The following is a 65,056-nucleotide window of genomic DNA, read 5'->3' as shown; positions in this document are numbered from 1 at the left end:
AAATTACAGACAGTAATATGAACAATAACACATTACAATTGATTTATATAAATTATTTATACAGTATATTGTGTATTTGTGTATTCATAATAATAATCAATTTATTATATTTACATATATATTGCATTTGCTGTTGTTTATTTCTGTTTTAAGGCTTGTTCACGACAGTCCTTGCTCAAAAGGTGTCCAGCTGTCAAATCAGTCATTTTTCTAGATGCTGCACCAGTTTGCCTGCTTTGGACCCAGTAGGATTTCTACAACATCTAGAATGTATCCAGTCAAGTCTTTAGCAAAAGAGGCTCTTGTGAGTCCCAAAAAACCCCAACTTGCCTGATTAATTAAAACCAGCAGTGTTACAGGTGTGCTCATGTACACAAAGCATGCTCATTGAGCTTTCACAGAAAGAACAATGTCAGTGGAAAATGTTGGCCAGCTGCACACTACGTCGCTGATGGGTTGTTTAATTACAGTTATTAATGTACCTGAATATTATAAGCAAAATATTGAAGTGAGCAATGCACATCATTAGGTGTACAACATAGCTACAACAGCAGGTGTCTGTGACTCATCACAGGTCAAATAAACCTGACATGCACTCTAATATTTATTTATTTTATCTTACTGTCGGAAAATAAAAAACATCAGCCTGAGTTGTATTGAGCCAGTATTGGTGTACTGTGTAGCAGTGCTTTCAGTTTACAGCGCTGTCATTTACTGTACATGCACTTAGGTAACCAGATTTCCAGTTAGAGGATTTGATAAACCTGTTTTCCTTGGCCATGTATACAGTACATTTAACCAGGTTTGTTTTCACATGTGCGCATGTGCATGACAAAAACTTCAGACAAAAACTTGCTGTTCAACAATGCAGTGGAATGAAAGGAGCCGGTCTTGCATCACCACAACTGTTAAAATAATGAAGTAATACTTTCAAAATAAGGTCAGGGTAGGGGACAATTCTGATTTGGATGGACAGTATATGTCACCAGGTTAAAATGCATGTAAATGCCTTCTCCGTTTACCTGTAAAACACTCTGAGTAACCTGGTTTCTAGTGTACGCACTGAATTAAAAAATGGAAAAGTGAACGCTCAATGCCCCTTACCGAGGAGAGTAAAGAAGAGTGTTTGAGCGAGGCACTCTACCTTAAACGGCTCCAGTAGAGCTGCTCAGTGGCAAACAGCACACGACTACCCACATGTGTGAAGGTGGGAAAATTAGTGTGAACTAGGAACTTGCTGGAAAAGAGCAAACTCTGTCAACTTTCCACGATTGAAAAGTTTTTTCAAGGACATAAACAAAACCCATTACATCACGTCTCTGCTTTCTGTTGCTAAGGACAGGATTCCTGAGCACTAAGGCAAACCCTGTTCACCTGACTAAAGTCATGACTTCATTCTCACAAGATGTGCAAACAGGAAATGTTAAAGAAGTGTTGTCATGGAAACGGTGCAACTTGTCTTCAACAGCAGCAGATGGATACAATTCAGAGCGAGTTCATACATAGACAGACTGTAGTGGTTCCCCTTTATGTGTCGCAAGAGAGCCGACAGTGGGAAAGCTGTTAGCTCAAACAGAAAGATGGTGCTGTGGACTGACTATAGTATACAGGCTCTTCGGGCCAATAGGTCGCTTTAACTGAACTCTTTGCCTATAGTGCAACAACTACGTGTTCACTGACAAAACTGAAAAAACACACATCTAATACAGCAGAGCAACAAAAAGTGAGGTGAAGTGAATGACATATTAGGGAGAAGAATGCCAGAGATAGAAAGAGAGAGGGTCGAGAGACCTTTAAACAGAGCCGAATCTATGAGAGCTCACAAAGGAATCCAGCCTAATTGAAGTGTTGATTAGAGGTCGATAAAGATTCGGGATGCTTATCTTGCTCTCATTCATTACAGGGACGGGAAGTGATTAGTTTGCCCCGTTAATAATAATACTGTGTGTGTGTGTGTGTGTGTGTGTGTGTGTGTGTGTGTGTGTGTGTGTGTGTGTGTGTGTGTGTGTGTGTGTGTGTGTTGGGAGCGGATTTGGTAAATGAAAAAAACAAAACAGTGCCCGTATGAATCAAAAATGACAAACCTTACATGTCACCATGTTGTTTTCAGTGCATGTAAAACAGGTAATAGTCTTTATAAAAACCCTTCTCCAAGGAAGGCAAGTGTCTGGGAAAAGTGTGGCTCACAGTCTAGTCTGTGGCCGCGTTAAATGTGGGATTTATGGGGTTTGTAAAAAACGACTGCTGAGCTTTTAAAACTCATTTCGGCTCCTCTGCTTTCCTCGCTTGCATGCATTTCTTTGAATCTCTGCTGGCTGGTGCTGTGGTGAATCAAAAGGTTTTATTGCTGTTTAGAGTGGGGTTTTTTTTTTTTGGAAGTTAATTGCATTCATATGAGTCTCCCACACACTGACCTGCTGCTAAAAATGACACAGCTTTTAAGTCCTAATACAGTAAATGCAATACTTTTCCACCAACACCTATGTCTGGATAGACTCTCCTTTTCTGTACGACACACACACACACACACACACACACACACACACACACACACACACACACACACGCAGAACACAAACAGATGTGGGGAAATGGATCAGTTCTGACAGAGAACAGGGATAAACGGTAAGATAATCAGGTGTGAAATCATTCTGGGTTTTTTTTCTGCAGTAATTCAGTCGGCCTTAACTTCTCTCAGCGCACAGGGCAATTTCTGTTTTACACAAAACTAATAGCAGGGCTTTAAACACACGTAATGGTACAGTAGGGAAATGTTAACCGGTCAGCTCAACATAGGTATGTGACTCCCAGGGAAGCACCAGCATTTCACACCTTATCTCCCACAGTGGCCTTTTAGTCCTTTTCCTTCATCCTTTCCCCATCAGCTCCGTATTATTCCCTCCTTTTGTTGATCAGTCATTGCATAACCATCCTTCTGTCCGCTTATCCCTCTCTACTCCTCCATCTGCCTCCCTCCTTCTCAGTCTCTCTGTCTCTCAGGTTTTATACAAGCAATGTGAATTATAATGTGTGAAGATAAAGTGGCTAAAAGGAAATTATGCAATAAATGGTAATGTCAACTAAAAATGATGCAAAGTAGATCTACTTCCATAGCTCCCTGTGGGTGTGTTTCTGAAGTTCTTCTTTTTCTTATTCAACAATCCAAAAAATTTGGGGTAAAAATATTCAGTTGACAGTTGGTAACTAAGCCAGCATGCCTGCCACTATCTAGTTGCTATCTGGCAGCAGACTGGCAGAAAGCAAACAGTAGATTTGGTGTTGCCCATGGACTCCTTGGAGAGTTAAGCATGTTTGCATGGAGAAATACACACACACACACACACACACACACACACACACACACACACACACACACACACACACAGTCCAACTAATGAGCTCTGCTGTTGCAAAAGAATAAATTATATTAAAATGTTAATACACTGTATCTCACATTGCATATTGTCTGAGAGACAGCAGCTGATGTAACAGGTCACAACTGTCCTGCGGTAACACCAACCAAATCACACAAGCAAATCTTATTGCGCTTAATTAATAGATTTTTAAAAACTTGTGCCACGTGCAAGGGTGATCAGTCAAAACAAGAACCCTGGTTAACCGCTCATCAAACTTTACATTGGAATATAGGCTGCCTTGTTCATTAGTGAAGCCGGTACAAAAGCTTCCAGCATTCAGCTTTTAATATCTTCGAGGCACTCAGGTGAAGGTGTTGGCAGTTGGGTTGCTATAGAGACAGCTCCAGTATATCTGTGAATCACCATCATAATAATGCCACTGTGTTCTTGTACAACGGCAGGGAGTTAATCTAGAGTAGTTCTTCCAGAAGTGGCTTTTTAAAAAAAGTTTTTCCTAAAAGTTATTCATTACTTATGTTAAACAAGATAAATGTCAAACACCTGTGCTCATTACTGAGAGCAGGTGCTTGTGTATCTGGCTTTGTGGTGCTAGTAAAAAAGCCCATTAATGTGGTGGAATCAATGAGAAGAAGCAGATAAAACAAACAAACAATAGAATCAGACTGTTCATTAAGGATAAACAGCACATGCAGTCCTAGAGTAACTCTAATCTCCCTTTATCAGGAAACTGGTTTAGAGTAGGCTGAATCAAGGACTGTCAGAAATAATTTGAGAAAACCAATTTGACGGACTTTGACGAAGTATGCAAAGGGTCTGTGCTGCAGTTGATCTGGTTTAAGAAGGCTAGGCTAGAGCTAAACCAGATCAGTGTTGTAGCCTACCACTAGTACAGACACAGGGCTTTAGAAGGTCAATTAAAGTTGCATGGGTTAGGGTTAGTTAACGACTGAAGCAAAGGCACCACTTAACAGCAGGACGAAAACAATAAGAGTTAGTTGCCGTGTACTTAGTTCTTCTGCTGGAGATGGTGGACGATTCCATTTTTAGCCATTTCAAGCTGTACTTTGTGATTAGTGCTCTTTAGCTAATGTTAGCATGCTAACACGCTAAACAAAGACGGAGAACAAATCATAAAAATCACATCTTCCAAACATCAGCATGCTAACAGTCATTATGAGCATGTTAGCATGATGCCAAAGTACAGCATCACAGGGCTGCTAGCATGGCTGTAGAATCGTAGTCTGTTAAGACTGTATAATATTAATGGACAGAGCATGTGCGACGTCACCCATTGGTTTGTGGAGATCTGCTATGAGTCGTCGAGTTTGCCGTTACGGCGGGTTAAAGGCGTTATACAGTAGCCGCAGCCCAGCTGGCGCACGCAAATGTTATGTCATGGAATCACCGTAACTATTTATACCCGTGCCGGTGGTCGCGACACTAGTTGCAGTCTTCTCCTGAACAGAGGTGGCGCTAATGAAGAAAGACTTTGTTCTTTCTACGGACTAGAAGAAGAAGAAAAAGATAAACAACGGCAGAACTGGCAGCAGCATTGACGTCAATGCTTCAATATGATTCAATGACCTACTTCGTCGGATCAAGCCTTTCATTCACCATAAAAGAACTCATCTTAACCCAGTAAGTTTACAAGAGAGACTTGCAGTCACTGTGAGAGTCCTGGCATCCGGTTGCCCAGGAGCTCGTTCATGCTTCCTGTTTCTGCTTTGTCGCGCGCCGCTGAAAAAAAAAAAAAAGAGTGGCGCGCGACCTTTGCTCGTGCGCTATAAATCTGGGCGCGCCAGACGCCCAGACATCGTGATGTCATTTTGACGTCACGATGGCCAGCTTGGCTGCGGCTACTGTAAAACGGCCATTACACTCTACCTTACGTTACACACTTTCACTGGCAATCACATCATAGCCACGCCCTAAAACACCCCCTGCTTTATCGCTGATTTTAAAATCAACAAGACCATAATTCAAAAAATGAACATCATTATGTATTGCAGAAGACTTCAAACTAGCGATTGAGACCATAAACTCATTATGAAAATGTTTACTGAGGTAATAAATCAAGTGAGAAGTGGGTCACTTTGTCATAGACTTCTACAGAAATCAACCTCCTTTTGCAACCACACGTGTCGCCCCCTGCTGGAATTCAGATAGAATGCAGGTTTAAGGCACTTCCGCATTTGCGGCACTTCGCCGAACCGGACGCTTTGTCCATTAATATTATACAGTCTATGGTTAAGACAGTGCTGTGCTTCTCAAAGGGGGGTACGTGTACCCCTAGGGGAAAATTTGCAGTACTGCAGGGGGTACGCAGAATATTGTTTCCCAATGTTAACAATGTTAACAACTGCAATAAAATAATGAATTTAGAGATGGATTTTAAACATTTGAAATAGCATTTAAGTGTTTTTCATCTACAAGGTTGTTGTTTAGTAAATCAGACACTGATGGTGCAGCGCTGTAATGTAGGCATACCTCTTTATAAAAGGCTCTGTTTTGTTTTTTCTACAGAAAAATGTTTTGCGCTGGTCAATTGATACATAACTAAACTAAATTATTAATATAAGAGGGTACATCATTGAAAAATGTTTGAGAATCACTGTGACTAGATAGTGATACAGCAATTGATAAACAGAGTGTAATACACGTCATCTGCTTATGATGATGATTACATTCTTTAAATAAAGAAATATGCTTCTTTCCTTAAATCAAATGCTTGCTATGAGTCCTACAGCAGTACAAAGGGTTATGCGTGCGTGCGTGTGTGTGTGTGTGTGTGTATGTTATGTGTATGTGAATATGCGTCTAAAATACTAATTCATATTGTAGCATTCTTAGTTTCACTAATCAGTCAATGTTTTAGCCTGCAGCTCTTTATTAGCAGCCAGTTTCTCCGCTGCCTCCGTCCCCTCCTCCTTCATCCCTCCATCGCTTATCACTTCATGTGATCTTCACAGAAGGGACACCAGTCACTTGACGTGACTTTCAATTTGCCCACTCTTTACACCTCTCTTCTTCATCTCTAACGTCTCTCCTTTCTTTCTTTGTCACGTCTGTCACTCTTCACTCCGGCTGCCACACTTTGATCAGCGATTAGCCGCACATCTCACTGCTGCCTCTGTCTCGCAGTTTGTATATACTGTGGTGTATTTATCTTTTCACATCCTCTCCATTTTGGCCTCTTTTTTCCTTTACTGACTCATGCTTTATTCATGTGCTCTTTTTGTCAGTAGGCATCTTTTCGGAAAGCTACAACCCTAGACATCATAAAAAAAAATCACTATCTTCACTTTTTAAGCTTCCTGTTTTATAAATGTTCCTCTGTTTCCCCACTGCTATTCTTTCCTTTTCTCTGTCTCGTTTTATGTGCTATGTTTTTCCTTGCCTCTTTTTTTGTCCCTTTTCTCTATTCATCCCTGCCATTAAATATTTGATTACGAGCGCACTGACATGACACCACTGTTCCCCGCCGGAGCCGAGGGTGTTCAGCTCTCCAAGTAGAGGACGAAGAAGGAAACATGAGGCACTTTCAAACATACATCTGAGCCTTTTCTGTCATTTAATCATGCAGTTTCAGAACAGCCAATCATTGACATTTATTAGATTATTTCAAGAATAGCAAGGTCATAGAACATAGCTGCAAAGACATCCATCCAACAAGGACATTCAATTTTAGGAGAATATGGGTTGCTTCCACTCAGACTTGCGTAGGCACTGTAAATTAGCCGAGATAAAAAATGAGCGCCATCAGTCTGTAATGTGTTTTGTGTAGTTTATAGTTCAGGCATTTTAGGGGGAAATTGGCTTGAGTTTGCATTTAAAATTATCAATACAACCTGAACTTTGTGTTGGAGCTACTCGATATCAGGGTAGGGTAGTCTAAGAAAAACACACTGCATACCTTTGTGTGTCTGTACAATGCGTGGGCACTAGCAAGAAGCTGCTGATGGCTTGTCTAAATGTGGAGGAGCCAACACTTCAGGGGAAACAAACAAGAAAGAGAAAAGAAAGCAGCCAAAAATAGACGGGCATGCACATGGGACAGTAAAAAGCAAAGGGAGACAAATCAGGGAGGCAAAGCAGAGTGTAAGCCATTATGCCTGCAGCTAGCATCTTAGCTAAGTTAAGCTAAAGAACTACCCCACTGACCCACATATCTCACAGCCAGCAGTTTAGGCTGAAACTCTGAGCGCTAGCTTGCTAACCACCGGGCCACCACTAGTAAGCTGAGTCACTCTGTCCAACAGGAAGATTTATAATTCAAAGACATGAACACACCTGTAATGGAACAGAGTGAAACGCAAGTGCAACGAACCAAGCAGAGCTGAGGTAAACCTAACCTTCTGGAGATAAACTGGCTTTAAAGGATACGTTTACCCAACTTTCTTACTGTAAGTGGCATCTAGACATGTAGATAGTTTAGTTTTGTGAACACCTTGACTTGAATTTCACAAACCGAAAAATTACACAAAAAGGTACAAAGGATTATCTGCAGAACTCCATGTGGACACTTTTATTTGGGACTATTTCTTCAGTAGAAAGTAGTACCAGAGTTGTTTCCAGAAGAAGATGTTGTTGTTGAGTTTTCCTTCGTTTTGAGCAGCACAAATTAAACTTCATCTTCAATGTGTTGCAGTGGCGTCATCAGTCTGGGAGATGAATATCTCAAAACCTCAGCAGATTAAACCGAAAATATCACAAGGGGAACTGACAAACGGTTTTCTTGTGATTTGGGTGAAGCAACAAACAAATTCATATCTAGAACAAACACTACAATGTTTATAATGGAAATTATTGAAATAATTTGTATTTGTAAGTGTACTGGGAAGCTGATATATTGTGTCAGCGAAAACAACAAACCCAGGAAGATCTCATTTCAGATCAGTTTGTTTTTCCAACAATGACTAATAACTAAACCAAGTGTTTATACTGACAAGTCTGTAAGAAGAAGAAAGTATGCTAAGGAAAGCACAATAATAAATAGATTAAATAGGTTAGATTAGATTAGCAGAATACTTTTAATTGTAATGTAACAGCAGAACGTACCTGTTCTGGTTCAATTGTATGTGCTCTACTGTACAGTGGAAAGACAAAATGATCATAAGTGAAGTATACTGAATGTAACCAAAGTACGTAGGGCTGGGCAACATATCAATATTATATCAACATCGATATATAAGGCTAGATATCGTCTTAAATTTTGGATATGGTAATATCGTGATATGACACAAGTGTTGTCTTTTCCTAGTTTTAAAGGTCCTAAATATCCACACAGGTGTTTCCAGTTAACCTGGCTGATTAGCCCTCTTCCCAGGAGTGTGTGAGTGTGTATAGACCTTTTTCACAGCAGACATTTTGACTAGTAGGAAAAGCACAGCTGAAACTGATAACCTTCCCAGTGTCCCAGTGAGCTATTTCAGTGAGTCAGCATGCACAATGCCAGGGCCTCTCCTAAGTGGAATGCAGCCATCATTAATGGTTTTGAATACACCTGTGCTTATCCTACTATGACATGTCAACAGTGAAAAAGGTCTATAGACTGACTGATTGACATCTTTCTGAGTCTCTTGTTAGCTTTGTTGCTCCAGTAAGGGCAGGACAGACGACAGCTTTATCATTCTTATTGGTATAAAATATTTGTGATCTAATAAATTCCCATCCAAGCTCCGGCCCACTTTCAACCTGAGCGGAGTCGAATCAGCCAGATTAACTGAAATCACCTGTGTGGGTGTTCAGAGGCTTTAAAGGCTGCATTACAGTAGAGTGATGTAATTGTCTGAATTCATCAGATGCACTAGCTGTTTTATTATTTGCCATTATTATTCATTACATCCACGTTATTGGTGATTATTTATCAAAACTCTCATTGTGTCAATGTTTTGTAAAAGCACCAATTGTCAACAATACAATATCGCCGCAATATCGACATTGATGTAAATGGTCAAGAATATCGTGATATTTGAATTTTTGCTATTTGCCCAGCTCTAAAAGCGCGTTACCGCAGGGTGCTATGTAAACTAGTCATGAATGGCTCCCAGTGTTCTGAAGTTTGGGTGAACGGGTGTCTGCATGCAGCAGCAGCAGCAGCAGCAGTGGTGGCAGCGGCTGCTTTAATTCTGACCTGGAGTGTGTAAGCTCATGTGTTGCAGACTAAATAGTAGTGAAGAGGGAGGGAGGTCAGGCCAGTTTACAGGGGGAAAAAGTGGGTCGCTTCTCGTTGACAGATCTGCTGGAATGTGACGTCTGAATAAGCCTGCAATTGTGATTTTAACTACAAAGAATCAATTAATCCCTGCAAATAAAAACCCAGCGTTAGTATTTGTGTCTGCATGCTGCAGATGCCACATTTCTTTCAGCAGAGTTGGAAGTCCAGCAACTTTATGGTGTGTGTTTGACATTTTTCACACAGTGCGGTTAAAATAGACAAAGCAGTGGTGCAGAGATGTGGGGGTGTTTTCAGTTTTCGAACATCTTTAAGAGTATGATAATTTTTTTATTCGAAGCTGATCAGCTGAGTGTCTCATTCACATCATCCCACACAACTGCACAGCTCTGCTAGCTCTCTACTTTCTGTCCTTATTGTTAACACACTCCCTCTCACTGCCTTTGTATTCTGGCTCCATCCTTCTCCTGATAAAACTTCAGTATGGGCCTCGCTACTTTTAGGATCTTATCCTGGTTTGAGTTATTCTCCCTGTCACTCTCTTTCTCTCTGCCTGTTTTCTTCCATTCTGTCAATGTCTCTCCCTCATCTTTATTTACTCGCCTCTCCCTCTTTTCAACCCAACTTCCCTGCTCCACACCATTTCCTCCTCTCTTTGCTTCCCTCACTCACAGTCTCTGAGACGGTAATGATTGGTCCGTCATCTGATCAGCTGAACTGTCTGAGCCTGAAACTGGTTTGAGCGAGTAAATCATATAGCAGCTGATAAACCTTTTAATGTTAACTTTTCAGTAACTGGGGTCAAAAAAACATTAGCTTCACAACTAGGAAAGAAATGTAATCCTTCAACTGATGTTAAAACCAATCTCCCAAATTTGATTTACAAGGATGTCACCTGATAGTATAGTAATATGTGCCAAACAGTGGCCTCTAATGGTTTAGAAAAAGGTCATTTTGTTTGTGCATTAGTTAATAAGGAAGGCAACATTAAACTGGCAGATTATGCATTAGAGTCGGGTGTGTGTGTGTGTGTGTGTGTGTGTGTGTGTGTGTGTGCGTGCGTGTGCGTGGGTGCATGTGAAAGATATGCACACATACCAGGGGTCTTTAATATTTTTTAAGCCTAGGACCCTTTAACCGAGAGACATGGATCAGGGACCCCCTACTATACGGTATATATGTTGTATAACATTTAGTTGCATATTAAACTGTGCCTACAATAACGTGTAGGACGGCCTAAAGCCTTTATACATAGCTTTTTAGTGCATAGAATACCAAGCTATTAAAATAATAATTGTTGGCATGATTTTATAAATCATGTTTTAATGTTACACATATAATGTGGCACAGTGAATCCTTAGAATAACTGTATCTGTGGATGGCCTTAGTGACTACCTTAACTATAGGCCAGTAAGCCCATCATTCGTGTTTTTTTCTCACAAAAAGGCTGTTTTATGGTTGCTAATACTATGTTAGTTTCATTAAAAGACATTTTCAATTTTGAAAAAAAAGTTCACAAAATCAATAATTTGGTGGCCCCCCTGCAGTAATTTTGAGGACCCCCTAGGGGTCCCCTTTTGAAGGTCTCTGCATTAGACAGAAGCAGATGAAAGAGTGCTTTAAGGTAGCAAAATAAATTAGTTACACATAGCAACAATTAAGTGAAATATACATTATCTGTGTGCTGAGTGCTGGAAGGATGAATAATTTACATCACATTTACAGGATAATGCAGTTTCAACCTCGCTCAGCATTTATTTGCATTAGTGCAAATACTTCCCTGACCCAGATTGCTTTGTGTGATCTTCCCAAAACTACCATCAACCTGGAGCACTGCTGGTTATAGGTCTCGCCGGTGTGTGTTGTGTTACTGCAGGAATGGGAGCAATGATCTAAGGTGGCGCAAAGTGACGATCAACTGGCCATGGTGCAGCCGAGCCTGAGCCATGAGTGATGTGAAAAACAAGACAGTTTGCTGCGAGGAGAGAGACGCTGCGTCTGTAAATCTCTGTTTAATACCCTGCAGTCATGTTGTTTCCCCTCACAACAATAATAAATCACAAACAATCCAATAGTCACTTCCCATGGGAGGGCCTGTTAGATAAAGTCATTACCAACTACCCAGAGGATTTTTCACGATCATGCACTTATAAACACACAGAACAGATTTATACATTATACTCATTTAGGTTTAAACTCACACATTTAACAAACGATACACCAAATACCAGGGAAGAAAGCAGAAGAAAAAAAAAATATGGTACAGTGTCTGTTAGCTGACCGCATACCACTACGTTGCCATTCACACACACACACACACACTCCGACACTCACAGACAGACGGCAATTATGACTTCATTGTCACTATCTGAGTCATCTGCGAGGCTGGTAAGCCAATTCAATTCAAAACTGATATTGAACCAAGCCGCTACACAGACTGTGATCATATTCAGTTTGCCCTCTCTGCAACAAAGAGAGCACCCCGAAGCTATTTATCTCCCCTCTGAATCTGGAGATATTATTCTCATTACAGTCAGAGCAATGACTGGAGGAGTAATAACCCCCAAAATACCTCTCAGCTATGAATATGGTTATGTGTGAATGGAATGAGAAACCAAAAGTATTATTTCAAGTTTGGTGGTCCAAATGGATTTCCCCTACCTGTGGTCTGTCTCTCAAGTAAGCCTTTTTCTTGTCTTTCTGCACACACGCACACATTTTATGTTGTTAATGGATTTCGGAATGAATAGTTGCATTATAAAGTACCTTTTTAGAGTGAATTCTGAAAACAGACAACAGTTTAAAGGCCTGGTCAAACGGTAAAATAATTTAACAAAGTCATTTAACTCTGTGATCAGTGGATTCGAACCAAAAAGTTCAATTCTTATGTGCGATTTATATAATAAATGATTCGATACGAACAAAGGGAGCTATTGTAACTTATTAATTAGCTGTGTGTCACCACCCACTTTTTTTTTTTTTTAACAGTCTTCTGTCGCTGTATAATTTGCTCCACAACAGAAGAATGGTTTGTAGACAATTAGAAGACAGGAGTCGATATACAAACACTTCTTTGAATACACACGTCTTTTGAATAAACTGTGTGAACTCACTGAACTGTTAGCAAAAGACAAGCTTGCTAACAGACAGTTAACAAGCTTGTTCGCGTCCGAGCTAATGAGCTTACTGAAGGACAGTTAACAAGCTCCTCTTCAGTAGAACTCTTTATTGTATTAAATGATGTGCAATCCAAAGAAAGAAGCTCGAGTAGTTATTGTGACTGTCTAGCTCTAGAATATTCCTAGCGTCCTAGCATGCCAGCACCAGCAACGGTAGTTGATCTAGTCCTGTGAGTTTTCACTATGTCACCAACCTACCGTAAACAAATATTTAGCCATGCACTGATTCATTTCACTGTGCCACAATCTGGTGTGACCGGACCTTTACTCTTATTCATTGTTTTGTGCTCTGGTAGCAAATATGTATTTTTAAATTCCTTGCTGTCTTTCTGTGTCTGTCTGTCTGTTTGTTACACACACACACACACACACACACACACACACACACACACACACACACACACACACACACACACCCCTGCCTGCCTCCTTTCCTCCACCAACTCCCTCTTTTCCTATTCCTTTAGATACACCTATCAGGATGAGCCTTTCAACCTTCACTCTCTTCCATGCATGTGCACATTTTTAGCAGTCAAACCTCATTTCACAGCATGAAGTATATACGCTTGTAGAAGCGAGGGCTTTGAACACGCTCAATATTCTCTATTTTCTCCTAGGTGGCCCATCACATGGACTCGCTGTGAAATCCAGCAGATGGCTCCATAAATGGGAAGTGTCTGAGGTGAGGTGCTTTCAACAGCCAAAGTATGTACTTTGAACTAGGCCTGAGTGTAGGAGACGACCAGCCATCACACATACAGTCAGGCAGGACTTAAACTGGAGGTTAAGAATTTCAAGTCTTTGAATTTAGCCACGTCTTTTGTGTTTCATTGTGATTCACGTTCTAGTTGGCCAGCTGCAGTTTTTTTAAGATCAAAAACATAGCTAGGATGAGGCCTGTGACCTCTTTTTAAGGGTGTAGAAAACAGACTCCTGATGTTGTGGAGGACTTCTAAGAAAAGGGATTTGAGGTGATTGGGCAAAAAAAAAAAAAAAATCAGAGACATCACAAACTACGAAGAGAGGGAGAGATGGGTTTCCTCTCAGTTTTCTGCCGGGTAACGGGGGGAAAAAAAACACCCTGTTGTGATATCAAATAATACCCATGGGGTTCTGAAAACACAGGGGGAGGAAGACGGCCAGAGTCAGATCATAAGCGTGTTTTCACAACACACACTTTCCCTCCCTGGCAAGTGTGTATAGGTGTCCATGATGTGTGTCTAAGAGCTTTTCTAACAAGCTGTTCAAAGAGTCACTGTTTAGACTGCAATGGGGGGGAGAAGCCTGTCTCTTCTCTCATAACACACACATGTAGACAGACAGTGGGAGTCAAACAGAATGTAGCGTCTCCTGGGAACAAAACACACCCCTTAACCCCAACATCCAAACTGCTCTTTATGTACTCATCTCCTCTCTCTCATATCACTGAAAACAGTAGTTTCACACAGACACAACAACCTCCATATTTATAAAGAGGTTCCTACAATTAGGAACTAGGGGAGTCAATCACACGTTTCTATCATGATATGATATCACGATTCTTTGGACAACGATACAAGATTTACTGATATCATAAAGTCTGCCACGGTACGATTTCGACTCCATTCAATTCAGGGGCCTGTGACCGATATGAGACAATACATATCAGTTACATTTATGTATATTTACAAAAAGCAACTAAAATATGATTTGACAATTTTATTACAAGCTCTTCCAGACTTTTAAATTAAAAACAAACTACTCTTTCTAATAAAAAGAAAATGTATGTGTATATATTTATTTCAAAATAAAGGCGCATCTTGAAGATGACAATATGTATCGATATTTTCACTTTGTATCGATAATATTGGATCGTTGATGATTGCATCTCTATATCGATCTAGATCAATGTATCGTTACACCCTATTAGGAACCAGTCAGTGCAGAAAAAAACCCTTCTAGCCATGATAGTGACCCAAATGACTATAACTGAAACAGCCAAAAGGAGCACGGTAATGTGCTGTTGATACCTGCAGGTACCACTTGTAAGACTACATATGAGAAAATGATCTGCTAATGCTTCCTCAGGGACCTAGCACAAGAACTGCTCAAGAGAAATGAGTCTGAGAGAAGCTCCAACAGGGACAAAAGAAAATTAACTCAAAGAGAAATGAAACCAAACATCCATCACCAATAGTTAAATGATCAGTAGAAAACACATTCATACGTCTGCCTTTTAATACTGCACTAAGCCGAAAACCCATCGTCAATGACTTTTTTTTCACATTTTTGCTCTTTGGCTTGAAAAAAACAAACAATGGCATAGAGAAGAATTCTATAAAACCACGGACCACGCTCACTATACTATTACAAAACATAATGAGCAGTTAAACTACCGACTCAATGTTTCCTTTGGAGAAACTGGTGTCATCACTCCCTTTAAATATTGCACAACATGTGAACTTTTCTGTCTAACCTCCATTCTGTTTGCTGTCAAAAAAAGGGTGTCAAATAAACTATCTCTGACTTTACAGAGTTGCTTAACAAACTGAAAGTCTTACCACAATCTAGGAAATGTGGTGAAATGTCACTATTGGCTAATGCTGTTGGTTTTTCTATTCTTGTATTAACAGCCACCTAACAATGAATTTAAAGACTATTGTATAGACAAATATTATGAAATATCAGCATTGAGTACTCTTCGTCAATACTTAACCATCCAGCTCGTAAAGTGGTGTTAGTGTAATTAATATATGCTACTTACGATCCAAGCCGTTGATGTACTTCATGGCTATCTCACAATGTCCCCACACAGCGCTGACGACAGGATACAGCTTCTTGCCCTTCAGTCCTCTAAATGCGACTCCTAGATACTGTCCATCCACCATGAAGCTCAGCGTCCCTTCGTCCATGTCCAGAATCACTAGCAGAGAGTCCGGCAGTGTGAATGACTCCTCTGGCTCCAGGAAACAAGGGTACGTGGGCAGCGTGCTGTGAGCCCTGTTCTTGCTGTTGTGGTAGAGCCTGTTGCGTCCCAGATCCCAGCCCCAGGACTCACAGTCTGACCCCACCAGCGCCGTGTAGCCAACCGAATGTAAAGCGGCGTCGGAGGTTGCCACCCCAACCACGGCGTGGGTGCCACGCTGCCGGGATGGCCAGTGGATCTTCCACACGTGGAGACCCCTTGTGTATCCGACCCGCCCTCGGATGCAGTCCGTGCTCTGAGCGACCGGGTGGCGGTGAAATGTCAGTTTATCATCGTCTTTGATAAAGATGTTGAGCGAGCGGTCGTCGGGGTTCCACGCGTGATGGAGCTGGGTCTCCAGTCCGGCACATGGCATGTCCAACAGGAGATCCAGCCTTTGAGGTTTGGAGAAATCTGGGCCCCTCAGTTCTGGGTGCTGCCGGCGGTGCGCCGAAGGCCGGTAGGACGGGGAGCCGCCGCTTTCCCCGCGACTGTCGACCGATTTGATGCCGCCAGAGATCTTCTGCCCCATGGCTGCGTAGAAAGGTTGACAGAAGGAGGGGAAGCAAGGGGGGGGGGGGGAGGTGGTGTTTGTGCAGGTGGGTGCTGCGCTACGTAGAGCTTGACGTTACCTCATCAATGCGGTGGAGCTGAGGTGAGAGTTTCTAACTGGAGAGTGGGGGAGGGAGACTAAGGAGGAGGTGATGAATGAAAGATGTATGCGAACTGGTTTCATGCCACAAATGTCTTCAGAAAGACAGAGCTGCTGCCACTCCTGTTGAGAGAAGGACAAGAGAAAGAACTATTAAAAAAATAAACAGTTATTAACTCCTCTAATGATTAACCACTGCTAGTTTTAGCAAACTAGAGTCTAAGCAATGATTCAAATCATTGCTTAGTTTTGATAGGAATAAACAATGAACAGGATGAACAAGCATATACACTAGAGCACATACACAGATTTCCTCTGACTCATCTGGCACCCTCTTCACAAAGTCATATGGCAATACCAAAATGCATGCAAACATTCCCCAGTTGTACAACATTACCCAGATTTGAACCTGGCATGCTCTCATTTAGGTAATGTAATTTTAATGAGTACTGCCTGAGTCTGCAGAAATATCGGCTCAACGGGAGGAAAACAAAAACACCAGGTAATAATTTATCTCCGTTCCTTAGTGAAATAAAGTTGAAAAAGTCAGCTTGACTTACACCCTCACACTTTATAGATGAATAGTATAGTATATGATACACATGGTAATATGCATCAGTAGCAGGCATCTACATGTCTGTGTACATGATGAACCCAAATCCTAGTGAGCAATAACCATGGCTGGTATTATGGTTTCATTTTTATGTTATTTCCATTTTTATGTCATTGTGTTTGTTTCCAGTGTGGGCGAGACAGTTTCAGTTTAGTTTTTATTCAGTTTTAGTTTAGTTCACTTTTGAGTTTTGGTTTCTTTAGGGTAAATCATAAGTTTATGATCTGTTCTTTGAAAGAACAGATCATAAACTCATAAATGCACGTTCAAATTAATGATAGTTTACATATACGTAAAGATATAACAAATATACAAATTGTACCTTGATTTTTCTACTTCATAGTTGGTTTTATGAGTACAAAAATATAGTTGGATTTAATTTGTTCATAGTCCAATATGCACTGTTATTTTAGTTAACAATCATTAGTCTTGAACAACATATTTAAGTATATAAAGCTACTAAAAAAGGTGATCTGACTCACACGCACGCACAGTTCTGTGGTAACTGACGTAGTGATCTCTTACAGGAACAGCAGCTGGTGCATCCTGTTCACAGAAAAAGAGTCAGTCACAATGGGGGCAGACAGGGAAGTAGATGATACGACTCTCTACGTGCCTCATGTATCTGCTGCTTATCTTTACCTCAAGCACCACAAGCACCCAGTAATTTGTATGTGTATGCTAAACTGACGCAGCTTCTGGTAAGAGTGTCTTCCACCTCGATAGGAGGTGATGCACAGCGTCAAAACTGCACACTGCCTACAGATAGATTCAAAAAAGAAGGTTAAGCCTTGTTATACTGTTGACAATACAGTAGTATGTGAAATTTTGGTAAATGCTTTGTCTGTGTATCTACTTTAATGTCTCAATTTATACATGAACCAGTCACTGAAACCTGGAAAGCCAATAATAGTGATCTGAAAATACACACCAAAAAGTACAACAAAGTGTTGCATTTCTCCAAACTGTAAAGTGCATTAAAGTTAATGCCAATTTGTACGGTGTTTTTATTTTTAAACAAAGAATGATGACACCAGCACACATATTTCCACCAAACCTGTGGGCCACCACACCACAGACTGAGGTCATGGTGTAATTCTGTGTGAAATCTCTATTCCCACACACACACACACACACACACACACACACACACACACACACCTTTGTCTCATTTTGGCCGTTCGCATTTTCCCATTCTCTGTCTCTTTTTCTGTCTCTCGCTGTGAATGAGGTCATGGCAGCTGGCAGCCAATGTGTGCTACCACTCAGTTCACTTCTCAGCATGAGAAGGTTCAATGCTCGGATACACGGACACACACACGAACACACACACACGCGGCTGCCTCAGTATGTGTCATCACGGCTGGCAGGTGGACACTGCATGGAAGATTCCAGAGTCATCACTGCCAAACTTCAGCCAAAGAAAACACTATTTAACACTGCACAAACTCTCAGTGTGTGTGTGTGTGTGTGTGTGTGTGTGTGTGTGTGTGTGTGTGTGTGTGTGTGTGTGTGTGTGTGTGTGTGTGTGTCTCAGCTGGCTGAGTCTGGCACAGCATGTGGATGACAATCTGGCATTTTGGGCTGTCTTCATGGAGGCGCTTGACCTGTGACCCCATGTCGTCACGGTCACCGTTGCGTAGTAACCTCTCATGAGGCTGGTGGTGGGCTGGCGTAGCGTCTGCTGCTGCGAATAGCGGCAACATGCTTCAGCCATCTGTTGTTTACTTTCCCTCCATCTCTCTCCATCTCTCTCTGCTTCTGCAGCCAACTCATTTAGGACCGACTACACTCTCCTTCCCTCCCTTCATCTGTACTTTCAGCTGGTTTAGACAGAAGATCACATGGTGCCACACGTGTGCAAAAGGCAGGTGGTGCTATGGTTTAGGGCTGCAACTAAAGATTATTTGAATCATCTATAAATTTGGACTACAAAATGTCAGAAAATAGTGAAAAATCACAATTTCCAAAGGTGCCCTCTTCAAAACTCTTCCTTTGTCCAACAACAGTTTAAAATCCAAAGACATTGAGCTTACTATCGCCCTATGAGATGAAGAAAAGCAGAAATTCCCCAACTTTTATAAGTTTTTATTTATAAAAATAGTTGTCAACTAACTGATTAATCGACTTTGAAACTATTGTTTCAGCACTTCTTTAATTTTGAGCTTGGTTATTGCTTTGTAAATATCAAATAGCACAGGTGGATTCTACCGGGGCTAGATGTTAGGGCAGATATTAGCAGGAATCTGGAAGAATTAGAGATAGGAAGGATAAGGAGAGAGACTGGGAGCAAAGAGGAAAAAATGGGTAAAAAAAAAAGAAAAAAATTGAATTGAGAAAGTTCAAATTGAAAAATCTGTGAATGTGAGATGAAAAGAACAACGTTTCATTAAAGTGAGAACTATTGTAAAAGCCTTGTGAAAAAAGGATAAGAAAGACAGACAGCAGTGTGCACCTGGAGTGTGGGCAAGTTTCATCTGGCTTCTCCTGCTGTCCTACTAACAAGCTCCAGTCACTAAAAAACATGTGTGGGCGGCGTGTGTGTGTGTGTGTGTGTGTGTGTGTGTGTGTGTGCCTCAGACTGTGTTTCATTTACTGTCCAACAAGACAGACAGGCTTTGAAGTAACACACACACACACACACACACACACACACACACACACCAGCTCACACACAGAGACAGAAAACTGCTGAGGAACCTCTCACTCATATACGGCACCACCCTCGGAGAACAGACCCGATATGTCTGTGGATTTTTCCAATCCCGTGGATATGTGTTACCAAATCCTTTCAAACTCTCCAGAGAATCCAAAACAACCAGGCTTGTTGTAGTTGTTGTAGTAACGTAATACATGGAACTGTGTTACAGAATTCGGACACGAAAAAAGGTAACTGTATTCTATTAAAGTTACAGAAAAAAAGACATAATTAGGGGGATTATTAGCAGATTATTGCCAATTCATTATCATGGCCTCTAACTTTAGTGAAGAAATGCGTTTACTGGGTGGACATTTCACCATTATTTTATATATAAAGCAGAAAGGGGGAACATCACAGTACATTGCAAGTTATTATGCCCATATATGACTAACAGAAACTAAGTTTTCCAAGTAATGTTGAGTACAGTAGTCTTTACTGTACATGTGTGGCTGTCTCAGACATTGTTTGTGTCTGAGAGACAGCCGCTTTCCCAAGGCCACACCGGATCAGAATGAATAGCAGGACAGTCATTCAGCCTTCCTGCTTCTGTGTTCATGCATATATGTCTGGTCTAAGAGCATGTTTATGTGTGTGTGTGTGTGTGTGTGTGTGTGTGTGTGTGTGTGTGTGTGTGTGTGTGTGTGTGTGTGTGTGTCCTTCATCCCAGATCAGATGGTCCACAAGTTATCATCCCGGCCACCTGCAGACACTGTGCAGACAATGTGCTAATACGTCGCATGGAAACATGGGAAACATGGTCTTCGTTTAGCAAGAAGATTGATAACACTCTCATACAGTATCTGTATGTTCAATATAAGGCTCCAGCTAGCCTTATAGCTTAGCTTAGCATAAAGACTAGGAAGAGAGGGAACAGTTGGCCTGGCTCTATTCACAGATGGTATTGATCTTTTCATCTAAATCTTGGCAAGAATAGCGAACAAGCGTATTCTCCCAAAATGTAAAAAAAACTATTATTTTAAGAGATGTTCACGTGACTGGCCCCCAAGACAGCTTAGACACCAGGGACATTCATTTGGAAAGACAGACCTTGCAATTAAACATTTAATGAACTGCAACTGAAATCATTTAATGTGTGTCTGTTTCTGTCTCATGTTATAACATGAGAAATACAGCAGCTTCCTTCTGAAATATTGAGGTGTCTTTTCCTGGGGGAATGGCAATGAGTCTGCATTACAGTATGTCAGCAGTTTGCAAAATGAACTTTTCGATTCACCTTCCAAGGTTCAGTGAACTCGCATTATTCTGGTCGTAGTGCATTCTGATTTAAGTGCAGAATTAGGGAGGAAGTTCATTTTAAAAAGCGCTCGCTCACTGATATGTTGGTCAAGCTTAAACATTCATTGCAGTAGAAAGCCACATTTTGACGTTTGAGAAAGGCCAAACTCATTTTCTGGGTCTCATTATAACAGATGTATTGTAGTTTTGCTCACCCTTGTGTTATAGTTTAGCTTTTTTTAGTCAAAGACTTATTCACAGCTTAATCTTAGACCATATCACTTTTTTACCGCAATTACACAACCAATTTTAAACCACTAAGACCTTATTTGAACCTTAACTGTCATGCTGAAGTATAGTGTTCCTATGACTTCTGAAAAATAAATCACAAAGTGGTCATTTCTTCCACTTTCCACTCCTGGTGGGGGGGAACTTTGGGCACCACAGTGTAAAAAAACAGAGCTCACAAACACACAGAAAAACAGACACACACACATGTTATATATATTCATAGCAACAGCTGTAGCCACCAGATTAAACAAACTACCATCCTCTTTACATTGCTGACATTCATTCCTACTGAGGGAATCCCTGGGTAGCCGAAGATGCCAGAGCTAGACATAAACTGTCCCGTCTGGCTCCTAACAGGATGTCAAAATACAGAGACACTCCAGACTGGGACTTTAAAACTTATCTTGCAGCTGAAGACAAGAAGTGGCACACTCATATAGACATCTCTGGACTTATTAGGCAGTTGTAGAAGAATATATTAGTCCTCTTTTTATCACTGTCTCGCTTTGTGGGTTTGACTTTTTCACTTTGTTTCCTCACACATCTCTATTTTCTAGAGCTGGGTACCGAATTCAATACTTTTTAGGCACAATTGACCGAATTGCCTCTAAAGTATCGAGTATTGAAAAATGCCTTGTCTTTCAATACCTAAGGAGTAAATCTCATAATTTCCAGTGAGCCAATAAGCATGCAGCATGCTTCTACCCAGATCTAATAATACTTGTGATTGGCTAACGTTACACGTCGTAGAGGCAGACAGGAAAAACTCTACGTTAGGCACAGAGACTGGGCTCACATAGTAGGAGCTGAGAAATAAATACTAAGATGTGTGCTGTAATGTGTAATGTTGTAATTTCTTTTTATTTTGTAAAATTGGTATCAAAAAAAGTATCGTTTAGGAACCAGTATCGAAGTCACGGTATTGGTATTGGTAACGGTATCGAACATTTTTGAACGATACCCAGCCCTACTATTTTCACCAACTTCCTATCCCATTGTGTTCTCTACTTTCTTCCCTAGTCACCTATACATTTGTCTCTTGCCTGTGTCTCTGTCCAACTGTGCCAGTAAATCCAAGGCAACAAGCAGAGCTGACACCCTCGTCAATTGGTACAAATGATCTCAGGCCTGCCACCAAAATGCCCCAGCGTCTACCATGTGGCAATCAATGCGAGCTCAGCATGCAGGAAAAGCACCGTCTGCAAAACACTGCTCACAAGCAAATTCACACGTACAAGTACACATGCTTACTGACAGACACAAACCCCCCTCACACAAGGATGAAATTGACTATGCATGTATTGTAAAAAGAAATGACCTTCATACACAAGTTGATGGTTACCTTTAGTGAAATATTCCTGATGCATCACTTTTATGTATCCCCACTCCGGTCAGAAAAGCTGAGTCTCTCCCTTTCTTACTTCCATCACAGTCTGAACTCTCTTCTAAGTAACTCCAGTTACCGTGTCACTGTTGAATCATATTCCCTCTCCCACATCTTCCTCCTTGGCTTAAATGAATCAGCTCTTCTCTGTAAATTAAACATTCCCTCCTAAAACTCCCTCGCTCTTTTTCTTAAATACTGAAGTTGCATCACTGGTGGTCTAGGGATTGAAACCAATAGAAGTTGCCAAAAAAATAAAATGCAGTGTATGTAGACAGACTAAAATACAGAGGGTGTCTCACACACACACACACACACACACACACACACACACACACACACACACACACACACACACACACACACACACACACACACACACACACAGCTGCTAAGTTCTTATATTCCTCTTATGCCTGCTGTGACACCTTAAAATCCATGGTGCCCTAAGGGAAGACCATTAGTGCTACAGTGATTGAGCACTCCTTTACGGACACCTACACAAAACCTATTCATCTCTCTCTCACACACACATATATGGACACACACACACACACACACACACACACACACACACACACACAGAAGGCCTTGGCAGTGCCATCCATAAAGCTCTCTCTGGGGTCGCAGTAGATTCAGGTGGCAGATTCACAACCCCAGCAGTAATGAAACTGAATCAAAGTCTGCCTGAATATGACGCACTGATGCTGCCTCGCTCATTTAACATCCGACCTGCCTGCACAAGAGTGTGATGAAACCCGTCACACCCACGAGTCAAACGCAACCCATGAATTATTTATTTATTTTACGCTGTCGTGATGGAATGACGTATAAAACAACATTCGAGCCATTCTTTTCCGCTGGCTTCACTGTATGGTTTATAACACTGAAGAGAAGGAGACTGAGGAGCTGAGAGTTCTTTATAGAGCTGAAACAATGCATTCCTCTATTAACTAGTCAATTGGCAGACAATTAACAAGTCTAATAATCAACTAATGGTTTAGGTTATTTATTAAGCCAGTGGTTCCGAGAGAGAGAAGGACTCCTGAACTGACACAAATAAGACCACCACTGCCCCCCATTTGATTTGACTTTGTCCTAGGGTCCTCCATCTGATAGAATTTTAGCTTTTAGGTGTTTTATTACAAAAGGTATATGAAACCCATGACCAAAATAGCCAAACATTCTGTAATTTGTGTTACTTATGGATAGGGTTGGGCATCGTTTTGATTTTAACAAAACTTTTGATTCCGGTTCTTATCGATTCCCATTTCAGATTCTTAGAGAGGTGGAGTTGAAACGGGTCACATGCTTATTTCATAGATAAGAGGAAAATCTTATTTTTATTCAATGGTGATTTACAGTTTTGCCGGGCTTTTTCAACGTCAAAGCCACACTATAGAGCTCCGCTTACTGTGCCCAGTGGCTGCAACACAACAAGCGCCTGGAAGAACAGTGGCTGCTATAGAAACCAAAACTTAGTTTGTTACCTGTGTTAAATGTGGAACCAATGATGGGATTCTAAACCAAATTCTCTGAACGATTCCAATAAACAAACAATTCCATTGGAATCGTAATTTTTGAAATGATTCCAAGTTGGAACAGGTTCTCGATGCCCAATCCTACTTATGGATGCAATTATAGTGAAAATAAATGATTCCCCTTTTTTGCACATTGAAAACCACTGTATTAAGCAACAAGTCTACAGCCATGCATGTCAATTCATTCAATGGTTGTTGAGATATTTTAGCCTCGAGAGTGGTGGACTGACAGACCGACACTTTCATCTCTAGAGGTGTGCTGCTAGCATTGCTATAAATACCAAACAGTTGTCGTTTCCAGCTCTCAAATGTGAGGATTTGCTGCTTTTCTCCATTTTATATAACTGTAAACAAAATTAAATCTGGGTTTTGGACTGGTGGGTAAACAAAACAAGCAATTTGAAGGTGTCACTTTAGGCTCCGGAAACACTAGAAGAAGAAGAGCATGTTTTCACTATTTTCTGACATTTCTTGAGACTAAGCAATTCATCAAATAGCCTCGTCAAACAATAATCGACAGTCAATGGAAATAATTGCAGCATTAGCTCTGTGACACACACACGCACACACACACACACACACACACACACACACACACACACGCACACGCACACAGACACTTTATGATTGAGACACTTGTCTGTCTCACCATGGTGTTCTCTCTGCAAAGTGGAACCCCGGGTCCAGTGCCGGGATATTTGACAGGGAAAATTACATCCACACAAGCCTTTACACACACAAACAGCGTCAGCGTGCCACTGACAAACCTCCTCACTGTTCTTACATTGCAACCAGAGAAAGAGAGAAAACAAAGAGAAAACAAAGGGAGGAAACTAAAAACAGTGCCTTGAAAAAGGTGATTATTTAAATAGAGGGACTAACTATAAAAAGCAGGCAGAGGCTGCCGTGGAGGAAGGCTGTACGGATTGGACAGAAATAAAGAGAACATAAACAATGGGAGAGATGGAGAGAGATGGAGAGAGAGAGAGAGAGAGAGAGAGAGAGAGAGAGAGAGAGAGAGAGAGAGAGAGAGAGAGAAACTGAGGTCAGCAGCTGACAAAACAAAAGGATAAAGTCAGAAAGGAGGGCTACTATCTCTCAATTCCAGGATGGACCACACAAATACACCCTCCCACCCCAATCCATAGACTAAACACACAATCTGTGAGAAAAGCTACTGCAGAAAGTGTGGCCCAAGGCTTTAGATTAGGGGTGTTTGTAACGTATAGACAAACAGTGTGTTTAAAAATAGAAAGCAGGATCTATCATATTATTGTATGTGAGTGGGGGAAATCCTAGGGTAGCTTATCCCCGAACTCTCTATCTCTCCCAAACAAAAGCACACACACACACACACACACACACACACACACACACACACACACACACACACAGGGGTATCCCAGTTGGCCAGCTGGGGCCTCAAGACCATTAAGAGAATTAAAAGAGACAGGAGATGAGCAAGAAGGGGGAGAGAGAGGGAGGCTGAGTGCATGGTAGCATCCAGAGAAAAGAAAATATTGAGTGTATCCTCCAAGGTAAAAAGAAACTGCTGATCTTGTTGTTTAATAAAATAATTTAATTAAGAAAAATGAAAATCTGATCACACTTAACAGCTAAATAGTTGTAACCCTCAGACATGCATATAAATAAACAACCACACATACAGCTGTATCGGCTACTCTATTTCTTCCACAAATACAAACACACACAAACACACACACTGAAATAGCAACTATCTCTTTCAGTGAGACATATTTCAGCGATGACACACTACACCTTGTAGACAACACGACAAATCAAGCAGCTTACAGTGTATCTCCAGTGACTCTTCTCATGTCTCGCTGCGTGTAGCTGTCCAGTCCATGTTCAAATCCAGCCAAGAGACAGCTAAACTCCTCCAGCCAACCACCGGCAAAGAAGAGAATCCGACCAGACAGGAGGAAGAAGAGACCAGCACCCGGCAAGTCTGACTGAGACAGAGAGAGAGAGAGAGAAAGAGAGCTGCCCACCTCTCCCTCCTGTTCCCTCTCTTGTTCCCTCCCTCTTTCCCTTCCCTGGAGCTTATCTGTCCCGAGGCTATCACTTCTTCCTCACCTTCCCCCCACCAGCCCCACCTTCCCCTGTCACACTTGCGCTCCAACTCTAAAAGAGCGTTTCCAAGGCAGCGCCGTCACGACGTTCTCCGCTGACAATTACAGCTCCTAACAGACTTCCAGCCCCACTCCAGTTTCAGTTCCACTTCTTTCCGAGAGAGAGAGGGAGAGAGCGGAGAGAGACAGGAACATGAAGGGCTGAAAGCCGATCCCCTCTGATCTCATCAAGCAAAGTTACCAACAGCAACCACACCAGCAGGCAGCTAAGAGAAACACCCAGTTCACCTCCCTCCTGACTCCCCCCTTCTTACAAAGAGCTCACACCGAGCCAACCAACCCCCCCTCCCCTCCCCCTCTGCATAACACACATGTTCACATGTCATGTTTACCACAAGTATATATCACAAATATCACTGAAGAATAACACTCTATTAAAGTAAGTCATGGATAACGTGTGTGTTTGCCATAAAATCATCTCTTATCTAAAGAAAAAGTACTCAATCAGTGTGTTTACATGCACAGCAGTAACCGAGGTGTGGTCTTCCTAGGTTAAATGAATAACCGGGTTATGCCAGTTCTCCCAGTATACATCAGCGGGGTAAAAATGGGAAGGATGACGGGAGATCTGCCAACAACTGGTCGGAATAAGGCTTTTTCTTCCGGTTCACTTTTGTCAAAATCGCAACAACTTGGAAAGCAAGAGAAAATGTGTCTCCTCATTCGTCCAGAAATGGGTCTTCTTGATACTTTCGAAACCGGTCGAAGTCCTCAGTGGGTTCAAAGGTTTAAAACTTGTGTTGTTGCTGTTGTTTTTGGTGCTGTTGCTTTCAACTGCTCTCTTTTATTTCCAAGTCAAAACCCACTGCAGCTGCGTGGGAAGGGGCAGTTATAGTCTACATTATTATATAATGTAGGCTTATAGCGAGTTGTGTGAAAGGGCAAAAATCCGCATAGGGAGGTTGGTCGGGGTGTAGGATGGGTAAAACACAGGACCTTCACCCAGGACAGCGGGGATCACATCCTGCATGTGACGTTTCCTGTGTGTCCCGCGTGTGAGGTTTCCTTTCCACGTTCTTCTTTTCCTAATCCCAACCGTTTCTTCTTTTCCTAAACCCAACCCCAACTGTAGCCTCGTCATAACACGTAGCCTCGCGATAACACGCCACGTGGCAAGGCTGTGACGTTGCAGACTGCCGTCCGCTGTTTACAGCGTAGACATACACGCGGATAGCTCAAAATGCGTACAGATAACGCGTAACATATATGTTTACGCAAAGTCATGATGTCATATTGCCCCGGTTAAGGTTTATACTGTACATGCACGAATGCCCCGGTTGCTAAAAGAGTTATCTAGGTCTGTTAACGGGGTATGAGAACTCTGATTTTAGCTTACATGTTGTTTACATGGCATTTGAAAAACCAGGTATTGCCTTAACCCAAATATAATTGGGGTTTTAAACTGCATATAAACCGCACTAATTAAGACGAAAGGTTCTTTCCACAATGTGAGATTATTTTTGTTCAGTTGTCGTTTTTCCTACTTTAAATGTTGTCAATTTACACCCTACATCCAGTGCTGTCTGGGAAACGGCTTGCTCTGTTTTGTTTTGGTCTATTGCTCTCTATGCTTTCCTAGTCATCTGCGCATTACTGCATAACTTGGCTCTGAGGTGATGTGATGACTAAATTCATTTATCAGCCTTTAGTTGTCGGAGCCTTTTCCCACAGCTACATAAGTCATTCACAAAGTCCAGGAAGTGAAGACAGAGTTGGGGGTAGCACATGTACTGTATATGTTCCAAAAAACTCACATAAACACTGCTCACACACTGGACACTATTTTTACCTCCAGCTAAAACAAATCACCATCAAATCATCAATTCTCGTGCACTTATGCACATTAATTATTCATTTCTGCATCAACATTAATTATGCCTAGTTATTCTCAGATGGGGCACTGTTTGTTGTGTGTGTAGGCCTAGGTGCAGCGCTGTCCCGTACTGAAATCCGGCTGAAATCCTGAAAATCTCATTTTATCCTGGTGCCTGGCCTGAGCTATCATATAATGTTACCAGCGCCAAAACTGAACGTTTCACCACGTGAGGGCTAGCAACTCAGCTGCAACTATCGGCATGCAAGATGAAAAAGTCTGGAAAAGTGCCTGGAACAATTTTAAATTATGCGATGAAAAAGCTGTAAGTAACTGTAAGTATAAGCTTAGCCTTGATTGAAGTACGACTGAAGTACGATTGCCAGGCCTTTAAAATTATATGTATATTTTTTCATATGTATAATTGATTTGATGTATATACATATACATATCGTCTCTCTTTTCCGTAAACGTCACTGCCGTCTGTCTGCAGCAGCAGCACGCACAACAGCTGGCTAACCTGCCTGCCAGGCTGACTGACAGACAGAGGAAGTTAACTAAACTAAAATACTTTTCATGTCGGCACCATGGGAAGAAATCAACAGAAGAAATCCTCCCTCACCCGCCTGCAAAAGTCTGTAGACTAGTCTGGATCAATGGAGGCACATTTCCAGGATAAGGCCTGACATCAGGCTTTGCCCCTCTGCTTCCACTCTCTGTATGACGCCATTCTCAAAATCCATTTGCTAACAACAACCTAGCTACACGCTAAAAATGGCACGTTTTGAAGAGAATTTGGATTGTGCAACAAGGCAGTCCTGCTTGGTTCTTTCGGGGAATAATTGTAAAGATTTACAAAGAATATGTTTACGGCATTTTACTCTCTAACTGGGACGTTTTGGACGAAGTAAACACAGTGATACAGTGGTAAGAGCAAATTATGTTTAACCATGTATCTAGCTAATTTAAATAGCTCACGTTACTGTATTGTTAACTTAATTTAATATTGTATGTGGGGTTTGCTTTTGCGTGGTGAAAATGTTCCATCATAAGAAGTTCCTTCCAGAGACTATTTTGCAGAGCCACCGTCGTTGCAAACAACCCAGAGCGCTGTGGTGTAGCCAGACTCCACGGCTACACCACAGTGTACTACTCCATAGTGCTGTGGAGATAGGTCTGGCAATTCAAGACCATATGTAGACTGACTGACTCCCACACGTTGAAGCTTTGAATATATTCAAATACTTCCCACCAAAGCTTCAAAGCCCCGAAAGTGTTATTCGGGACAGCCCTAGTGTGTACAAGCATGTGGATACTTAACTTTTTCCATACACATACAGCAGTGAAGATTACAGTGTTTGCAGTCATGCAGGACGGAGGCCCAGCCAGCTCACTTCCTGTACGGACTTCCTTTTCCCAGGCCTGCAGCAACCACCAGGGAACCAAACCCCCCCACAGCACCACCTCTCCCACTATATCATTACATCACATGTCTGCAGAGGCATTTAAAAGTAACATGCAGTACGAGAGACAGACAGCTCTCAGACATCTACAATTTACAATAAGAGGAAGCATTTAATTAGGAGCTGGTGAAAACCAACACACAGGTACACACACGTACACACACACACACACACACACACGCACACAAATGCACATCACATGTTTAAAAAAATAGTATAACATGTTGGGAAATATGCTTATTCACTTTCACCGTTTGTATTGATTAAACTAACAAGATTTATTGTGTTTATTGGTGAGCTTAAGGGGCACTAGTAGGCAGACAGTGCCTGGCTAGCTGTTTCCAGTCCTTGTGCTAAGCTAAGCTAACCAGCTGCTGGCTGTAGCCTTAGCGAGCCTTCATACCAAAATCAGCCATGCGTTGGTGGCGGTCTGTGGGGGCGTGTTGCTTCAGGTAGCGTTGAGATATAATCCAGGAAGTCCTGGATGCGCAATCCTGTGTTATTTCACAGGCCGCATTATTTCATGCAGAGCAAATTCCCCAATATGTTGAACTTTTCCTTTAAAGCAGGGTCTCTGCTTTAGTTTCCAGCATCCCACCGAGCCTAAAATGACTGGGGATTTTTAAGATGTTTTTCAAACTCAAATGTGTTATATAAGTAGCGAATTCCTATTAGGAAAAACTGTGTGTAGTTTGTGTCCTGAGTATGTGTGTGTGGCATGAGTATGAAGTTAGCAGTAATGATATAGCTGTGAACTTAGGAGTGCAGTGTGTGTACAGTGTAGGCTACTTGTCGGTGAATAAATGCTACAAGTCCTCAAGACCCAAGTCAGCGTCCTGTGTCTTGCTTGCCACCTGCTGACTAAAGTAGCGACAACATCAGACCAGGTTCACTTAAGACGAACTGACCATTTTAGTGGCAAGTCACTCGTCTGAGTTATGCTAAGGACCACACATAAAGGAAGACACACACACAAAGTGTGTCCACGTCAAAGCCAGTCAATTGGCCTCATTCAAACACAGTTGGAAAAGAGGAAATGTGCGGAGCTGCACAAACACAGACTGGCGGCCATGGATCACCTGAAGCAGACATATGGGTTAAACGCATTACCTTTGCCCTGCACACACATGGAATTCATTAATGTGCACACACACCAACCTCAACCTCCTAACTGACTCGCCGTTATTCTAGATACCAACCGATGTAGGTCAATGGTTTTGAATGTAAGGAGTCACTGTAGGCTTAACATAATACACACAGGTACGGAGGAAGGGGCTTTGAAGCTAGGTTAGAAATCTGGAAAAGACACTGAGGCTCTGTTTCCACTAAAGTCATGCTGCTGTGAAACCAAGTTCAGGTTCTATGGTTTGGGAAAATATTGCACTGATGATTTCCCCAGTAAAATAAGGATTTGCCCCCTGAAGACCTTCCATAAAACCTGGCAACCCTTTTTAGAACACACTGACACCCTGGCTATTATTAAAGAAATCAACAACAAAATAACTGAGCTGAACTCCTCCTTCTCCTTTATTTATATAATATGTTTTACTTAAGCTCATGTTATCTGAAGTTGATTTCTCCCTTTATATTTATTTTCTTTCTTTTTTTATGTTTCTCTCCCTGTTCTGGTATGCAGGTGCGTGAATGAGACTTCTAAGTAGATGGGTGAGAAGAGAGGCCGACCTCCGAGAGGAAAAGGGACCCAAAACGGGTGGGGGTGGGAGTGGGGTTTGCAATAGATAACCACAGAAGTCTGTTAACACTACTGCCAAGTGTGAAAAACTGTTTGTATTTTCAGGCACATGAAATAAGTTTCAATTCTTGGTTGTTTATGTAGCCTAATTGCTGTAATCCTATCACTTCTATATATGTAATCCTGTTTGCTGCAGAAATCCAACCGTCAATTCTTTCAGAAAAAGGCCAATTAAGTGTTGTTCCTTCCCAGTCCTAAAAGAGGATTGTGGTAGTTTGGATTTGAAATTTCACCAAGAGGCCGGACCTGGCGATGCCTCACTGATAGTAAAGCTTCAAAGACAGTGTGCTCATAGACAGGTTACATTTAAGAGCTTATGAGGGCTCAGCTTATTATTTTACTGCTGCTTATTTACAGTTTAATTTGCATATAAAGTACAAACAAACTCAGCCCCCTAATTCTGTTGGATTAGAGGCTTTTCCGGGTTTTAGTTTCGAAAGGCTTTGCTTCAAACCAGTGATCACCAAAAGTGATCACAGCAATAACATTCTGTATGTTAGGTTCCTTTGAGGTTCCCTGATAAATTAACATTGTGTGTTAATCACAGTCCTCAATTTATTTTCTTGTTTGAACTAAAAAGAATTTGGTTCATTATAAATCTCAGATCTAACTTTGTTTTGAGTCTGATAAATTTGTTGTAGCTTACAGCCTGTGTATGCAGAGAAATTCAGAAGGAGGGAGGTTTTCTGTAAGTGTGTAGAAAAACGTCTAGTTTACAGGGGATTTTTGTTTTCTGCAGTGTCAGTGTCCATGTATATCACTATGTGAATTGTCAGTACACTCCTGCAAAAAAACAAAATATGCTAAAACCAATTCCTGTATATTCCTAATAAAAGGAATTCAACCTCACTTCTATCATCCAGAATAAGAAACCAAATAGAGCTAGCATTAACGTGCATCCTGAGGAATCCCATCACAAGTGGACAGCTCTAAATACATCAGTTAACACCTGGCAGCAAAATGTATCTCCACGTGCATCTTAAAGGAGAATTCCGGCTGATTTTTACCTGAATCTTGATCGCGATATATCTCAGAGAACTGTCGATAGGAAAAAAAACGAGCAAAATCGGTGCTAGCAAACTGGAGTTGGAGTTAGCTAAAATGCCAGTTGTCGGGCATCTTATAAAGAGTACCTTTGTGCCTCTTAACAGACACAAATGCAATTAAAATGTCTGTGCAACATGAACAAGGGCCCTTACGTGACAACAAGATGCGTTTTCAACAACTGAATTCCAATGGGACTTCAGCGCGAGACCACAGCTAGCCTTCAGTAACGCTATTACTGTGCAAGCCACATGCATCATTTGGACTGTTTCCATGTAGTTACATAGTCACTGATATGGTCATAACCACTACAGTGCTCAATTACCTATTTTTGAAGGGGAAATAAACTTCAAGTTTTCTTCGCGAAGGCATGACCTGTCCTCTGGAGGACATAGCCAGACCACCGGTGCTCCGTGGATTGTTGTCGGCAGCGGCAGGCGACGAAGGCGGCAACGGGAGAGAAAGCAGAAGCGTGGATGCCGGTCGGGCCTGTTAGCCCGGCTAACTCACCAACGCCGGTAGGTGACAGTACAAACTTTGAATTTAAACAGTTTCTTTGGGGCCCTGTTTATGTTGCACAGACATTGTAATTGCATTTGTGTCTGTTAAGAGGCACAAAGGCAGTCTGTATAAGATGCCCCGATAACTGGCATTTTGGCTAACTGGGAGCGTAGCTGCAGCAACTCCAGTTTGCTAGTACCGATTTTGCTAGTTTTTTTTCCTATTGACAGTTCTCGGAGATATATAGCGATCAAGATTCAGGTAAAAATCGGCCGGAATTCTCCTTTAAGTGACCACGTCAGATCTCACTTCCCTGCTCTATTTGCAAATAAACACAGTTACATCATTCAGTTTGCATACAGATAGCCAACATATTTCCCTTAAAAAAATGTTTGTGTTAATGTGTTATTGCTGTGTGTGTCTAAATTTCAGTTGTTACTCTCACATAAATCATACATTAATGACTAATGAAAAAGCGCTGCCTACAGTCTTTGTCTGTGTGCTGAAGGGCATACTTTTCTCCACCCGTCGGCGGTATGTGTGTGATATGTTCAGATTTTCGGATACATTTTATGAACGTAATAATAAGGTGATTGTCTGCCGGTGGCCTCCGTGCTGCCGAGAGCTTCAGGCTGCCAGGGGCCAGGTCTGGGCAGAGCACCAGAACAAAAATAACGACACATCACTGACAGTATGATAATACCATCCGAAACGCATGATTCACTCTCAGTGGTTTCTGTGACATGAGAAATACCTTTTTGTAGTTATGTAGTATGTCAGTTCAGAAGTGGTCCTTCAATGTGGCCCAGGATACACTCGTGTACACACTGCTATAAGAATGTGGCCATATGTGGTCCAGACCAGCTCCGAATGTGGTCTGAGCGATCGGATCTCAATGCGTCATCAATGCATCTTGGGTGCAGTCACACCAGTACTTCTACAGCTATCCACTTGGACTGATGTTAATGCCAGGGCTGAACAGAGAGATACAGTTTGACATTAAAGCTTCAAACGGAGGATTGAGACTGCGGTACATCCCCCATCTTCTCTGCTGGACCCTGCCGTAAATTGCCCCCTGATTTTCTGCCTCAGGGCACATTCACACTTAAGGGACCCCATGGGGTCTGGGGAGAGTTTTTGTGTGTGTGTGTGTGTGTGTGTGTGTGTGTGTGTGTGTGTGTGTGTGTGTGTGTGTGTGTGTGTGTGTGTGTGTGTGTGTGTGTGTGTGTGTGTGTGTGTGTGTGTGTGTGTGTGTGTGTGTGAGTTAATCTGGAGGACAATGGGGGCCCTGTCCTCAACCCACACACACAGAATTAGGCTAGGGGGCTCACAGCTGAGCAGCTTAATGACAACAGAAACTGGAAGTGTGTGTGTGCATGTGCATTTCTGTATGTGTGTGTGTGTGTGTGTGTGTGTGTGTGTGTGTGTGTGTGTGTATACGCTGCCTCCTGCCAACACAAGTGTCAAACACAAAGCCATCCAACTGTCCACATGGCCCAAGGGAGAAGGATCGACAGAGAGGGAGGGATAGATAGATGGAAGGAGGGATGGATGGAAGGGGAGAAGAGCAGTACAGAAGAAAGGCAGTGGGATGAACAGGGGTCTTAAATGTGCAGCCTCGGGGTGAACGGTGAGGACAGTTAGAGGGAGGGAAAAGGGGAGGAGTGTGAAAAATAAAGAAACAGTAGATGGTAGGATTACTGTGTACAGATGGCCGAGAATAAACGACAGGAGCACGGCCAGTTTGGACGAGGTAATAGAGAAAGAGGGATAATGAAGGACACACAGGCGGATTTTGTGATCAAACGATCAGCTGTTGTCTTCACACATGGACTTAAATACACTCAAACATTTATATTTTTGTATTTGTGAGGACCCTAATTCTCTATTCTCATCTAAAACTGCTTACAATGTAAAGGAATAGTTGGATAGTACAATGCATATTCATTGTATTGAGTTAGGTAAGAAGATCATTTACCATTTGTGTTTTCATTGGAGGTTACTGTATGTGCTGGACTATTTCTTGGCCAGTCTTGTCGTCACCGTGAGGTTGCTAGGCACATCGGAGATTCAAGGAAGTCACTGCACCCGGCCAAGAAATAGTCCCTCCCATAACCCATCGTAAAACCACAACATGTTCTTTTGACACTTTAAGCTGTTCCTTGTTTCCAGTCTTTAAGCATTGAAAGGCTAGTCGTCACCCGACTGTAGATTCATATCTAGCCTACAAACATGAGTGTGATATCGATCTTCTCATCTAACGCTCAGTTAAAAAAAGATAAAAATGTTGAAACATATCGGGATGAAATCATATATCGAGACGTGATATACAATAACATCTGAATTGATAATACCAAGCACATACTGAGTGATTATCATTTGAACAATTTGCAGATTTATTTTAACATCACAGTACTTTCGTGCATGCATGTAAACACCGTCAGTATATAGCTGGAAAAAAATCTCTCTAATTTCACTTGAAACTGTTGACCACATTTTTGATGATTATTTATCTAAAATATTTTGTGAAAGTACCAAGTGTCAGCCCTACAATATCGATATCGATGTATTTGGTCAAGAATATCGTGATACCTGATTTTCTCCATATCGCCCAGCCCTAGCTTGACCGCAGGGTGAAAAGAGGAGCTGCAGCAATGTGTAGTACAACAAACATATGGTGTTTTTTGAAAATTAAACTTTGTAAACCTATTCTGATAACCTCTAAATACAATTATGAACCTGAAAATAAGCATAATATGAGCACTTTAATATTGTATGTGGCGTTTTGCAAATCTTCCATCAAAACAAGTTTCTCCCCGAGACTATTTTGCAGAGTCACCGTCGCTGTGTCCGGAGCTTAGAGACATGCAAACAACCCAGGGCGTTTTTTTCTCCTATCCCAGAATGAATGTGTGGTGTAGCCAGAGCTTACTCCATAGCGCTGTGGAGATAGGGCTGGCAATGTGAGACTATTTCAATCCTAACCATAAACACATGTTAACCTTAATTTAGCCCATATCAAATCCAAATCTAATACTAAATCGAATATTTACACCAAACCCCAGTCTTCACCCTATAAGAGCCCCTTAAAAGGAGCAATGTCCTAATATCAGAGGGTTGTCCTCATCTTTCTCAGCCAGTGAGGACATTCATAAGATGAGAAGACAAGAACAACCACACTCAAAGAAAGGCTGACTGAAACACACAGGCACTCCACTCCTTTCCCCCCTCACACACACATCGATACAGATGCTGGCCATCTGAGTACAGCAGGTAGGCATTAATTAAGCCTGGCTGCACAATCAATGATGGTTAATGGAGGCAGCAGGAGGGACAGACAGACGGCGATCTGCTGCTTTCATTTCCCCTCTCTCCCTCCATTAAAACACAACCTTTCCATGTCTTGTTTCATTAGAGGAAAGCTCTCTAGGTGAGTCACAGCTTACACTTTGTACAGCACACATGCAGTTTTCGCTCTCTTTCTAGCTATTCACTTACACTGTCACTGGGTATCATGTCTGCCCCTTGCTCTCTGCACAATACACCGTTCTCTCTTTATAAAGGCCATGTCTTCACTACTGCACACACGTCTGAAAGCCTTGCTTGCGCTAGCGCCGCCAGACTGTTGTTTTACACAGTGTCTCGCCACGGTAAAATTTCTGCCGCCACGGTATCAGAAATATGACAGACGCACAACAGGGTTATGTACACCGCGCACTGCTGCTCCTTCAGCTGTTTATGAAAAGTTATAAAGTCGTAATTACACGACTCTGCAGAGCTGTGTGCTCTACTGAACTCAAGCGAACTGTCATCTGCTCTCTCTCCCCTTAAGGCCCAGACACACAGAGCCGACGGCCAAACGTCGGCAGAAAAGGCAGTTGGACTGATCAGTCTCCCCAAATTGGTCAAAAAAGTGCCTCGCAACACACCAAAGCGACGAGACGTAATACGTCTCCATAACAGCAGGCGGCGCTAATCTGTATTGTCGCCCAACATTTTTAACTGGCAGCTGATTGGACGAACGCATCACGTGGGTCTGGTTTCTCCGGAAATTCAAAGACAAACTGTCATGGTGGCTTGTTCAGAATACGAGCTCATATTGTACTAAAATAGTTCACCGAAACGTGGTTCTGAAAACATTTGAAGTGAGAAATAGGCCATGCAGTTGCTGAATCTGTCTTCATTCAGATCGACAAAGGTCAGTTTAAAATATTTTTATCCGATTTTGAGAGACTCAAGTCACGCTCATTCTGCTCCCCATTTCCAGGTTAGCACTCCATCAATCAGATGGGTCACTGAGTCCGACTGCCGGCAGTGCCCGCCCCGCCGATTATACATGTCAAATCGGCCAAAATGAAGGCCGACGGCCCCTCGGACGGACGACAGCACGGAACACATCAAACAGACTCGAGTCACTGACCTCGCCAGACTGTCCGGCGGCCGATTATCAACTCTGTGTGTCCGGGCCTTTAGGGTGAGCAACTGGAATGGTGACAGGACGTCATCACTCGTGAAGTCATGGCAACAAAATAAACAACAGGGCGAGTATTACTTGTCACTCAATCTTAGGCAAAGTGACAAACAGCGACGAAAGCCGTGACATGAAATCTGCACTCAAGCGGGTCCCGTAAAATATGACAGCTACAGTTTCTTGGAAAATAGCATTGTGGACACTGAATTTGATGAATTTACTGTTTATCAGACCCCAGATGAGACAAGAAGCTAACGTTAGCGAACGCTGCGGTGAAGGTCCCTCTGCTTTTGACTCCCCGCTGCAGGAGACTGTGTATTCCTCCGACACGCTGTATTAACGTTACTGTTTTAAAACCGTTTTCCAGGTTAGTGGGGGTGCATACTGCTCAAAGCCAACATGAAAAATGTAGCTAGTAATGTTCACTCAGCTTTTGTTTTGTTGTTAAACTGTGTGTAAAATGAACGGTGACGTTAAATCAGTACGGTACCATCTATTTGCTGGATGGTTTCAAGGTAAAGGTCGGTAGCTAACATTAGCAGATAAGAACATACTTTTTGACGTTCAACACCCCCGGCCGCTGCTGAACAAAATTCTATAGGAAACACTGTTAGAGTTTACAGTTCACACTCCTATTTATCTTTTAAACATTAAAACACAACATTTTAAAACACTTAAAAGTGGAGTATGTGATTCTAATCCAATACACGTTTTGTCCATTTCAGCAAAAATATCTCCAGCAGGTTCACACACAGCCCTGGCTCTGTAAGTGGGAAACAAAAGAGGCTTGGACTGAGTGACACCACAACATTTCAGCAAAACAGCAACAGCTGCGTTGGTGCTCGTGCACAGGCCCGGGGAAAAGCCGTAGATGTATAAAGAGAAAGGCAGTGGGAGCGAGAGAGACAAAAACAAGTTTCCTGACAAAAACAGGAGTGCTGACAGGAGAGGGTGTATTTGTTTGGGTGTTGGGTTCAAATGAAGCTCAGCGTAAGTTCATTCAGGAAGACTTCAATGCTTTCATTCTCCTTTCTCTCTTTCCTAATCTGATCAGCTGATTCTGGGCGTTCACTCTTCAGTTAAACCAACCAGAATTTGCCAAGATTTCCATGAGCCAATCACATCATTGCATCCCCGCTTTAAATCTGTTCTCCTCTCTGCCGCTGTCCGTTGTCATTTCAGGCAAATTGAGCAACCCTCCTTCACCCCATTCTCCCAAGGGAGTAAGCTTCTCCTCGGACCGCGTAGCTCCTATGGTGCCATTTTGAGGCTACCAAGCCCTCACCTCCCGTTAGCATTCCATTGACTGCCATTCATTTTGGCGCCACTTTGACAGCGAATAACTTTACATCTGAAGCGTTTAAAGACTCTATTTGTCCATTGTTTAGTTCTAAAGAAACACGACAATGTATAAGAGGCTCCATTACCTTGTATCTCACATTATGGCTCTGTAGCAGACGTTTTTGTAAAAATAGGCTAACGATTGTGATTGTGTCATAACCACGCGACTTACTGTCTCATAGTAGAGGAATTACCGTATAGTACAGGAGAAGCTCGCAGGCAGTTTCGACTTAGATTCGCTGTTTAAGTTGAATTACTAATGTTAACTAGCATTTTAGTTAGCAATAATTAACCTGTGCCTATGTTATCTCCTTACATATACCTACGCTCCGTCTCTGCAAGATTGGGAATGATTGAGATTTCTCTTGGCACAGCTACCAGAAGACTTACAACTTTCAGACAGGTTGCTCACGTCACATCTACATCTTCGAGCTCCGTTGGAGGCTGCGCAGTAACGCTCAGCCCTCACTGGAAAAGTGCTTCTAATGGCCTTCACTGGTCTCCGTCCAGAGCAACGGGATCTGTTGGTCCAGTTTATATACTGTCTATGCATTCACCTCGAATCATCATCATTCCCAGCACCCATGGGTCCTCCACCAGAAGCCCCGCTCCCATAACATCTATCCAGATCTTCAGGCTTCCTTTACCACCACCAGTGTCTATACTCCATCAGGGGGACATTCCTGCCTTCTCATGGCTTCACTACCCCTAATATAAAATATACATAGCGATGGAGTCTAATCGCAATTCAACCTTGTGCATCATGCGATGAATAACCTTATCCTAACCTGTCAACAAAGTCTCTCCTGATTGAAATATCAACAATCTTTTCCCAGAATGGCAGACTCCACCTTAATAAAGACGATCATGTGTCTGCGTTTTCCTGTTTACAGTCAGCATTTTCAAAAAAAATATCTCTTTTCAACACTGGCTTAGTGTGTGCACAACTGATGTTTCAATTTGATTTCAGTTGAATTTATGTCCCTCCTTTTCTCTTTTACAGCTGCCTGATGGTTTCTTTCTCAACCCTCTTCCTCTTCCTCCAGCCCTTCATCTCTACCCTCACCTCCCTCTCTCAGTGCGCCACATCTCCTCTATCTCTGCCCATCCATCCATCAATCCAGCACCTCCCTCTCCACTCCTCCCACTATGTTTTCCACTGCCAATCTTCTTCCTCTCGTCTCCCCCCTCTGTGCCCCTCCCTTCTCCGCCCACCCCTCCCTTTTCTCTAACATCTGCTGGTCTGCGTCTGTCACTGCTGACCCCTCGCTGCCACGTGCCGAGTCCTCCTCTCAGAGTCCCACAGAGACCGTAAATCATTAACACACACACACACACACACACACACACACACACACAGATTGGCTTGTGATAGGTAGCCGTCTCCAACCCAGAGAGTGAGAAAAGCCCACAAATTCAAACTGATTGCAGACTCTCATTACATCGATGCACCATTTGTCGATTAAATGTCTTAAAAAGGCCAAATCCTTCAATTAGACAGGGGCTGGGCAACATGTGCAGAGAATCTCAACAGATTTAAGATCGTCACTCTAAAGCGCTGATTACATTACAGCTACAGACACATCAGCGCTGACACTGCCATTTAGGGTCTAGTGCTAAAACACACTAGCTTAAAGACTCCCCAGCTAATGAGAAAGTTTGTGCTGTTTGGCAAAAGAAATGGGTCACATACTGTACAGCTGAAAAGTTTAGTAAAAACACTTAGTGTCTGTATCAGTGGTAGTAAAGTAGTATTGGTAAATCTCTTTTACTGGCCAACCTGAAGAAGTAGGTCTAAATGAGAATTTATAAGAACTAGGGCTGAACGATATGAGGCGATTATGCAATATGCAATAACGTTGTTGAACGTGTTGATAAAAAAAGTTGTGCAACCCTAATAAGAACATTACTGCCATAAGGCAATACACAGTAGCTTTCCACAGGGATGGAAAAAAAACAATGTGTCCCCAACATCAAATTGCATCTAGCACACTGCTGTCTCTACTAGATATGCAGTTTTTACAGACTTAATGTTTTTTTGTGGCTCGAGCCACAGACTACATTTTATTATCGACATGATTCACATGTATGAAAATGACATGAACAATTCATACTGTGTGAAATCTACTCATCTTTCATTACACCTCAAGGTCCCAAGACTCTGAAGATGCTACAGGAAATGAGATCTCACAAACCACACAGGCACACGTCCAGCGTTGTCTCCTCACAGCAGCCAAGTGCAGACACATCTGCTAGTCATTGTGTCTGCACCTCATACATCAGCCCACATGGTAACTATAACAATTGCACATGGATATGGCATTTTTCTACTGTATCCACCATTGATTTGAAATCTGAGTCGTGATTTCAAAACAGGAAAGCTGGTCAGAGTCAGGCAGACAGACAATCAGACAGAGACAGAGATAATCGTACGATGTAGGTGTATTATCTCTACTACACACACACACACACACACACACACACACACACACACACACACACACACACGTGTTGACACGCTGCTGGACAGATAAGCAGAGGGCTTTGAATCCTTCACTATCACACTGAAATGGCTTAACAGATTTACTTTTATCTCTTGTCAAGCGTCGTTAAATATTGTCGTTCAAGATATGAACAAACTGTGACCACACACGTGTTATGGAAACACATTTCTGTACAGCAAAACCTGAGTTAATGTGCGCGCGTGAGTGTAAAATCAACAATGAGGCTACATCTACACTAGGGATGCACCGAATCCAGATTTTTGGGGTTCGGCCGTATACAGAATCCACTGGTTAAGATTCTGCCGAATCCAAATACCGAATCCTACTCCCATCCTCAGTCCATTCACACAGTAAACACATTAATGAAGTAAACAACGTCCACAGCCTCTAAAATAGTTCAATGTAACAACTTAATGTTGAATTCACATGCTCTTTTCACATCGTAGGAAAGCACGTCACTATCGCCAGATGAGTGACAATTTTCTTTGGCAAATTTTCGCTAAGCAGTGTATGATGAAGGCATGTTGGGTGGGTGAAATTAGAAAGCTAACGTTAGCTAACGAGCAGCAGCCGGCCGTTCGGTCGCTCTGCTCCCACGGTAGGGAGAATCATTTGCCGAGAGAACAGCTGACAGCTGTGGCTGACAGCCACAAGTTTTTAGCTGTGACTGTCCTTCCTTTGCCGTGCCTGGGGTTGCTGCGTTTTGGCTGCTGTCTGTGGATTCCTTCATGCGTGGCTCGTATTCTTTCGGATGTTTCATGCGCAGGTGTTTTGGCAGCGGCGATGTTGTGTGTTGTTTGGGCTCCTTGCCGCCGCGGGACAGGTTGGCATTGCGGGTTGAGCGTGTGGCTCGGCTTGGGTCGCCTCGCCTTCTTTTGGCAGGGGGTGCCAGCCTACTGCATTGAACGGTCCACCTACATTACGTCGACCAGCGTAGCGCGCGCAGTGCAAGTGTAGGGTTCGGTTTGGTAGAAAAAATTTCTAAGGTTCGGCAGAAACCGAACCCTGTCAAAAAGCCCAATATTCAGGCGAATCCGAACCCGAATCCTGGATTCGGTGCATCACTAATCTACACTACTATGTTTTCATTTTTAAGCAGCGTATTGAGACAAAAACATACACACACACACCAGAGTTTTAGCTCCGGTAGCAGATCTAATTTTCGTCCATATTAACACGTCTGACAACGAATATCAAATGACCATTCACACACACTAGGCATGCGCGTGCCAGTATAAACAGAAAGCAGATTGTCCGACGTTACTTCGCACTCAATATCATGGATGTAAAAAGCTGAAAATACAGAAAATACTTTGGAGAAAGATGGTGAAACAATGGTGAAAAGTAAGAGCAGCGATGTATTTCCTTGGACCCATGACAAGGTGAAACTCTTACTGAAAGGTATGTAAGCCTGTCTAACCGATAAGACTGACTGACGTGTATCATTGTCTCCAAAGTTCTATTTATGCCTGCCTAGACTACAAAGCAACCACGGAGTTTTCAAACCAAAACGGGGGCAGCAGTGTTTCCAAATGTCTCCGTTTTATGGGGCTCTGAAATGCTGGAGTAGTGTGGCCAAGGTTATAATCGTTAACGAAAACGAACGAAATAACAAAAACTAGGTGGGAAAAAACATTGTCGTAAACTGAAATAAAAATAAAAACGAGGCATTACAAAAAAAACGATAACTAAAACTGTAATGTCTGTTTGCAAAATTAACCAAAATAAAATAAAATGATCGAGTAAATGACCTTAGTTGTTGTCTTTGTCAATGTCTTTCACAGAGCAAATATCGTTATATCTTTCAGAGTTGATATTTCCGACCATAGACCTGTTTTATACAGTCTATGCCGTAGACATATAGTTTCCGATTGGAAATTCCGACATTCCATGTCAAATTGAACACAACATAGTCCGTGCCCCTCGCCTGGCATCATGGCGGCACCGAAAGTCGGAAGAAAGCGGCAGAGTCCTATTTGATTATGACTGTGTCAGATAAAAGCAAGTGCCTTGCAGTGGAAGGTGGTAAAATATGTGGACAATTTATTACAGGGAAAAATCCCAGGAATTTGAAAGTACATTTGAGACGTAACCTAGCTTACCTTAACAAGGTAAAAGGAGAAAGCAAAGCCCCCTTTCCCCCGAAACAGAAGCTAACTCCGGTACAGGGCGTGGATGTATGGAGACAGGGCCAGGCAGCATGACAGAGAACACTTTCACTTTTACACTGCTTTCACCGGCGCCCCGATAGCTGCTGGTTAATAAATACACCAAAAGCGGAAGGAAGCGTGGGTTAATATGTAGATTGATACTGGGATGACTACACAACTGTGTGAGTCAATTGACTTCGAAAAGTTTGCCACTTTACTCAAACCAAAGTTCAAAAGACCTGTTCATGTCTTCTTTAGTCTGTTGACTATTTAGGTTTTTTCCTGACACACGTCACTTACACATTTTGCACATACTGTGGTGTCTTGTGTAGACTCATCATATGTACATTTTATGTACTGGTGTTATTGTTGAATACATTGTGAGTACATATTTCTGAAATTGTATAATGTTTTTGTTGAGTTATTGTTACAAATACTTTTTCTGACCTTTTTGAATCTTACCCCTGACAAATAACCCATATTACAAAAAACACTAAAAATAACACTAAAACTAATAAAAACTAAACTAAAACTAAGCATTTTCAAAAAATAAAAAATAAACTAAACTAGCAAACCCACTTTAAAACAATTAAAACTTAAACTGAATTTGAAAACAAAAAGTCAAAACAAAATAAAAATAAAAACTAATGAAAAAGGCAAAACGATAATAACCTTGCACGAGGCGTAAACGCAGCAAAAGATGTTCTTTTTTAAACCAAAACGTAGTAGAGTACATGTAGCCTAGGCCACTAGGATCATAACTCATTCATTCAGTCACCTGAGCACTATTGCCACAATTGTTCATGAGTTCAGCGAGTACTTTGAACTTTTTTAACTGAAATCCTGCAGAACTCCTGTTCACAGTGCACCTTATCCAGCGGTCAGTCCACATGGACACGTCTTTATTCACGTCTGCACAAAAGTGAAAGGTCAAATACTTGGATTACAGGGTTGTTAGTCATCAATAAACCAGACACAGATACTGAGTTGTCATGATTGCACTCAGTAAATGTACAAATATATATATATATATATATATATATATATATATATATATATATATACACACACAGACTCCTGTTCTTACACAAGTTTAGTTTCCTCACTGCCTTTCCCTTCATCTTTGCGGTGTTGTGCTTTCAGACACTGTGTTGCAGTAGGTCATAAAATCTGTCTTTTACAGAAGCGTTTAAAGTTCCCATCAACCCCCGAGTTTCATAATCATTTTCTGCAGGTCATGCTGTGCTGCTATAAGCCTTGTCACACGGGGTGATATGCACTGTTGTGTCATCGGGTGATGACAGCGTCGCTGACATCCTTCGCTGAGTCGACATTTCGTACGTGTTTATGTGTTGGCGACCCACAGGGGTAACTATGTTATCATGAAACCTCGTTTGTACCTATAATTCAAAGCCGGAACGCCTGTAGCATCTTTCGTCTGCCATAGGCTGCCAACTATTGTTCATGGCCACGCGCTACTCAAATAACCACAACATGTGTCAAGTGAAGATCACAAACGAAAAAGTAATTTGGACATTCAACAAACAAATGTGAAAGCCATTTAAGGTTGATTTAAAGAGCCCCTATTATGCTTTTTTGGATTGTCCCCATTATTTAGTGTGTTAATGTACACGATGTACAATATAAAGTACAAAAAAACACTTCAATCCCAATGGAGCTTTCTGTCCCACAGTCAGCACTTTTTCCTCAACTGCCTGAAATCTTCGTCCACATTCCTGTTTGAAATTCCTCAATTCGTGATGTCACTGATTGAGAAAGCCAGCCCAGTTTTTCATGCGTGCTGCCCATTGATGATGCCAGAGCAAGCACAACCCGTCCAGTGGCTTGTTTGAATTTGGTTGACCAATCACAACAGAGTGGGCCAGCTGACCAATCAGAGCAGACTGGGCTTTTTGGGAAGGCGATGGGCAGCAATGGGCACTCGAACATCAAAGCATGTAAACCTATTCTAGTAGACCCCAATAGTAAAAATATGACGCTGAAAACGGAGTATAATAGGGGCTCTTAAAAAAACTTTTTTTTACAGTAGAGAAAAATGACAATCTTTTTTTGAACAAATGACTATTCATACTTTTATGAGGATAAAAATGACCCTGCGGACAAAGTTTCTGTGTTACATGTACTGTTTCTCACCCAAACAAATGTATCCTTGAGGCCTAACATTTGCAAATGCTGATCCTTTGAATATATTTTAGGGCTGCTAGTGGTCAGAAACGCCATAGGGTCCCTTTAAGATTCAGAAAATGTGTCTACTACATGAACAATTAACACGTTTAATCCACCTTTCATCTGAGATTTACAATTTAGTCTTTAGGTTTACTATATTATGCTTTTTTTGACTACCTCTCATGCTATTTTTGTAAAAAAAAAAAAGTTATTTGAAGTTTATTCATTTTTGCTAAAAACTTAAGCCCATTTTGCACCAAACCCTTGTGTTGTATTGTAACTTTGTAATGAAAATTGACATATAAAGAGAGACACGTGGTATTGTTGCACTTCATGCTAAATTGTGATTAGCTGCAAGCACAGTTTGTCCACTGCGTGTATGGATATTGTATGTAGACATATTTTGCAAAAGCAAAAGGAGAGAAGAAGAAAATGTGTTTGTCAAAAATGAAAGTTAGTTGATCTGGGCATGACAAAAAAAGGAAGTCATTCAGGGAAATGTTTAAAATCTCAATAGTTTGTGGCTGGGTTGGATCATTGGGTAGAGCAGGCTAGACATTAACCCACATAAACACAAGTTGTTCAATACTGCAAGGGCTCTTTGCAACAACACACACACACACACACACACACACACACACACACAGAGTATAGACTAGAGTAACACAGACAGACCTTGTACGACAGCAGGTCTCTGCAGAGCAGGTAAAGTGCCACGTAGGAGATGACAGATGGGTTCAAGAAGAGTCGAGGACTTCAGAGTGGAGCTGAGTGATATCAAGCATCGAGCATTCTGGTCAACACAGCAGCACAGCCAGCAGTTTCTCAGCCCGCAGCAATTTAGCAGTTTATGGCAGCTCCATTTCCTCCAGACAGGCTGGGACGGAGCACCAAGCCGCTACAGTAATCTACTTTACTTTGGGATTAGCAGCCCTCCGCTGTCCTGACCTCTCCAACACTCTCCCTCGTCTGTCCTACTCTCACTTATTCTGCATTCGCATCCAAACCACTGCTCTGATATTAACCCCTGTGTTGTCTTCCCGTCGACCATGGACTTGTTAATGGTTTTTTGTGACCTGATTAGGGATAGACCGATTATCGGCCCGGGCCGTTTTTTGGCAGTTTGCAGATTATCTGTATCGGCGTTTTATTTGCCTGATAACCGATAAAGTTAATTAATTAAAATATGTGCTACTTTTTCAATTTCAATTTTTCAATTCAATTTAGTTAGTTTATAGTTAATTAGTATCAAATCATAACAAGAGTTATCTCGAGACACTTTACAGATAGAGTAGGTCTATCAACACTCTATACTCCGCTACAGCTCTGTGTCTGTCTCACTGCTTGGGTTTCACTCACCACTGAGTCTGACTAAATGTCCCGCCCACAACACTATCTGACTCTCTCTTACTGTGGATTAAGTTGAAAGTTTCTAATTAATTAAATAATTGCTTAAAGCATTTAAACAAACTTTTGTGTTGGAGTTTGTAACATCCCAAAATCTTAATTTTGACATAAAGATTTTCATTTTCACTGTAAATGCTTATCGGTTCCAAATAGTTTTATAACTACTAATAATCGGTATCGGCCTTGAAAACCCAGTATCGGTCGATCCCTAGCCCTGATATCTCCATTTAGGCTCGAAGACTACAAATGTTTAACAGACAGCCTGCATTACAAACGTGGGCAAGGAGTTCCAAAGATGAAAGATGCTATTTAGTTGCACCATGGGAGATGTAGGACCAAGTGTTTTCGGGAGCTTGACTGATACATGGGACTAAAACTCAGGATAACTTTAATAATGTTTTTGATTTTCATCTGCACAATATATAGTTTTTTTTAATCGTCATTGCAATATCAACTGGCGCAATAAACACATCGCGAAAGGCTGCGACATATCGCGAAAGACACTCAGAGATTTTTGTGTTAGTTGAAAGAAAATAGAAAAACTGCACTTTAAAATGTAACTCATTCTTTTTTTAGTGGTGCCTTTTAGATTCAATTCAAAATGTCAATTTGGTCAATAAAACAATGTTGGTTTCATTTGTTTTAAATTCAACAAGCATTTGTTGTATTTTAGCAGAATACTGAAAGCAGCCGAACTGAATAGACCCACACTTTAGTATCTGTTTATGTATCGCATGTAATATCATTATCACAATATTAAGCAAAGTTATCGCATATTTTCCTCATATTGTGCAGCCCTAATTTTAAGCAGTCTCTTTAATATGTATCTCACCCCTTTAACCCGCTTTCCAGCAAACAAAAAACTTGGCAGTTGTTCACAAAGACGGACGGACAGCAGTGGACACGGAAGGTAGGAACAAGAGGAGGGATCAGTTGATTACGGGAAGGTGTTTACGTAGGTGGACCGTTCAATGCCGTGAGAAAGTGAAAATGGAACTCATGAGCAGAAAAAATGTTGTTTGGCAGTACTTTCAGTCGAGCTACATGTTCAATTTGCAATGCCGATTTGTCTCGTGTTGGCAAGGACCCTAAACAATACACAACATCGCCGCTGTTAAACATTTGCCTATAAAACATCTGAAAAAATATGAGCTGTGCATGAAGGAATCCACAGACAGCAGCCAAAACGCAGCAACCCCAGGCACGGCAAAGGAAGGACAGTCACAGCTAAAAACTTGTGTTAACCAGACAGTGCCTCTCCCGGGCTGTCAGCTGTTCTCTCAGCAAATGATTCTCCCTACCGTGGGAGCAGAGCGACCGAACGGCCGGCTGCTGCTCGTTAGCTAACGTTAGCTTTCTAATTTCACCCACCCAACATGCCTTCATCATACACTGGTTAGCAAAAATTTGCCAAAGAAAATTGTCACTCATCTGGCAATAGCAATGTGCTTTCCTACGATGTGAAAAGAGCATGTGAATTCAACATTAAGTTGTTACATTTAACTATTTTAGAGGCTGTGGACATTAATGTGTTTACTGTATTAATGGACTGAGGATGGGAGTAGGATTCGGTATTCGGTTTCGGATTAGGCAGAATCTTAACCACTGGATTCAGTATTCGGCCGAACCCCAAAAATCTGGATTCATTACATCCCTACTTTTTACCGCACCTAGTGTAACCCAGCCCATACTCCAGCTGTGGAGTGTTTAATGTGGTCAGTATTATTCAGTCTGCACTACATGCATGGAAATGGAAATGGAAATGGAATCGTTCGTTACACATATGGCGTCTGGATAAGGGCCACTAATCGGATTATTGTGCGTGTGTAAATCGCCGTCTCTCTTCTCCCACAGGCAAAACTAAAAAGTCAACACTAGCAGCGGTGGGTGGGAGCCTCAGTAAACATTGAAACACTAAAAGCACCAAGGGATGCATTTCAGTTTTATGCTGGCAAGTCAAATGAAGCCCAGCCTCGCTGCAATGAGAAGAGGGCCGTTACAAACAAAGAGGAGTGAGTAAAACTCACTGCAGCAGCAGAAAGAGTCGCGTACATTCACAGAGCTTATCTGCTCCGGAGAGGGGAAAGGTCAGACTGATGAATATCTTCTTCTGGAAACAAAAGACCTCGGCTCATTATACATCAACCTCACTGAAAACACCCTCATATGTCAGATCTAATGTTGCCATGACAACTACAGAAGTACTGGGGAGGCGCACACACAGACGGGCGTGCAGGCGACCCGTTCGGTAGGATGTAGGCCTACACAGAGGATGTCTCCACTGTACGCGTGAGAGTAAGAGTGGAGGCTATGGAGAGCCAAATATAGGAACAGAATAATGAGCTTCTTATCTTCTCCATCGTTTCCATATCTCTTCTGCTTTCCTCATCGCTCCATCCCCCTGTCATTTTCCCTCTCCTCCTTCCCACTTTGAATGGACCAAATATTTCCCTGGGGCCACTCTCCACTATAAAAGACATATATTACGGCAGGAATTTTCGATTATGTGACGCAGGCAAGGTTCTCGTCCACATAAAAAAAAAAAAAAAAACTCTACAGGTACCGGCGGGATATTGGACTATTTCTGCACAGGATACGCCTGTCTGTCAGATTTGGCCAGTTTGTGGATCCAGCTAATAAGGAAATCAGCAGCACAGTTGACAAACACAGAACATACCAATTTAGAGCTTCAACTCACTATATTTGAAACTATCTTTGCACATTTGAATTGGAAACTGATCCTCTAACCACAAATAAAGACAAAAAGTCCTGTGTGAGTCAGCCTTTTGGTTTGTTTAAGCAAAAAATTGAACAATTGAGGATGTTTTGTCAGAAACAGATCTGTCACATATGAGAAGGTGAAACCAACAAATACTTATATAATGAGTATTATATTGTTATTATTAGTAGTATTATATAATACTTATATTTCTGCTTGAAAATTGGCTCACACGATATATCGGTTATCAACATGGTTTAATAGTTTAAGCAACGAATGACTAATGGATTATTTGACTCATTGTTTTGGCTCTAATCTGCACTCCTGCTGTCTCCGTCTCTCTGTCTCTCTTTACGCTCTGAACGGAGGAGAGTTGAAGTTTATTAGCAAATATATCCAGTGAATGTACAGGCAGAGTTTGCAGTTTTGTGCACTGTATCGGAAAGCTGTAGAAGGAAAAGTTAACCGGTGTGTTTGTGATGTCGAAAGTGACACACTAGAAAAATAACAGACTACTGGCAATGGGCAAGGAGTATATCGGCAGGTTTACCAGTGTTAAAAAAATTAATTAAAAATACTCACGCATTTTGGTGGAAACAGGGTTAAATTGTCTGCATCTGTCATTTGAATGAACAAACACCTGTTGGTTTCCGACCACAGGGGCCGTGGAAAGGAAGCTGACAAACAGCTGGCGCGCACGTCTGTCTCTCTGAATGCCAGTCTGTCTTCACAACACTGTACCTGTCTTATATCCTGCTTGTGCCCACTCATCTGCAAACAGCCTCTTTCAGTCTTCATTGAAACATCTGTCCTCATCTTTTTTTTTTCTTCTTCTCTCTTACACACACACACACACACACACACACACACACACACACACACACACACACACGCGCTCCAGTGTCTGACCCAGATCCTCGCTTAATGAAAAACAAAAAGGATTGAATGAATAAATTAAAAGGTGGGGGATGCTCTCCCTGTCATGTCATGCCCTTTCCATCTATTGCAATATCTAGTTTTTATCTATCTCTCACATTCAAATATTCTCTAACTCATTCTTCTGCTCGTTCACACACATTTGCCTCACTGAGTTCTCATTATCTCTTGTTATCCCCCACAAGTGGAAGTGTATTTTTCTCCTCTCCTCTCACTTTCTCTTTCCCTGTGTCTCTTGGACACACACAGTATCCGGTAGTAAAGCGCTGACTGAGATGACATGGTGCTTCTGTTCTAAGTGTTCTCTGAGAGCTCCAGTGCACTTATTATCAAATAGAGTTTGGTGTATGTGCTTAAAAGCTGTCGAAAGCATAGCTGGGTGCACACGCTGGAGGTCTTTCCTCTAAGATGAGATGATGCTGGAAATAATACTGGTGGTGAAATCCAAAACAAAGACAAAGTTGCAGCTAATAATACAGGAGGAAGACAATTCTTTAGAACCGATGCTAGTACCACAACAAAACAGCAGCCAAGGAAATTGTATGTTCGGTCCCTAAAGCAAACAAAGAGATGGCATGGAGAGAGAGTTCTCTTCTTTAGCAAATGGAAGGAGTGAGGATGAGGAGGTAAACATGTGCTGGTTAGATCAACTAAAATGAGTGGCCAATATTATTAAAAGTTTCCATCTAAAAAGCAACCCAATACATTACAAAAGTCACAAAATAGGTTTGTCATTGCATGATAAGGTATTTCATATGCTACATTTCGAAGTATTGTGCATTTGGCCATGATTCAGGCCTAAACATACGATAAGTACAGGAACATGCTAAACCTGATTACCATTACATACGTCAGGTGGACACAAATACGACTCCAAGTATTGTTGTTCCGTATCTGCTGGATGTACAAATAAGCAACTGTTTGCTAACAAGTTTGCCACATCATCTTGAAAGCTGATGATATATAAGTGATAATATATTATTCCCCGCGGAATTTTCTGCGGATTAAAAAAAATGAAAAATAAACACATCTCCACCCCAAAGAAAAACACTATGCTAAATTCTTCTTCTTTTTTTCTTTTTTTTTTTTTTTTACATACTGCAGGTAGCCCACTGGTAACAACACTGTCCGCATGAATCACATTAAGTTGTGACTGGACTCCTACACACCACACACTGTGGTAATCACAGCCCACTGCAGGGCCTGTTTTCCCACTACTGAGAACATGCCAATTTCCAGGGCCATTTCCTTTCAACTGCACTGACAGCTAAATGGTTATGTGTGTGAGAGAGAGTAGTATTTGACTTTTTCATTATGACTACCACTCCTCCTTCTCTCGCTTAACAAATACCCACCAACTCAGGTTCGAAAATAGAAAGAAATAGTGGCAAAAGCGTCCCAACTAAATCTGAAACCTGGTCATTTACAGCGCTGAGGACACAAACACTTTGAAGGTGTTCTGACAGGCTGCAAGCTACACTGGAATGTTTATTCATTTCAATTCTCAGCTAATATAAAGCATGCAAACGTAAACATAAAGACGTATAAATAAATACATTATTTTCGCCTTCCACTGGCAGCTCACCATATACACACACATAAATATTCATAAACACACAGCTGCTGAATGACATTATAAGCCCATCCAGTGCAGTGACTGTCTGGAGTTGGTTGATGAACAGTGATTGCTAATATGTGATTAAATGATTACTAACTGCTAACCAATTCTCTCTCTCTGTCTCTCTCTCACACACACTCACACACACACACACATAGTGGGCTCCACTCCTTGCAGACTGGTGACACACCTCATCAAACTGTGGTCTGTTATAAGTGGTGCTGACACGTGTGTTTGTGTGTCTTTGAGTGTCTCTGAGAGTGTGTGTGTGTGTGTGTGCAGCTGCATACCTTCACAGCATGTGTTGGTGGTCTGGTTTCCGCTCAGAGGGCTGTGAAGTGGTCTGATGAAAGCTCACACATGGCGGCAGGGAGACGAGCCTGATCTCCTGTCGTGACCGCAGCGCTCAAGCGGCTGGACGACAGAACTTCCCGGTCTGTCGCGGATATTTAACTGTGACAGGAGACAGTTAGCAGAGACTTTAGTCATGTTGTCATGGAAATGAGCTTGTCATTTTTTTTTTTTTTTCCATTTTTAGGCCTTTTTTTTTTTACAGGACAGCTCCAGACATGAAAGGGGACAGAGAGAAGGGGAACGACATGCAGCAAAGGGCCGCAGGTCGGAACCGAACCCGCTGCCGCTGCGTTGTGGACTGAGCCTCTGTATATGGGTGTGCACTCTAGCAGGTGAGCTACCCAGGCGCCCAGGAAATGAGCTCGTCTTTGATGTCTGGATGCTGGCACTTTGTCACTTTATTTTCACTCACTCTGTCCTCAGCCAGTGTTGTAGCCGAGTCCCCAGTGTTCGAGTCCGAGTCAAAAAAAGTCACCAAAGAAGTCTGAGTTGAGTCACATTACTTAACTTTTATTTTAATTTTTAATTTTTTTTTTAATCCAGGTGAGTCGATTGAGAACAACTTCTCATTTGCAATGACGACCTGTCACATTCACACAGTTACACATTCATACCTGAATGCTGCCCAGTACAACTACAGTCTGACTGGCCACTGAGCAGCTCCACTGGAGCGGTTGAGGTTAAGGGCACCTCAGTGGTGGTAATGAAGGAGGGACAAGCGCTGCTCTTTCACTTTCCCCACTCAGATTGGGAACTGAACCAGCAACCACCCCGGTCCCAAGCTCCCCTTCTTAACCCCTATTATTACTAGGCCACCAGCCACTGCTCTACTTCGAGTCCGAGTTGAGTCTCAAGTCCAGAGAGTAGTGACGAGTTGGACTCGAGTACTCCATCACTGCCACATAAAAGTGGTCGGAAACTTCATCCAACTTCCGAGTCCTATTTCATGAATGCTTGAATTCGATTTCATAAATCCTCGAGTCCAAGTCCAAGTCCAAGTCCTCAGTGCGCAAGACCAAGTTGAGTCACGAGTCTGGGGCTGGAGTACTCCATCACTGGTCCTCAGAACATTATAACAATGAGCTACAGGGCTATCAGGGCTTTCACATGGTATGAATCCACTTTCTGGATATTGTGATCATTTATCTCTATTATTATCCTGAATTTAAAAGGGTACTCCAGTGAAATAATATTGCACTTCCATAAAGATGAGCGAGTCACAAGAGGCAGATTTTTTTTAAAGCTTAGCCATAACAGAAGCAGCAGATATCCTGACTTCAAGTCCCTGTTATGGGTCAAGCTCCCAAAACACTCAGTCCTTAATTTCCCATGATGCAACGCAATATGGTCTTTGCTTATGCCTTGTTCCTGTCATATGGGATGGGAAAGAGTTCCACGTTTACGACTTGCAAGCGTTGACATCAAAGGACTCAAGACAGTTGTATAATCACAGTTTGTCTAGTGAGGGTTACGATTATTAGAGATTGCTGCTGTAGTATTGTGTTGATTGTGTTCTGTATATTGTACAGGAAATATTTGTGTACTATTTTATTTTGTATTGTTGTCTTTTGGTTTATTTGTACTGCACTGACTGCAAATCACGTTTCCCATCTGGGATAGTAAAGTGACTGAGCTGAACTGATTACGGTGTATTGACAATATAACACTATATCCATTAAATGTGTTTAATTACCTTTAACAACCGTCTTTGGCTGATGTGAGTGAGGCATCCCTATTCTCTTGTTTTTCAGTCGAATATATATCTGAGCTTTCAGAAAAGTCAAAATATCTCGTCATTATTGACTTGGATGTTGACGTGAACGTAGTAGGGCGGGACGACTAATCGATTAGTTACGAAAATTCAGAACTTCTAACCAACGTCATTTTCCCATTTCGGTTATTTTGTTTTTTTAAATCCTATTATTACTTTTCCCACTGTGTTTAATACCCCTATCAGACAAGTGTAAAGACATATTTCACGCAGTTCTGACTTTGTCTTTGGTTGAGCTTGGGAGGAGGGTGCAACTTTGCAAGCTGTGTTTACAAGTCACAAGTGTCAAACAACCTACTTTAAATATACAGATAGGTGACAAAGTAACAGCCTGAATAAATGAGTGATTAAACAATGAAAATGATGTGCTGTGGCCTTCGCACAACAACTATCGGGGACTTTGAAGTGACATGTATAAGGACACTTTATATTGGTTCGTCCAGTAATTTGCCATGTGGACTTGAAAGTAATTCAGTGATCCGGTATCTGAGGCGAAGTAGCTTACTTACATTTGCTCTGATCTCACAGTAATAAATGTTAATGTGAATGGTAGCCTAAGGGGCCATTTCTAACTCTGGATCTCAGTTCGGCGACAGTATGTGAGCATTATGAATTTTTCAAACACAGTACGTACACCTAACTGCAGCAATGAATCATTTATATTATCATGCCAGTCTCTATTCTGGGACTAAACATGTTGTGTTTAAATTCACCACCCTCGCTTCTCACCTTTACAGAGACATCACCATCTGCACTGACACACTCCACTGTACTCCCTCTTCTCTTATCCTCCTCATATGCTCCTTGGGTCTCTCATCTTTCTCCCACATTTCCTTACACCTCTCTTCTCACCAGTTACCTCCATCTTCCACCAGCCTCCCTGTCTGAAATGACTCATTACAATACAAGCCTCCTTCAACATGCAACCTCTCTTCCTCTCTCGTTTGCTTCTTTCTCGCCGTCTTCTTCCTCTCTCTCACACACACACACACACACACACACACACACACACACACACCTTTCTCACAGTGTCTGCGTAGTTCTGTTCATGCACCCCTTCCTCCAGCTTTCTCCAGCCAAAAAGCACGACTCTAGGGATGTACGAGTCGATTCAATATCGATTTCTGATTCAAAAAACCATTCACAGTATGTAAATGTAGTTACTTTTCCCATGTGATTGCGGTAGACATACAATTTAAAAGAAAAGAAACACAACAAATTAAATGTAGTTTGTTATTACTTCATATGTCTTCATACAAAAATAAAAACTTTTGCAACTAAAAACTGCAAAAGTACCAAGCTTTGGCCAGCTTTCAAATACATTTAATTCAAGTATAAAACTGTTAAATAAAAAGAGCTTTCACATTTAGCTTTAATGTGCTATACTCAGATCAAACAAAAAAATTTAGAATTGAACTTCCTAAAATTAGGCCCTTTCTTTTTAGAACTGTGGCAACTACAGGCCATTCAACAGAACTTTTGTGATGTATCAGAATCACATAATGGATACACATTTAGGTGTGTGTGTGTGTGTGTGTGTGTGTGTGTGTGTGTGTGTGTGTGTGTGTGTGGGTGTGTGTGTGTGTGTGTGTGTAACCAGTTCATAGTCCACCACTGGCTGGAATCTGTACATTCTTTGGCAGAAACAGAAGCTGTTCTACATGTTTTGGCGTGAGCATGCTCCGCTGTGCAGTTACGATGTCTCCGGCAGTTGAGAACACTCTCTCTGACGCAAAGCTAGTACCAGGGATGCACAAATAGCGCTTAGCTTACTTAGCCAGGAGGGGAAAGACAGTCTCATGGCTCCTTCACCAGATGAGGGGGTCTTCTGAGAGTGATAATGGGGAGCACTGAAAGAGAGTGCGTTGGTTGACTGGCACGTTAGGAGTAGGTACTTCAGGTTGTTGTTCGTCCACGTCTTTAATGTTAATCTCTGGGTGTCTCTGGGTGTCAAGCTCCGTCTTCCCCTCGAGGTTATAAAAGCCGAAATGTGTCCAAACTCTCGCCTTCAATGAGGATGGAGCAGGTTGAATAATTCTTCCTGTGAGGTTTGCCATTGTTTGCGTCGACTAAACTACTGCACTCGTTCTTCTTTTGATTATGACAAAAGTTCCCAGGCGTGTGAATTCGATGCAGTGCCATTTATGGGAATGGCAAGGTAATGTCATTACAAGACAATAGTGTCAAAATGAAAAGAAGAAAAAAATGAATTGATTTTTGGTATTCTATGAATCGATTTTGAATCGGTAGAGCTTGAATCTCTATTCCAATTCAAATCGATTTTTTGCACACCCCTACATGACTCCCTCCTTCTTTTCACCCCTTGACTCAAAGGTGCCCATCACAGAGTCAATGAGTAACACTCCTGTACATCCTTGCCATGATTTAGCATGACATGGCATTAATAAAAAACGTAAAGCCTCCAGGGTCACACACACACACACACACACACACACACACACACACACACACACACACACACACACACATCTTAATCTCCCAGATCCGTGTCAATCATTAGCTCACTATTAAACAATAGGGAGCAGACAGAGCCAGCTGCAAGGCACAACCAGCCATGCCATTATTATTTCCCTGCTGTGTGTGTGTGTGTGTGTGTGTGTGTGTGTGTGAGGGGAGGTTTGTAATTATACATTTGTTTAAGCCTATATTAACTTATCCCAAATTGCTAGTCTTTGATCATTTTCTGGTCTTTCTACTTAATTGTAAGTGTGTGTGTGTGTGTGTGTGTGTGTGTGTGTGTGTGTGCGCGCGCGCTTGCGTGTATGTGTGCGTGTGTGTGAGTGAGCGTGTGGAGGCCTATCTCCATAATTAGGGCAGACCAGCCACACATGGGCTCCCCTGACACTTCCCCTCCTAGACCTAAATATTCATGAGACTCTAAACGCTTTCATGAGCTCTGTAATTATGGCCAGAAAATAGACGGAGAGAGACAAAGACAGAAAGAGGAAGAGAGTGGGAGGCAGCGATGGAAATGCCCTCACACTTTTTTAAACACAGCTTCCCCCATAGAATTAGCAGATAATGTCAACAGTGTCGTGCGGTTCTGCCCATCAAAGCCAGAGACGCTGGAGACTATTTCTAGAGTCATCATCGCTGCAACATAATTTGAATGAAAAGAAACCTTTGCCTTTGTTTTTTGCACTAAAAGTTCCTTAATTTGACATGGACCGCAAATATTGAATTTAGGGATGGGGCCGATCCGATCCAGTATCGGTATCGGGACCGATACCAGCGTAATTCACGTATCGGATTTTCCCGATCCAACCTGCGGAGATATCCGATATCCATGAGCCGTGTCTGCGCTTTAACGTTGTCTGCTGAAATGACTCCAAAAGTGATTCCCGCTGGCTAGTCTGCTAGCTGGCTGCAAACTGTGGAATGGATTTCCTGAACGGAGGCGCGGCTCAATGAGACAGAGTTATGAGACACGCCCCCGCTCAGGAAATCCATTCAGCAGTTTGCAGCCAGCTAGCAGGATAGCATTGAGCAGCATTGTGGCTAGCCAACATGTCCGCTGTGTGGAAATACTTCACACTGGAAACACCGCAGAGCAAGACAGCAAAATGCAATGTTTGCAAAGCCATAATTCAGAGAGGCGGAAGCTCCCTCGCGTCGTACAACACAACGAACGCAATCAAACATTTAAAAAAGAACCACGTTAAAGAGCACGAGGATTGTTTTAGCCAGGGGGCAGAAAGACAACGGGAGCCGTCAGGAATCACTTCTGGAGTCATTCCAGAAGCAAGGTAAACTCCAGGCAGACAACACAAAGGCTAAAGGGATTACCGAGAAGTTGCTCAACTTCATCGTACTCGATGACCAACCGTTATCAGTGGTGGAAAACGCTGGATTTCGCAGCCTGATTGAACACTTGCAGCCACGGTATAGTTTACCATCCAGGAGATATTTATCAGAGACTGCGCTACCTGAACTATACAGCTGAGTATCAACCAAGTTAGCTGAGAAGTTAAAAGGAGTTCCAGCCCTGAGCTTTACTGCAGATATTTGGACTTCAAATGTCTGCCCAATGTCGCTGATAAGCCTCACAGTGCACTGGGTTGACTCAGACACACATGGCCTCTGTAGTGCGGTGCTTCAGGTAAAAAAAGTGCAGGGGTTCACACAACCGAGCTACAATCGCAGCCTCCATTACAGAGATGTTAAATCACTGGGAGATCCCTCTTGGAAAAAGTGCATGCCATTCTACGGGACAATGCACGTAATATGAAGGCTGCGATGGAAGGCTTGGCAGTTCCTAATTTGGGCTGTTTTGCTCACTCGCTGCAGCTCGTTGTGCACGAGGGACTAATGTCACAACACTCGCTCAGTGTTAACTTTTTGAGGAGTCATTTACTTTTTATTTTCTTTTGAAGAATAGTTAGACTCTGGCGTTAAGCTTAATCCAGGTCATCTTCAGTGCCCAACCTCCTACTGTACTTGATTTGTGCTGTTCAGATTGACACTGTTATATTGATAGTGTGTGTGTGTGTAAGATGTTTACAGTTATTGCACTTTTCTTTGATATTTTAGATATTTGACATTTTAAAACCTTGATTTGTTGATGCTACAAGAGCCAGTGTACTTGATTTGTGCTGTTCAGATGCACACTGTTTTATTGATAGTGTGTGTAAGATGTTTACACTTGCACTTTTCTTATATTTCAAGACTCAAGTATTTGACATTTTGGGAATGTAATAAATATTGACATGACAATCAATTTGAAACCCTTACAGTTGCAGATTTGTTTTCAGAATGGGATTTGTCCTGTTAACAGGATTTCCTGTTTTTCTGACTTCATTTTCTGACCTTATACTTACCTCAAGTTGCCTTTTGGGACATACATGCATACATACGTACATATCATACCTGCCTGTTGAGAGGAGTTTATTTCAGCATCATATAAAATCAACAATAATGATAATAATAATATTAAAGCAAACACAGCTCTGGTATCGGAATAGTATCGGTATCGGCTGATATCCAAATTCAGGTATCGGGATCGGATCAGAAGTGAATAAATGTGGCTCGGTGCATCCTTAATTGAATTATCAGAATCATTTGTCATTATAAGTGACTCCAATGATTTTTTTTTTTTTTTAAACATTAACATTTCAAATTACTGTGCTATCATTATTTTGGCCATATCTCAGCTCTAAGGCTATGTTACAGTAAAAAGTGTGTCATTGGCTGCTTTCCCACAAGCATCGCAGCCCTGGGTTCAACTCATTTCCTTTAAGAAGGACAAATTTAATATTACATCTAATATTAGCGTGGTAACCATTCCTACGAGTGCTGCCTGGTCTATTTCTGGGTTTATAGTCAGAGAAGCCAGCAAGGATTCCTGTTACAAAAACCACTCTGAGATGATACGCGAGAAGACTTCAAGGCTAGAGAGTCTTTGGCGGGAAATTCTATTGTTTTTCCTTTTAGTAAAAGAAAAGAAACTTGCAACATCCAATCAGACATTTGTTGTTCACCCAGAGCATACTGTATCAGTGAATACACCCTCACCACTCGTATTTCCCTCAAGTTTTTCACTCTGGCCCAAATGATCACATGCCTGCTTTAAATTCCAGGATGAGTCAATTGACTTTATCCAACTGGAAAAGCCATCGGATAGTCGCTCTGAAACCACAGGCAGGCTGCAGTATGAGGCAGCTGATTCAGAGCTGATTGTCCACATTGACTCATAATGGCGCTGCACTGATACACACAGATAGGAGGAAGGACACACTTCAATGTTGAGGAGAAACACACACACACACGCACACACACACACACACACACACACACACACACACACAAACACACAGACACTGAATGGGCGCAAGATGACAAATGAGCGAGAGCACAGCACCTCAGACACGACTGTCATTTATATGTAAATGAGGCACACCTCTACTTCCACTGTGCAGCCCTCCTTCCTCTCCAGAAACCAAACTTCCAATCAGATCAGACAAGATGTCAAGACGAGATGATTGGGATCGTCAGGAAGCCAAACGATACGCGATAAGACGGGACACGACAAGGTGAAATGAGTGAGGGTGTCGTTCAAAATTTATACTAGGGCTGAAACGATTCCTCGAATAACTCAATTACAAAAAATCCTCGATGCAAAATGATCTGCCTCGAAGCTTCGTTAAATCAATGTTACCAACGTTGTATTGCTGACGGACAGTGTTTCCACACGGATCATTATTATTGTCGCGCACCAGACGCTGCTAAGTCATGCCAGAGCGTAAATAGTGCGTGGCTAAGACAAGAGACAGGCTGGAGAAAACGACAGAAAGTGTCCAAAGTTTGGAATCAGTTCAAACGTAATTAAAAGGAGAACTCTGTACAGTGTGTCTACTGAAAAACCGAACTAGCTTACCACAATAATAGCACGACGTCAATGCTACAGCATCTCAACAGAAAACATTTCTCATCCATTCCACGAAGCGGACCCGACAAAAATAAATCACGGAGTTGTATGGACGATGAAACTACACCAAACACAACAACTACCAAGAACAAAGACAAGAAAATACGTAGCAGTGACCACAGTCTGATCTAAAGAGCCGACTTGTTGACTTTCCCGTCGGAGAAACAGCTGATTGTTGCGCACCACTCTCTCTCACTCTCTCTCTTCACGGAGAAACAGCTGATCAACGATCTACTAGCATAAGTGTAACAGAGCTCAATCTATTTTAATTTATATATTATGAATAAATTAAAATAGATTGAGTATAATTAATATTTACATATACATATATTTACATATAGGCCTATATAGAGATCAGTCTCAGGATGAGACTTCATATGTTTAGTTTTTGGAGAGATGATATTGTAAGCAATGTAGGCAACAAAAATGTAGCTTTTTCTGAAAATGTAACCAAACTATTGTTTATTATTGCTCTTCAATAAAAGTATTTCTTATCCGATTACTCGATTGATCGATGGAATAATCGGTAGAACACTCGATACTAAAATAATCGATAGCTGCAGCCCTAATGTAACCGTGTCTTTGATACCGGTTCCTGAACGATACTTTTTTCAATACCAGTTTTATAAAATCCATTATAACTAAAAGAAATTACAACATTACGGCACAAATCTTTTCATTAATTTTTCAGCTATTACTAAGAGAGCCCGTCTCTGTAACATGAAGGGCCATTCACATTGTACGCGCAAACGGCAGCGCTGAGCTATGTAACCCATTATTGTCAATGGCTTGCGCGCGCAAGAACTGGTCTGCCGCTGCGCTGAGCCGCGGTCAAAGTTCAACATGGTTCAACTTTCACCGCGGCACGCGCAAGAGCAGCCGCGGTGCGCTGTGACGTGCATTCAAGTGTCTGAAAAAAAAAAAAAAAAAAAAAACACAGAATACACGTGGATCCACAAACGGAACATGGACGAAAGGTTGATTTTGGCCGTCAGCGATCTCCCAGAGCTGTATAGACTACGACACAAGTTCGAGGTCGTACAGAGACCTCGGACGCAAAACTATGCTGTGGAAGAATATTTCACCATAATAGGCATGCCAGCTGTGTAGATTATTGTAGCCTCTTAATTTAAATCATTCAGGTTTGTTTTAGCTATGTGAAATCAACATACATGTCTCCACTGAAATACAATCCTAGGTTACATTTTTTCTCAGTTACTTTGGTGCATTTGTCAAATCATAATTGCATTTCAGTGCAGTGCAGTGAGTGCATTTCTTAAAACAACTGGTGTAAACTGCACCGCATAGTGACTGACCTGAAAAATCGTGTATCTTGCTGGAAATCTTTTGTTTGTGTCCAAAGCAAGTACTTATGAATCAAAATGACAAGTCCTTACGCCATTGTTTATACCAAGATAGTGTTGTTGTCCATATTTAACAGTTCACTCTGGAAGTATAGTCTAATGAACATGAAAGGGAGCACTATTCCCTATGTGACAAAGTTACACATTATTGTCATCTCTGATCTGAGAAATGCGCCAAAGTAACTGAGAACTGTAGTCTACTGTTGTGAGCTGCGAAAACCAAATACCAAGTTGATTATACAGCTCCATACAGGTATTTGTAGGATGTATTTGTATTTCTTATAAAAAAAAAAATTATAATTTATTCTCTTTATTGATCCCCAATGGGACAACTTGGTTGTTATTACACAATAATAATATTGTATTTGTATGTTTATATGATGTAAAATATGTTTGGACTGATTGACACAAGTCATGTTCATTTTCATTGAAGGTCACATATAGGTATATAGGTAGGTATATGGCCTTTACACAGAATAACTACCCATTTCCAAATGTGTAACCTCCAGTTTTGGAGGAATTAATTGCACATATGCATTAAACAAAGTGTTTTCCAGAGAATGAATGATGCATGTATGAATGTCGGCTCATATCTTAGTTTATTATAGCCAACTGCAATGACTGCAGACCTCTTACTTAAGTATATAAACATGCAATGACACATAGTGTTGAAATGCAACATTTTATTTAGAAATGAAAATAATCCAGGAGACGATGTTTCTGTTTCTATGTTTTGGTCTGCCCCTGCACTCACTTTTTTTTGTCTCCTCTCCTTTATGTACCTGTCCCTTAGGTTCTTCCACATTTTCTTACACTCCTCCTCTAAATAGATGAAGACGTGTGGATTATTAAATTATAATTTTTTTTATAAGAAATACAAATACATCCTACGTCTTCATCTATTTAGAGGAGGAGTGTAAGAAAATGTGGAAGAACCCTAAGGGACAGGTACATAAAGGAGAGGAGACAAAAAAGTGGTGCAGGGGCAGACCAAAACAGTAGGCCTACTTGGAAGTACTTTTTCCATACTGTCTTGTCTGGAGCCACACATCAGGGAGAGACAAATAGCCAGACGCTCCGTTGTAGAAATGGGCTTTCAGAATGTTGTTTGCATCCGGGAAATCATAGGCCCGACTCTCGTCAGCAGACTGTCAAACTGCTCCCTGTTGAGCCGAAAGTACCCCTGGAACCGGTCACAGTGAATGCGGAGCTCCTTCACCAGCCGGAATTCCCCCAACTGCTCTCTGGACCTGAGGGTCTCGTGCACCCACACCCTTCTTCCTGCTGCCTTCCTCCGTCTTCTCCTCACAACCAGGGCAAGTGCCAAGGCTTTCTTTTGTTTCAAAGACAGAAACATCGTCTCCACCAAATCACTACTGTGTATCCACAATGTCGCATGTACTGCACGTCTGATGTAAACACCGGACGCAGACGTGACGTGCATTCAAATATTGGCGCATGTATGACGTAAATTTGCGCTGAGCCCGGCGGCAAGCACAACAAATATAGTTGGGAATAGGACAACCTAGCGGCGAGCGCAGCACATGCCGCGTACAATGTGAAACCGCCTTAAGAGTTTTTCCTGCATGTCTCTACAACTTGTCACATTAGACAGCCAATCACAAGCATTGTTAGATTTTGGTATTTAGCATGCTGTATGATTGCTCACTAGTCTCGCTTTGCCAGACCTTCCTCCACAGCGCTGCGGAGGAGGGTCTGGCTAGTCCACACAGCATTCTGGGATGCAAGAAAAACATGCTCTGGTTTATCGGCATTTCTTTAAACCAATCACAATCGTCTTGGGCGGTGCTAAGCGCCAGACGGAGCCACGGTGCCTCTGCAAAATAGCCTCGGGAAGGAACTTGTTTTGGTGGAACGTGTGTACGTCCAGAAGTCGTGCAACAGAAAACTCAGATTGGACAGATAGTCTAGCTAGCTGTCTGGATTTACCCTGCAGAGATCTGAGGAGCAGTTAACCATAGTCCTCAGAAATCCACCGGAGGTTAAAATGCCAACACAAAGAAAGCGGAAGGTGACGGACATCCCGCCGAAAAGAGTGGAATTTCCGGCGGGAACGGAGCAATTCCGGAAATTAAACGTCGTGGATATAGACTAATGGCTCACTGACGCTGATGAGATTTGCTCCTTAGGTATTGAAATCTGGTACTGAATGACATGGCATTTTTCAATACTCAATACCCGATTTTACCCTACTGTGGGATCAATAAAGTCTTATCTATCTTATTTTATACTAAGCAGCAAAATTTGGTAGGTGCCTAAAAAGTTTTGCATTCGGCACCCAGCCCTAACAAATGAGTGATGATGATGATGATGATGATGATGATGATGATGATGATGATGATGATGATGATGGAGTGGACATTAGCTGTTAACTAAGGTCTGTTTGCCACAACACTAATGATTTCATGTACCCTGTTGTCTCCCCAAGGGCTCCAAACTCCACTGCTGCCTTGTCAGGCTCCATTCCTTGTGAGGGGCACATTGATTAACGACTCACACTGCTGCAATCTTTCCTTGACAAACTGATGCATATCACGCAGGATGGCAACAAGATGACAAGCAGCATCAACCCTCGCCCCGATAAACTGATGAGCAAGCTAAAACACACCAGTAAAGTTGCACACAACAGATTTTTCAGGAATACATGAGATCTCAGCCACTCACTGGACTGCCAGTCACCAGGAGGACATCTGCCACTGTTACTGTAAAGTGCACAATTACTTGAGTTATCCCGTCATTGTAATGGCCTCTGTGAGTCACCAATGCATCAGTAGGCACAACACGCACAACACGCACACACACACACTGCATTTAGACACTTAAGTACCCGGCAGGCAGGGGGAACAGAACACATGGTCTTCCTGTTTGTTTTTCTCTGTAGCCGCTGATGTCATTGACTTTAGAGCGTAGCAATGCTAAGAGTGCTGTTTTCCTTGAGTGACGTCTTT

The 65,056-nt window shown here is 41.9% G+C and overlaps 1 long non-coding RNA gene and 1 pseudogene across 6 annotated transcripts; one reads left to right on the top strand and one right to left on the bottom strand.

Annotated features, from left to right (window-relative positions):
* Positions 1-15,307: 15,307 nt before the first annotated feature.
* Positions 15,308-52,601, bottom strand: LOC144513985 (SPRY domain-containing SOCS box protein 4 pseudogene; annotated as a pseudogene). Of its 5 annotated transcripts, none has more exons than XR_013501229.1 (3): positions 52,444-52,601; positions 17,423-17,486; positions 15,308-16,450 (listed from the first exon to the last, which is right to left on the bottom strand). The product of XR_013501229.1 is annotated as an SPRY domain-containing SOCS box protein 4 pseudogene, transcript variant X4 (transcript). The 5 variants fall into 5 exon arrangements; XR_013501228.1 differs by lacking the exon at positions 52,444-52,601 and adding an exon at positions 25,906-26,185; XR_013501227.1 differs by lacking the exon at positions 17,423-17,486.
* On the top strand, positions 19,612-20,717 carry LOC144513986 (uncharacterized). Its single transcript, XR_013501231.1, has 2 exons — positions 19,612-19,829; positions 20,309-20,717. It is a non-coding gene; the product is annotated as an uncharacterized LOC144513986 (long non-coding RNA).
* Positions 52,602-65,056: the final 12,455 nt, after the last annotated feature.

The sequence above is a fragment of the Sander vitreus genome, unplaced genomic scaffold (genome assembly GCF_031162955.1).
Source record: "Sander vitreus isolate 19-12246 unplaced genomic scaffold, sanVit1 ctg399_0, whole genome shotgun sequence".
NCBI classification, from domain to species: Eukaryota; Metazoa; Chordata; class Actinopteri; order Perciformes; family Percidae; genus Sander; species Sander vitreus.
The sequence above is the reverse complement of the archived record's forward strand: the minus strand, read 5'-3'. Positions and strand labels throughout refer to the sequence as shown.